Consider the following 72,089-nt stretch of genomic DNA (forward strand, 5'->3'; position numbering starts at 1 on the left):
ACCACTAGGTCTCTGATGCTCGTACTTTACTTGCTGGCAATTTAGACACCGAGCTACATAAGCAACTATGTCTTTCTTCATTCTCCTCCACTAATAATGCTGCTGCAAATCCTGGTACATCTTGGCGGCACCCGGATGAATGGAATACCGGGAACTGTGGGCCTCCTCAAGAATCATCTCACAAAATCCATCCACATTAGGCACACAAACACGACCCTGCATCCTCAAAACTCCATCATCTCCAACCGTAATCTGCTTGGCATCACCGTGCCACATCGTGTCCCTAAGGACAAGCAAATGATGGTCGTCATACTGCCGATCTCTGATGCGCTCGAACAAAGAAGACCGAGCAACTGTACAAGCTAGAACACGGTTGGGATTAGAAACATCCAACCTCACGAACAGATTAGCCAAGGCCTGAACATCCAATGCAAGAGACCTCTCACCAGCTGTAATATATACAAGGCTACCCATACTAGCTAACTTTCTATTCAAAGTGTCGGCCACCACATTGGCCTTCCCGGGATGATACAATATGGTGATATCATAGTCTTTCAATAGCTCCAACCACCTCCTATGCCTCAAATTGAGCTCCTTTTGCATGAACAAATACTATAAGCTCCGATGATCAGTGAATAACTCATATGACATGCCGTAAAGATAGTGCCTCCAAATCTTCAGCGTGTGAATAATGGCTGCCAGCTCTAGATCATGAACACGGTAATTCTTCTCGTGAAATTTCAGCTGTAGTGAAGCATATGCAATAACCTTGCCACCCTGCATCAATACCGCACCCAGACCAATACGAGATGCATCACAATATACGGTATAAGATCCTGAACCTGAGGGTAATACCAATACTGGTGCCTTAGTCAAAGCTGCCTTGAGCTTCTAAAAGCTTGCCTCACACTCGTCTGACCATCTGAATAGGGCACCCTTCTGGGTTAACCTAGTCAATAGGACTGTTATAGATGAAAACCCATCCACAAACCGACGGTAATAACCCGTCAATCCCAAGAAACTACGAATCTCCGTGGTTGAAGTAGGTCTAGGCCAGTTCTAAACTGCCTCAATCGTCTTAGGATCCACCTGAATACCCTCTACTGATACAACGTGACCCAAGAAAGCAACTGAACTCAACCAAAACTCACATTTTGAAAACTTAGCATACAACTGGCTGTCTCTTAGAGTCTGAAGCACAATCCTGAGATGCTGCTCATGTTCCTCTCGACAGCGGGAGTAGATCAAGATATCATCAATAAACACAATCACGAAGGAATCCAAGTAGGGCTTGAACACACAGTTCATCAAATCCATGAATGCTGCTGGGGCATTTGTCAACCCAAATGACATCACTAGAAACTCATAATGCCCATACCGAGTCCAAAAAGTTGTCTTAGGGACATTGGGTGCCCTAATCCTCAACTGATGGTAGCCAGATCTCAAATCAATCTTCGAAAACACCTTGGCACCCTGAAGATGATCAAATAAATCATCAATCCTCGGCAATGGATACTTGTTCTTGATGGTGACTTTGTTCAACTACCGATAATCTATACACATCCTCATCGATACATCTTTCTTCTTCACAAACAACACAGGTGCACCCCAGGGCGAGACACTAGGTCTAATGAAGCCCTTATCAAGCAAATCTTTCAACTGTTCCTTCAATTCTTTCAACTCTAGCGGGGCCATGCGGTATGGAGGAATGGAAATGGGCTGAGTGTCCGGAGCCAAATCAATGCAGAAATCAATATCCCTGTCGGATGGCATCCCCGGTAGATCTGCAGGAAACACCTATGGAAACTCACGAACAACAGGCATTGAATCCATAGAAGAAACCTCCGCACTAGAATCGCGGACATAAGCCAAATAAGCTAGACACCCCTTCTCGACCATATGCCAAGCCTTCACATAAGAAATAACCCTACTGGTAGAATGGCCAGAAGTCCCTCTCCACTCCAATTGAGGCAACTCCATCAAGGCTAAGGTCGTCGTCTTGGCATGACAATCTAATATAGCATGACAAAGTGATAGCCAATCCATACCCAGAATGACATCAAAATCAACAATATCAAGGAGTAGAAGATCTACACGAGTCTCATGGCTCCCAATGGTGACCACACACGAATGGTAAACATGACCTACAATAATAGCATCTCCCACTAGTGTGGACACTTACACAGGAGCACTCAAAGAATCACGAGGCACGATCAAATAGGAAGCAAAATAGGATGATACATAGGAATAAGTAGATCCCGGATCAAATAGAACTGAATCATCCCTACTGCAAACTGAAACAGTACCTATAATAACGGCATCGGATGACTCAGCCTCAAGCCTGGTTGGAAAAGCATAACACCGGGGTTGGGCCCTACCACCCTAAACTATGTTCCTGGGACGGCCTCTAGCTGGCTAGTCTCCACCTCTAACGGCCTGACCTCCACCTCTAACAGTCTGGCCTCTACCTCTAGCTGCCTGACCCCTGCCTCTGGCTGGCTGAGCAGGTGGCACAGCAACTGGTGCCAGAACCATGGCACGAGAACCCTGATGCTATGAGCTGCCCGATGTCTGAGGGCAAAACCTAGCAATGTGCCTCGGATCACCACAAGTATAACAAGACCACTGCTGCTGTGACTGCTAGCCGTGAAACTGACCCTGTCGACCTGAGTAACCACCCTGAAAACTCTGGAGCGGAGGTGCACTAATAGGGGCTGGTGGTGCACTGTAGGCTAGCTGGTCGGAATAATGCATCTGAGGGCCACGACCACCTGAGGCACTATGAGATGCCTGGAGTGCTAAATGAAATGGCCTAGGAGGATGTCTTCTGCCATAAGTACCCCGGCCTCTAGATGAGGCTCCACTAAATCCACCGGAGTGACGAGGCCTCTTGTCAGACCCCTGACCACTCCCCTGAGCTAAAACTATCTCGACTCGCTAGCAACATTGGCAGCCGCTTGAAAAAGAATCTCACTCCCAGCCTCTTAGCTATCTGCAATATGATAGGCTGAGCAAGTCCATCAATAAACCTCCTCACTTTCTCTCTCTCAGTAGGAAGTAGAATAAGAGCATGATGGGCCAAATCCACAAAACGGGTCTCATACTGAGTAACGGTCATACTGCCTTGCTGGAGACGCTCAAACTGACGGCGATGCTCCTCTCTCAATGTGATAGGGAGAAACTTCTCTAGGAAGAGCTGAGAAAACTGGTCCCAAGTAAGAGTAGTCGGCCCAGTTGGTCTGGTCAACAAATAATCTCTCCACCATTTCTTGGCGGAACCATTCATCTGAAATGCAGCAAAATCAACCCCATTGGTTGCCACTATACCCATGTTTTGTAAAACCTCGTGGCAGTTGTCGAGATACACCTGGGATCCTCGAAAGGAGCACCACTGAAGTGAACTGGAAAGAGTTTGGTGAACTTGTCCAATCTCCATAAAGCCTCAGAAGACATAGCTGACCCATCTTCGGCCTGTGCCGCAACAACCGGCTAAACTACTCTGATTGGCTGAGCTGCTGGAGCCTGATACTGGGGAGCTATCTGCTCCGAAGCCGGGGTAGTGGGAGTCTGGGCTCCTCCTCTAGCCTGAGAGATAGCTGATGCCATGGGAAATGTGCCAGTCTGGGCCACACTCTCCATAAGGCCCACCAAACGAACCAAAGCATCCTGAAGTACTAAGGTAGCAATGAATCCCTTCGGAACCTGAGTTGGTCCGGCAGGAACAGTCTGGGCTGGAACTTCCTCGCCCAACTCTACCTGAGGCTCCACTGCTGGTACTGGTGCACGAGCTCTGGGTGAGCCCTGCCCCTGCCTCGGCCTCGACCTCTACCCCTCGTAGGAGCTGCCACTAGGGGCTCTGGCTGCTGCTCAGCTGAGGAAGTGGTACGTGTTATCGCCATCTATGAGAGAATAAGTGTAGAAGAGTTCAATCAGTATTGAGAAAACAAAATCGCGCGACAGAGAAAAATAGAAGTAAAATTTGTTCCTAAACTTCATAGCCTCTGGAAGATAAGCACAAACGTCTCTGTACCGATCCTCCAGACTCTACTAAGCTTGCTCGTGAATCGTGAGACCTAGGCAACCTAGTGATCGGATACCAACTTGTCACGACCCGGATTTCCCACCGTCGGGACCGTGATGGCGCCTAACATTTCACTTGCTAGGCAAGCCAACATTAGAGAATCATTAAACCAATCCTTATTCCATTCAATAAATAACAGCAAATTAGCTAAGATGAATTATAGTGAGTGCGGAATAATATAAAAACTGCATTAATACTACCACCCGGATATGGAGTCACAATTCACTAACTTCTAAGAATTTCACTACAAGTAAATGTCTGAAAGAAATACAACTGTCTTCGATACAAATGAAATAGTAAAGGAAATGCATAGAAGGGGACGCCAGGGCCTGCGGATGCCAACAAGACTACCTTGGGTCTCCAAACGGATCAAGCCAGCAGCTAGACTCAGGGTCAACTCGGTCTGGTACCAAAATCTCCAGAGAAAGTACAGAGTGCAGTATCAGTACAACCGACCCCATGTACTGGTAAGTGTCGAGTCTAACCTCGGCGAAGTAGTGACGAGGCTAGGACAAGACACCTACAAATAAACCTGCACAATATATCAATATATACAACAATAACAACAATTAAAGAAGCAAGACAAGAAATATTGGGAAGGGGACATGCTGAGGGGATTATATGGCAAGGAATCAGAACAGGAATGAGAACATGATCAATCGATATATATTTAACAGAAGAAAATAAGTAAACACAGTAAAGGAAAGTACACGGCATCACCCTTCGTGCTTTTACTCTCAACCTCACCATAAGAAACAATAGGAAAGTGCACGGCATACCCTTCGTGCTTTTACTCTCAACCTCACCATAAGAAACAATAGAAATGGCACGGCATCACCCTTCGTGCATTTTCTCTCTCATAACATGGTACGGCATCACCCTTCGTGCATTATCACTCACTCACAAAATGTTGCACGGCATCACCCTTCGTGCTTTAACACTCTCCCTCACCAAGACAATGAACAATAACAATAGAGAGATAGAAATATCAAGAACAAGTCTTACTTCAACATTCAATTCCACGTTACTAACCTCAACTTTGAGTCAATACTCAATCAATACCAATTTCCGTAAAACATAATAAGAGTTGTTCAACATAACGAATAGCCAGTCTAATAATGAACAATATGATCAAGGAATACCATGATTACAATAATATGACTCACTCGCACGTTATGACTCGACAACAACGCATAGGTACTCGTCACTTCACCTATACGTTGTACTCAACATACAAACACGTAGTAATTAAGCAAATAATACCTAATCCCTCAAGCCAAGGTTAACTACGACACTTACCCCGCTCCGAAGGCCACTCAATACTCAATCACAGCTTTTCCTCTAGAATCCACCTCCAAACCATTCGTATCTATTCAAAAATGACTCAATAATATCAAATATTGCTAAAGGAATCAATTACATTGCATAAATTTAGTTTTCCCAAACTTTCCCCCAAAGAGTCAAAAATTGATCCCGGGCCTGCTTGGTCAAAACCCGAGATTCGGACCAAAATTCATTTACCCAATTACCCCCGGGCCCGGATATATAATTGGTTTTGGAATCCGATCTCAATTTGAGGTCTAAATCCCTAAATTTCGAAATCCCTAGTTTCTACCAAAAATCCCCAATTATACCATGAAAACTCTAGATTTTTAGGTTGAAAATTCATAAAAAGTAATGGGTAATTGAAAGAAGGTAGTTTAGAATCACTTACCAATACTTTGGGGAAGAAAATATCTTTTGAAAATTGCCTCTAGCCCATTTAATTTTTGAAAAGATGAAAGAATGGCTTAAGTTCTGTTTTGGGACTGTTTTATGCACTGGGTAACAGAGTTCATCGCATTCGTGAGGACACTGTCGCGTTCGCGAAGAGCAAAGTTTGCAAAGCTTATGCGTTCGCGAGTCCTCCTTCGCGTTCGCGAAAGCTACTCTCCCTGGCCTTTGCGTTCGCGAGACCTCGCTCACGTTCGCGATGAAGGAAAGACTGACCCCTCCCCCAGGTCCCTAACACTACGCGTTCGCGTTGAGCTGGTCGCGTTCGCGAAGGGTAAAGCCCCCCTCGCTTCGCGTTCGCGAAGAAGAAAATTCAGCCATCCCAGTTTCTACTTCGCGTTCGCAAGAGTGCCTTCGCGAACGCGAAGAAGGAAACCAGAAGGCACCTGGAACTGCAGAAAATTAGATTTTCCTAAGTTCAAACATCCCGTAGCCTATCCGAAACTCACCCAAGCCCTCGGGGCTCCAAACCAAACATGCACACAAGTCTAAAATCATCATACGAACTTACTCGCGTGATCAAATTGCCAAAATAATACCTAAAACTACGAATTTAGTACCAAATCCAATTAAATTCTCAAGAACACTTTAAAATTCATATTTTCACAACCAGACGTCCGAATCACGTCAACCCAACTCCATTTCTTGCCAAATTTCACAGATAAGTCATAAATATTATATTGGACCTATACCGGGCTCCGAAACCAAAATACGGACCCGGTACTAATAATGTCAAACCTCAATCAATTCTTAAAGTCTTTAGATTTTCAGACTTTTAATTTTTCATCAAAAATTCATAACTCGAGTTAGGGACCTCCGAATTCGATTCTGGGCACACGCCTAGGTCCCATATTTCGATACGGACCCACCGGGACTGTCAAAATATGGAACCAGGCCCGTTTACCAAAAGTGTTGACTGAAGTCAACACAACTGAAGTTTTTAGGCAAAAATTCTTATTTTTATCAGTTTTTTAACATATAAGCCTTCCGGACCAATACCCAGACTGCACACGCAAATCAAGAAAGACTAAGATGAAGTTTTTGAGACATCAAAATGCAGAGTTAGATTCTAAAATATAAGATGACCTATCAAGTCATCACACATTTATCCTCTCATCTTTCAAATAAAATGAATCTTAAAATTCTCATCTTTAAACGAGAGAGCCATCTTTAGAATTATTAATATATTTATATGCTTTAAATTTACAGCAAATTACTTGTAATAAATCATGATGGTATTTGACAAATATTATAGAACACATAAAAGAAAAAATTTCACTGAACAAGTCTAAGTGTTTACACAATATATTAGTAGCCAAGTTAGATTTCCATGACAAGTGAGAGACATGCATGTCCAGTACTTATTGAATGAATCAACACACTTGATCAAGTCATTTCAATTACACAGAGATATATCTTTTTTATTAATATTATATCTGAATATAGATCTAAGAGAAATTGGTTAAATAAAATTACTAAGGTCATCTTCAGTTAAGAGAAGATAACAAGTATTTCTACCAATTAAAAAACATAGCAGATATTTACAATATCTCTAACCAAATGCTTTCTGATATACATGTGAATTTATTTTATGACTATTAATTTCTTTTCCGTGACGACATAACAGCTACTATAAGAACTTGAATTAATATAAAATATGTAACATGTATTAAGACATACCTGGAGGATATATGAAAATGAACCTTAAAATGGTAATGGAAAGGATTAGATTCTTGTGCTGATAACGTGTTATGAAATAAAAGTAATATGATAAGAACTATATAATTAACTAAAAGTTAAAATAAGAAAGGAATAATAATATTAGAAGAGATGATTTCTTCTGTTTTCAACTGTAAACCTATTTATAGAAATATTTCGTTGTTACAAAATCAATCCAAAACCTGTTATGAAAAACATTCATCATTGCAAATAAGTCTTAATACAAGATATCTTCAACCCCACACTCAAAACAGGATTTATAACAGTTAAAAGACAAATAAGTCTACTTCAACCCCACACTCAATTTTTCTCCTTTTTTTCTTTCTCTTTTTCTCCCTTTTTTTGGCCAAAGGATATCTTACCAAGTGCAATAATCAGTTTATTCTCGAACACAATGGCAAATATTGATAGCTAAATCAATTTCACCACAACTCTACGACTATATTTTTATTACTAATTATATATACCTATATAGGGGCGAGATCGAGTACGCATACGGGATGAAAGGACAGGTTCGGAACATGACAATGCAAGACTGAAGATCGGCCCCGGGTCACACCGGACTAGAACCCGGAGTCAGGATACCTGCCTTCGATAACATTGAGTCTGAGACCCCAGAGTCGACCCTAGCCCCGAACGAACTCTAAGAAACATTGTTAGCATAACCAACAAAAGACCGAAATATCTGTAACAGGGCAAATATTGCGGCGGGAATCTCGGTGCGTATCAGTAAGAAATCGGCAATCGGCAAATTAAGGGATTTTTACCTTTTATTGAATTGTACCTAAAGTAGAACTCCTCTAATATATAAAGGGGGGTCTGATAATTCATTGAACACATTGTAACACGCAATCCAAAGCAATACATTATTATTCTCTTTAATCTCTTATTGTTTTATGTCTTGATACCGGTCAAAGTACGCCCGACTCAAGGGTGATTAACCTTCTAAGGCTGAGACTGTTTAATTCGTGTGGATTGCATTTACTTTATCATTATTTATTTCAATTGCAATCTAATTTATTATTTTGTGTCAAGCTAATCCACGTATCTTTAAAACCATTTACAAATTCAATTGTTATCCGATTTTGAGGGTAAACAGTTTGGCGCCCACCGTGGAGCTAAGGATAATAGTGGTTATTTGATATAAATCTCCATAACATACACTACTTTACACTTGTTCTTTGAAATGCCTATAATAGCAGGTTAAAACTCAAAATGTCGAACTCTCAATCAGCACCCCTACATGTTGACAATGAGTTCGGTCATCATGGTGAAAATAACAACATAGCCCCAGGTGACGAGGTACCGCCCATTGATCCCGTCAAAATTCCGACTGCGGACCCGATTGACGCTAATTCACATGTGGCTATCAATACAAACTTGCCTACCGACCCCGAGAATAGCGTCCGTGATGGAGCCCGATCGGCAGCTCAAAATACACAAAACATTGGAGGAGACAGGATCAGTTTACGGGTGATCTTCAAAATGTTGCAGGCTCAACATGCGGCGATAGCTCAGTTACAGAACCAAAGCCCTGCACCGAGCAGAGTTGAATCCGATCCGCCCCGGGAAGTCACCCGCAGGGATGAACCGGTCGCAGGAAGGTCAAGCGAAAATGAATCGGGGGCTAACCCCGAGATCATAAAGATGCTCGAAGAACTGATAAAACGGGTAGAATCAGGGGAGAAGAAAATCGAAGCTAATGACAAAAAGGTGAAAACCTACAATTCCAGGTTAGACCAAATCCCAAGAGCACCGCCGATATTAAAAGGCCTGGATTCCAAGAAGTTCGTGCAAAAACCTTTATCTCCGAGCACGGATCCAAAGTTGATCCCTAAGAAATTCTGCATGATTGCTAAGTATAATGCAACGACTAACCCAAATGAGCATGTAGCCTCTTACACATGTGCCATCAAAAGGAACGACTTGGAGGATGATGAGATCGAGTTTGTCCTGTTGAAGAAGTTCGGAGAGACCCTATCAAAAGGAGCTATGATATGGTATCACAACTTACCTCATAATTCTATTGACTCATTTACTATTCTTGCGGATTCTTTCGTGAAATCACACACCGAGGCCATCAAGGTCGAGACCAAGAAATCGGACCTTTTCAAAGTAAAATAGAAGGATAATGAGATGCTCAGAGAGTTCGTGTCCCGGTTTCAAATAGAACAGATAGACCTGCCACAGGTCGCTGATGAATGGGTCGTTCAGGATTTCACCCAAGAGCTCAATGTTTGAAGCTCAGTGGCTTCACAGCAGTTGAAACAAAACCTGATAGAATATTCTATCATTACTTGGGCTAACGTGCATAACCGGTATCAATCGAAAATCAAAGTCGAAGATGATCAACTCGGGGCCCCTTCAGGGTCCGTTTATCCCATCAGAATTATCGACAGAGTCAAGAGAGAGATCGATCGTGAACCGAGATCAAATAGGGATCGGTATCAGCCGTATAATGCAGACCGAAGAAGCAGTGGGTTCGGGCGGTACTCTATGAGAAATGAAAGGAGAAGTGATCGAGGTCAGAACAACCGGGGATTCATGAGCAAAAATAGCTTCGACAGGCCCATCGGGCCTAAAGAAGCACCGAGGTTGTCGGAATACAACTTTAACATCGATGCTGCCGCCATTATATCAGATATCGGACACATCAAAGATACCAAATGGCCTCGACTTGTACAATTGGAGGATTGCCGAAAATTGAGAGAGGAAGTAGCTTGACTATTCAACAACAGGCATCTTCGAGAATTCCTGAGCGACCGAGCCAAGAATCATTTTAGGAATATGGATTATAACAAATAGACCGAACAAGAAGAACCTCAACACATCATTAACATGATCATCAATGGGGTTGATGTCCCTCAGGGGCCGATGTTGAAGTGCACCAATGTGTCCATCATGAAGGAAAAATAGACTCGAGATTACATACCGGAGGGAACCTTGTTTTTCAATAATGAAGATCGTGCAACCCCACAATGATGCACTGGTATTGAAGTGCACCAAAGTATCCATCATGAGGGAAAAACAGACACGAGATTACATACCGGAGGGAACCTTGTCTTTCAACAATGAGGATCGTGCGACCCCACAATGATGCACTAGTAATGTATGTACTCGTAAATAAATTTTGAGTTAGGCATGTGTTAATTAATCCAGGTAGCTCGGCCAAAATCATCCGATCGAGGGTCGTGGAGCAGCTCGGTCTACAAGATCAAATCGTGCCTGCAGTCTGAGTACTAAACGGATTCAACATGGCATGTGAAACTACTAAGGGGGAGATAACATTACTGGTGAACACCGCCGGGGACCATCTAGGAAGCTACGTTTTATGTGATCGAAGGAGACATGAGGTACAACGCTTTGTTCGGGAGGCTATGGATCTACAACATGAGGGCAGTGCCCTCGACTCTGCACCAAGTGTTAAAAATCCCAACACCAAGTGGGATTAAAATGATCTATGGAGAACAGCCAGCTACAAAGGAGATATTTGCGGTCAAAGAGGCAATTCCGATATCCGTACTTACAATAACAAAGGGGCCGGGTTCACTCGCAAAGCAAGAAGCTAAATAGCAATTACCGACACCAGCCCAGACTCAGCCAGAAAAACACGGGACTGATGAAGACGATGATTACGAGATCCCCAGATCTTTCATAGCCCCTGATGACTCGGACGCTAAAAAATCAACGGTCGAGGAACTGGAACAAGTCGCATTGAGTGAACATTTTCCCGATCAAAAGGTATACCTAGGCACGGGGTTCAGCTCCAAGCTCAGGAAAAAACTCATTCAATTTCTTATAGCTAATGAAGATTGTTTCGCTTGGTCCCACCTTGATATGACATGGATCCTGCCGGAGATAACCACTCACAAACTGAGCCTGGACCCGAAGCTCCATCCGGTCAAGTAGAAGAGGAGACCGCAGTTCGAGGTCAAACATGCTTTCATCAAGGACGAGGTATCTAAACTTCTTAAAATAGGATCTATTCGGGAAGTCAAATATCAGGATTGGTTAGCAAATGTAGTAATAGTCCCTAAAAAAGGGAATAAATTAAGAATGTGTGTAGACTATAAGTATTTGAATAAGGTATGTCCCAAGGACTCTTTCCCTTTGCCCAACATCGATCGCATGATCGATGCCATGGCTGGCCATGAGATCCTCAGTTTTCTCGATGCCTAATCCAGGTACAACCAAATATGGATGAACCTGGATGATCAGGAAAAAACCTCCTTCATCACTAAGTACGGTACATACTACTATAATATGATGCCATTCGGATTAAAAAATGCCGGTGCCAATTACCAACGCCTAGTAAACTAGATGTTCGAGGAACAAATAGAAAAATCAATAGAGGTTTACATTGAAGATATATTGGTTAAGTCCCTACGAGCAGAAGACCATTTAAAACATTTGCAGGAAACCTTCGGCATATTGAAGAAATACCATATGAAGCTGAACCCGAAGAAATGTGCGTTTGTAGTTAGATCGGTTTAATTCCTCGGGTTCATGGTATCTAACCGAGGAATCGAGACCAATCCCGACAAGATCAAATCCATCGAAGATATCACAGTTATGGACAACATGAAGGCCATGGAAAGATTAACCGAGCACATAGCCACCCTGGGGCAATTCATTTTGAGGTCCTCCGACAAGAGCCACCGGTTCTTCACACTATTGAAGAAAAATAATGGCTTCTCATGGACCCCGGAGTGCCAACGGGCCTTGGACGAGCTCAAGTGGTATCTATCGAGCCCACCGCTGCTTCACACGCCTAAGACAGATGAACAATTATACTTGTACTTGGCAGCATCGGAGATAGCGGTAAGTGGAGTCTTGGTCTGGGAAGAGCAAGGTACGCAATTTCTAATTTACTATGTTAGCAGGACCTAGGTAAGGCCGAAACTAGGTACCCTCACCTAGAAAAGCTGGCGCTCGCTTTGATAAGTGCCTCTAGAAAGCTAAAACCATACTTCCAGTGTCACCTCATATATGTCGTGACTACTTACCCATTAAGGAATGTTATGCATAAGCCTGAGATCTCGGGCCGGCTGGCTAAATGGGCCGTGAAAATCAGTAGGTACGATATTGAATGTCAACCCTGGACCGCCATTAAATCTCAAACTTTTCGCAGACTTTGTGGCCGAATTTACGCTGGCCCTTATACTCGAGATCGAAAGAGAGTTATTAATCAACTCAGGGACCTCCTCGGGGATTTGGACCCTCTTTACGGACGACGCCTCGAACGCAAAAGGGTCCAGACTTGGCATCGTATTGAATCCACCAATAGGCAATGTAGTTAGACAATCTATTAGGACTGTGAAATTGACTAACAACGAGGCCGAATATGAGGCCATGACTGCAGGTCTTGAACTAGCCAAAAGCTTGGAGGCAGAGGTGATCAAAGCCAAGTGCGACTCCCTCATCGTGGCAAACCAAGTTAATGGGAGGTTCGAGGTTAGAAAAGAACGAATGCAAAGGTACCTGGATAAGTTGCAGGTTACATTATATCGGTTCAAAGAATGGACTTTGCAACATGTACCTCGGGATCAAAACAGTGAGGCCGATGCACTTGCTAACTTAGGATCATAGGTCGAGGATGACGAGCTTATCTCGGGGGCAGTCATACAACTTATGAGATCGGTAGTGGAAGAGAGCCATGCCAAGATTAACTCAACGAGCCTAACTTGGGACTAGAGAAATAAATAGATAGAATATCTGAAGACCGAAAAACTGCCCTCGGACACAAAAGAATCGAGGGCCCTGCGTACAACGGCAGCCTGGTTTAGCCTATCCGAAGACGGAACCCTTTTCAAAAGAACATTCGATGGCCCACTCGCGATATGTCTAGGACCAAGGGATACCGAGTACGTTTTGAGGAAAATCCATGAAGGCACCTGTGGAAATCATTCAGGCGTAGAATCATTAGTTCAAAAAATATTCAAAGCCGGTTACTACTGGACCGATATGGAAAAGGATGCGAAGGAGTTCGTACGAAAATATGATGAATGTCAAAGACACTCTCCGATGATTCATCAGCCCGGGGAGCTGCTGCATTCAGTTTTGTCACCATGGCCGTTCATGAAGTGGGGAATGGATATCATTTGCCCCCTTCTGTGGGCACCCGGTAAGACTCAATTTATATTATTTATGACCGACTATTTTTCTAAGTGGATGGAAGCCTAGGCATACGAAAAGGTCAGTGAGAAATAAGTCATCGATTTCATTTGGGACCACATCATATGTCGGTTCGGGATGCCGGCCGAGATTGTATACGACAACAGGAAATAATTCATCAGCATCAAAGTAAGCAAGTTTCTCGAAGATCATAAGATCAAAAGGATCCTATCGACACCCTACCACCCTAGTGGGAACAGACAAGTAGAATCGACCAACAAAACTATGCTCCAAAACCTCAAAAAGAGGTTGACCGACGCCAAAGGATAATGGAAGGAAATCCTGCCCGAAGCCTTATGGGCATACCGTACGACATCGAAGTCCAGTACCGGGGCCACCCCATTCTCACTGGTTTACGGCGATGAAGCTCTGATACCGGTAGAAGTCGGAGAGCCAAGTCTCAGGTTCCGATACAAAACCAACGAATCAAACGACGAGGCTATGAATATGAGCCTAGATCTATTAGACCAAAGACGCGAAGCAACCCTTATCCGATTGGCCGCCCAAAAATAGCGGATCGAGAGATATTACAATCTAAGGGACAACCTTCGACATTTCAATATCGGAGACTTAGTGTTAAGGAAGGTTATGCGAAATACCCGGAACCAGAATGAAGGGAAGTTGGAACCAAATTGGGAAGGCCCTTATCAAACTATCGAGATCACCGGTAAAGGATCGTATAAACTCGGAACATTGAACGGTGAGAAACTACCGAATAACTGGAACATAGCTCATTTGAAGCGACACTATTGTTAAGGTACGACCTCATTCATTTCCTTTTATTTATTTGCATTCTGAACTAACACTTGCAGCCAATCATCAAAGTACGATACAATCTTTGGTCCTAAAAGCACGCGTTGCACTCTTTTTCCCTTGAACCGGTTTTGTCCCAAATGGGTATTCCGGTAAGGTTTTTAACGAGGTAACAATAAATCGTGCTAACTTAGAATTGAAGGCCGGTTACAAACCGGTATCGAAGATCACAACAATAGTATTCGAGGCCTATCTACGATCGCCCTGAACACTGGAGGGCATTACCCTCAGATAACGATTTTAGCAAGGAAAGAAACTTTATGATTGAATGGTCTTGGCTCGATCGATAGGATTTACTGTAAGGGTCAAACAGTCAAATGAACCGTGCCCGCATAGACTGCTCGAGCCCTGGCACAAAGCTTGTACACATGTGTAACTATTACGCACAAGAATAAAAAGAAGTCTCTACCTTGCGGTTAAATATCTTATCCCTTAAAATTTCTCTTCTTTCTTAAAGAATTTCCTACATACGATCCCCTAAAGGTATCGAGCCCAAGGGATGCCTTATCCGGGTTCAAACGATCACTCCCAATCGGGGACTGCCGTCCAAAATCAAACTCGGACGGCTCAGGCTATCGGAGCCAGGGGGCACAAGACCTATTAGGCAGCGCCCAAACCTTAAAGGCTACGACCATCCCCATTCGGGGACTGTTATCTTAGGCAAGCCCGGATAACTCGATATGACAAGCCCACTGGGCAACACCCGAACTAAGAAAGCTACAGCCATATTAAAATGGTTCAAAGACGTCCGTGACCCATAATAAAAAAACAATGCCTTGAAAAATTTTAAAACCGGTTATAAAAGCTATCCTCGACAAACTATAATCGAAAAATTATAAGTACTTTGGGGAAATGTTTCCGGTCATACCAAACCCCCACGATGCCTTAAACAAAATAATGTCAACGGCAAGGTCTGTTCGAATCTTCGAAGATGACCTAACTATCTCATGCTAAGGCATGTCGATTTTTGCAAATATAAATAATAAAGCAAAGTACACAACAAAACTCAGAGATTGCCGAAGGGAAAACAAGCTTTATATTATATATACGTAAAGTCTTTACAAAGGCCAAACGACCTTGACAAAAGTACAAAAAATGTGCAAGACACTTAAATGACCTGGTCTTCACCGGAGCCCGCCTCGTTGCCAGGGTCTTCAGAGTCTCCTCCATCCTCGAATCCGCTCGAACCCTCGGAGTCTTCTCGGGATAAGCCAACCTCTTGGCCTCGGCTTCGAGCCCCTTATCACTTCGATTTCGACCGACAAGTCGAAACCCCCGAGCATGAATCTCTTCGAGGGCCTCCCTTCGGGATTGCCGCTTCACATGCTCGACGATATATTTCATACGGACTTGGGCCGCCTCGGCATAGGCCTTATATTAGGCCACCATTTCATCGGCATCGGCTTTACCAACAACAACCACTAACTTGTCCGTTTCCAGCTCCTTGGCATGATTTTCTCGATGGAGACGACTATACTTAGCCAAGATTGGAGCTCCCCAACCCTTTTGACCTGAACCTCGGCCTTTTATTTTGCCGCTCGAAGCTGGGCCTCAGTCGAAGCCAGCTGCGCCTGAGCAGTCTCCTTTTTCGAGGCCAAGCGGTCCATCCTGCCCCTCCATTCGTCGGTCTCGATCTTGACATCGTCCATCTCAGCTCGCAGTTGATCGATCCAATCGATTTTTATTGGACCTGCGAATTCTGGCTGTTAGTCACCAAGCCTAGCTCATCGTCACTAACCTCAAATAGTTTTACCTGCTCGACCAAATCAGCATGCTCCTTCCGAGCCACCTCCAGATCAGATCGGAGGCTCTTAGCCTCCCCCTCACGCTGCTCGCTGAGAAGTTTGTAAGAATCTCTTTTCTTAGTGAACCCTTTGACCTCGACCTCAAGCTGGTTTAGCTTGTCTCGATATCGGAGAAAGGTCTCATGAGGAAGCACCGAGGCCTGCAGACACAAAGAAAAATGTTAAGATTATCCACAAATTAGTCTAAGTATGAAATGAAATCATTAAGAGATATTTGAAGTTACCCGGTTTAATGCCTATTGTGCTTCATTGAACAGGCAGGGCGCGACTACCTCATTCATCTTATCTTGCCCTCCTCGGTCATCAAGCGTCGAAGATAGCTGGCCACCCGTACGGGGGCAGAAAGTATCCCGTCATCCTCCGGAACGGAGATGACGATCGACCACTTCCGGGCGGGATCCACACTCGGAGTTGGAAACTGGTTGACCAGATTCGTCCTTGAAAAAGGCCCGCTTGTTCTCGAAGACGGAAGGACCCCCTCGTTGGGACGTTCCTTCACCGTCTGAGCCTCGTTGTACATGGACTCAGTGAACGAAGGCGACTAGGTGATGTCGATCATATTGTGTGCTACTTTTAGGGCGTCGTCGACATCCTGAGAAGCTTCAGCCACGGCTTCCTCGTCGGCCTCCCTAACTTGAGGTAGATTGACCTCATCTCTCTCCGGTTCGGATGCCCCTTGCCCTTCGAGTCGTGACGACACTCAGGCCACCAGATTAAAGGCTTCTTCTTCTTGTTCTTCTTCAGATTCATCCCTCAGCCGATTGAGAGAATCTAAAGATGGTGCTCGAGCGCTGGTGCTTTCTTTGGATTTACGCACCAGCCTTCTCCTTGGCTTCTTCTTCTCCGAGCTCGGAGAACTCGGAGCCCTTTTTCTTTTCTTCTCTTCACCCTGTCTCGGAGCAGGGGACTCGGTGGGTAAATCATCGCTACTGGATGGGGGCCTCATTTTGACATCCTTGGATAAACTTGCAAAAGGAAATAAAATAAGTGAGGACTTAATGATGCATAAGGGAAACCAAATATTACTCATGAAAGAAATCTTATCGTGCGAACGGGCCTCCCATCGACCCTTTGAAAGCTCGCGCCACGAACGCACGGAATAAGGCCTTTGTAATACGATGCCTCGACCTACTCCATGAGTCGAGAAACTGCATTCAGGACCCGAGCAACAACTACACCACCATAGAACACCGATAAGAAAGAAGGAAAAAATGATAAATTAAATTTTGGAAGCAAAATCATACTTACGTGACATGTTCCACTTCTCAGGGAACGATATGTGCTCGGCTGGGATCAAGTTCGAGGTCCTCACTCGGACGAAATGGCCTAGCCAACCTCGATCCTTATCTTCATCGATACTCAAGAACGAGGCTTTACTGGCCCGACGGGCGAGTTTGATCAGTCCCCCTGGTAGAGTCGGGGACTGTATAAATGCATAAGGTGGTCGATAGTGAAAAGGCACCCTTCGATCTTGCTTACAAAGAAACGGAGGCGGATTATGATCCTCCGGAAAGAAGGGTGAATTTGACCGAGTGTTACCTCGTATCTTTTGCAAAAGTCGATGATAACCAAGTCCAATGGGCCCAGCGTGAAGGGATAAGTGTAAACACTTAAAAATCCCTCGACGTGGGTGGTGATGGCTTCGTCAGGTTCGGGAACCACCACATGTTTGTCAACCCAGTTACAATCCTTTTGACTTCAGAGAGAATATCCTCGGTGATCGGGCAGATGTACCTCGAGACCTCCTCGCACCGGCCTGGGACGGAGGAGGGCTTTTCGGCCTTAAAATCAGCATTGACCGGGCATCCTCCCGGGATGAACATTTTCAGAGGAGGTTCTGGTATTGGTTCCTCGACAGCAGTACACAAAATGGTCTCTTCCGTAGCCGGCCGCAAGGTAGAAGGAGTTTCATTTTGGGGAACGGTTTTTGAAGCATTCACCATTTCTTTGAAAATGAAGGAAAAGGAGGAAAAATGGGAAGTTAAAAAGAGTACACTTGATGGATTAGGATGAAGACGGAACATAAGTTCTTATAAAAAGATCTCAAATAACCGAAACATAAGTGCCTAAAAATATTAAGATTGCTAAGGTATGAGGGCAAAAGGTTTGAATGTAAAGTTTGAATGAGCAAATGAGGGGGGTATTTATAGTTTTTCAACGATGGTTTGCATCCAGGAGTGGCCGACCAGGAATTGACAAACATGTAATGCCATTAAGACTTGACTGACGAGACATTTTGACTGTTTTGTCGTTTCTATCGTGTGTTGTCGAAGAAAGAATCGGAAGCTCATGTCGTTTCTCGTCGTCTACTCTCCGAAAAATGAGGGGACTATCTGTATACGGTTGAGATCGAGTTCGCCTACGACATAAAAGGACAGGCTCGGAACATGACAATGCAAGACTGAAGATCGGTCCTGAGTCACACCGGGCTAGAACGTGGGGTCAGGACACCTGCCTTCGAGAACATTGAGTCCGAGACCCCGAAGTCGATCCTAGCCCCGAACGAGCTCTAAGAAACATTGTTAGTATAACCAACCGAAATATTCGTAACCGGGCAGATGTTGCGGCGGGAATCTCGACGCGAATCAGTAAAGAACCGGCAATCAGCAAATCAAGAGATTTTTACCTTTTATAGAATTGTACCTACAGTATGACTCCTCTACTATATAAAGGGGAGTCTGATAATTCATTGAACACATTGTAACATGCATTCCAAAGCAATACATTATTATTCTCTTTAATTTCTTATTCCTCTGTGTCTTGATATCGATCGAAGTACGCCCGACTCAAGGGTGATTAACCTTCCAAGGCTGAGACTGTTCAATTCGTGTGGTTTGCATTTACTTTATCATTATTTATTTCAATTGCAATCTAATTTATCGTTTTGTATAAAGTTAATCCATGTATCCTTAAAACCACTTACAAATTCAATTGTTATCCGATTTTGAAGGTAAATAATACCGTATTTTATATATGTGTATGTGTGTGTGTGTGTATATATATATATATATATATATATATATATATATATATATATATATATATAAGTACTATCTTGTTAGCTAGTGTTCCGTGGTTTATGATTTTTTAATATTAAACTAGCACAAGAAAAATATGTGATTTTTAGGAAAGAAAAAAAATAGTGACTCCAAGTGCTAAATGGAGGCATTTTGTCTAAAAGATAATTAATTATGGATGCAAGCATAGTGTCGGTACCTTTTCCGTATATGAATATCTTTTATTAATGTTCTACGGTATAATATTTTACAAATGCACAATAATTTAAGATATCTGGAACTAATAAATCGTGCCTTGTTAATGCTTTGCACTATATTATTGTATATCGTAATACGACAAGCTAATTTGCACATCATCTACGACGTCAAAAAACTAATCTCGCACACAACTCTCTTAATGCTTTGTTTTAATAAAAGTAAATGTTTCGGAACTCAAGTTTTGTTTGTTTATCCGATTAATTCAGATTATCAGTGCGTGAACTTAGTGGCGTAGCCATATATATAATTAAGGGTGGTCAGCTAAATATTTTTAGTAAAAAAATAATATTATATATAAAAAAATTATACTTACACAAATTAAAAATTATTTTTTATTTATGAATATTAAATCTTGAACATCTTTAGTGAAGTTTTTGATTTCGCCATTGCGTGAGTCCTCTAAAAAGTGAAGAGTTCTCTAATTTCAAAAACTCGAACTTAAAATTTTTAATTAAGAGTAAAAATATCTTATCCATCCGATCATTTGATAGCATTTAAGTATTTCTTCTTCTTTTTACTGCTTTCTTGTGATTTTTGATAGCCAGATTTAATGCGTGGAGAACGTGTTAATTTGGGTATGAAATTATAAGTATCATTAATTGGTAACCTACTTATAGCACGATACTGACAAACAGAAAGCTGTTGTTCTCCATATCTAATTTATTGACTTTACTACAAAAATTTAGAAATTCAGATATAATTAATCCCTTAATTAATTATTATGCGTATCCTTAAGAGGACAGGTTAGTTGGCAAGAACTCATAGTTCCATTTCGTTCCCAAATTTGAATTTCGCCTTACGGTAACCTTCATTACTTTTTTAAATTAACTAAATGAAAAAAACAAATATGTGCCAAATCTTTTTCTAATATTTTTAAAGGCTTATTTTCTAAAATAATCTTTTAAGATGCCACTCTTTCTATTTTATCCTTGTTTTAAAATGCTTTTAGATACAGCTTAAGCATTTTACAATTGGGAGAACGAACAAATTAAGAGCTGGCGTGTAAAAAGAAAACCGATAAATCATACCAACCCGATAATTCGAGTCAAACCGAGAAAAAAAATCTGATTGTGATTTGGTTTGATTTGGTTTGGTATTGGAAAAAAATCCGACCATAATTGGTTTGGTTTGGTTTTAACTAAAAAAAGTCAAATCAATACCAAACCAACCCGTCATTATATTTATACAATTCTAAAAAATATTTTATGCATATAAATATTTATTGTAATATAATTTATAATTATTTCTTAAATTTGTTCACAGTTTTATCTTTAAAAGATTATTTAAATTTGGACATAACATTCTCGAATGATTCAATAAATTTTATAGCTCATAAAGGTAGTAAGTCAAATAAAGTTCAAATCAATACTAATGCTAATAAAGGAAATTCAATTCAACACTATGAATAACAATAGTGTTGGATATCTATTTTTTTTGTTTTGCATTGATTTATAATAAAAATGGATAACCTAATTTATCTTCTTTTTTTTATGCTTAGTTGTGTAATTAATAGCACTTATTAATTATACTTATTTTAGCACGACCTATATAGTATTTTTAGGTTATGTTAATTTTTATTATGGTGTATTAATTAATAATACTTTCTTTGTGCGATTTTATTATCTATGTTATTGAATATTTTAGTACAATATTATGACTCATCTCATATTATTATTATTATTATTATTATTATTATTATTATTATTATTATTATTATTATTATTATTATTATTATTATTATTATTATTATTATTATTATTATTATTTTATTTTCTTGGAAAATACATTATATAGTTGTATCCTATTAGGACTAAAATAAATATTTGGAGCACAAGTTACATATTTTGTGCTATTAAGACTTTACCGGAAAAAAATCTGAAAACCCGAAAAAAATCAAAATACCCGAGAAAATCTGAGATTAAAAAATCCGACTTTATTGTTTTGGTTCGGCTTATAAATTTAAAAATCCGACACCATTGGTTTGGTTTGGTAATTAAAAAATTCGAACCAATCCGGCCTATGTACACCCCTAGTTCCTGACATTAGAACCTAGTGGTCTTAATTTTGGTCATAATTTTTTTTATAGGTAGTTCAATTTTAGAATGAAAATTTTACGGCTACCGGTTCCTAACAACTTGAACCCACTGGTCTAAAAATTTGTGAAAATAGCACGTGATAGTCAGTTTTCGAATTGATAATTAGAATATCGTCGGCGTTTGCAAAATCATTAAAAATAGTCATTATTTTGTTGAAACAAGGAAAGTTGAAGCTCCTGCGTTCCAGCATATTATGTTGGAACCCCAGTACATGGAAAGTTCCAGCATAATACAATGAATTATGGAGCTCATGCGTATAAACTTTCAACATATTAGGTTGGAACTCGAGCACATTATGAAATTCCACCACATTATGCAAGAATCTCATATGTAAAAAATTCGTATTCCAGCATATTATGTTGACATTTTTCCGGATTTTAAGGGTGTTTTTGTTCAGATTTTATCTTTACATGAAAAAGTGACTAAATTTTGATTACTTTGAAATTATTGATATTTTTCAATCACCACTTGTAAATCTAGTTATTTCTTATTCTCCCCCCCTCCCCTAAATTTTGGTCATAAAGTTTTTTCCGGCAATTCAATTTCTTTTACAAGTTTAGCCCATTTATTTAAAAACTTGGGCTAATGTTTCATTAGAAAGGAGCTTGTGGTATTTAGACATTTATATGATAAAGTCGTATAAGATTTACACTATGCTTTATCATAGAGAATTTATGGATTTATACGATACAGTTGTTAATTGAGCCTTGGAATGTTGCTCAAAGGCGGTAATCTTCCTTCAACCATGAAAGCTTAAATGTGTCTTGTCCCAATTGGGCTTCAGAATTGGACGAACCATCAGCCATGGACTGGTTTTGGGCTTTTTGCTTTCAGCAATCTAAATCTGGACTGCTTCAATTATAATGTGGGAAAACGATATTGTTAAGTCGCTCTCAAAATAATTGACGAATATATATATATATATATATATATATATATATTATTTTTCCGGCTACCGAAGGTAAACAGTTTCTGCCGCGGGTTAAAAGTGAATAAAAGTCCAAATCAGCAATTCTAAATCTGGATTGGAGTATCCAAGTTCAAGATTAGTTTGCTTTCAGCAATCTAAATCTGGATTTCATTGTTATACTGATTCTTATTAATTTATGTTAATCAACTTAATCAATTAACTACTGCTTTCATTTGCAGCATTTTGGCTATCTAAATAATGAAATCACATTGGATACCCAGCTTGAGATAATTGTCATTAGCCGCTGATATATTTATGCATGTTTGCAGATGAAAATCATTGATGGTAATAATTAATAAATGAAGTGCATAATTTACCTTCTCTTGATATGCTAAAAATGACAAGTAGAAGTAAAAATCTATTTTTAAAATACTGGCCAAGTAAAAGTGAACGGCTCCTTTCAAGATAGAACAATGAGGCTAAGCGTGCATCTGGGGCGGATGTGCCGATGGGTGGAGTATGTTTTTGTATAAATAATGAGATCACATTGGATACCTTTCCTACTTTTTTTTCTTAAATAAACAACATGCATAAATTGTCACTTTCATTTCTAGCTCCTCTTCGTCGAATTGGTTGATCAAGAAATATAAAAAATTAGGAATGAAATAATTAAATCATATGATTATCTCCTTTTGTCGCCTATGGATGGAATCTATTGTTTCCTTGTGGTATCTTTTTTTTTTTTTTTTTTTTTTGCATTTTATTCCTCTCACCCTTCTTGATTACAAAGTCGTTCCAATTTTCCAAAATACTTTAGGCCTTGCGTCTATAAAATTAACACAGAAGTTAAAAGTGTAAATCATCTCATAATTAGCAGCCATGGCAATGAATACTTTGCTTTTGTTAATCATCTGCTTAGTATCTGCTCTAATAATAGTTCAATCATTTATCAAGAATCTCAAACAATCAAACAAGAAAATCCAACATCAACCTCCTAGCCCGTTAGCATTACCAATCATCGGTCATATGTATCTTCTTGGTTCAGTGTTACACCAATCCTTTCAGAAATTAGCATTGCGCTATGGGCCATTCATGTTGATCCGTGCTGGTGCATCATCGTCATATATAGTGTCAAATGGCGCCATAGCAAAAGAAATTTTTAAGACTAATGATGTCAATTTTGCTGCTAGGCCAGAATTTGGCTCATCAGAGTACCAAATTTACAAAGACACCTTGTTTTCCACTTTGGATTATACCAAGTATTGGATTTTTATGAAGAAAATTTGTATGACAGAGATTCTCTCCCCTCAGCAGATAACTAAATTTGCTGATGTTAGGAAGGAGGAAATGATGAAATTGTTGGAATTTTTCGCGGAGTGTTCAGAACAAGGGGAGGCTTGTGATGTTGGAAATCAACTTATGGCTATGACAAATAATCTTATTTGTAGGCTGACTATGAGCACCAGAACCTCAACTAATGTCAATGAGAGCGCGGAGATAAGAGAAATCGCTAAGGGAATAACATTACTTTCAGGGCAATTGAGCTTAGGTGAAGTGTTTGGTCCTTTGAAGAAATATGATCTTCTTGGAGCTGGAAGAAAGGTCAAAGCTTTGTTGCTTACGTTTGATAAGTTTATGGATGGGATCATCGAGAAACACGAAGAGGAAAGGCGCGCTGGAAGTAAAGACAGGAAAGATATGATGGATATTCTTCTGGAAATTGCAGATGATAAAAGCACTGAGATGAAGCTCACTAGAAATGGCATCAAGGGTCTTTTCTTGGTAAGAATCATCTCTTCATAAAGATGGATCCACGACTTAAACTTGATGTGTTCAACCTTTATGGTTGAAATTTTAATAATAGTTGAAAATTTAGTGACTTTTCACGCATATATATACCTATGCTCTATCTAAAAAAATGCTAGGTTCAGTTGATGGTTCTTTTATTTATTTATAGAAATTAACTTAAATAGTCGTCCGCCCGAAGCCTCATGACAACATAAAGTTAGCCTTATGAATTGAATCTTAAGTAAGGGGCCCCCATTTTCATCAGACTTTCAGTGAAGTAGTAACTTCCCCTTCTTTTTGGCCTTATTTAACAGGATCTGTTCTTGGGAGGAACTGATACAACAAGTGTGGCTTTGCAATGGGCACTCGCGGAGCTGCTGAACCATCCAAAGGCAATAAAGAAGCTGCAGCAAGAGATTGACAGAATTGTTGGGGTGAAAAACAGACTGGTTGAGGATTCAGATATACAAAATCTTCCTTATCTGCAAGCTGTTGTCAAGGAAACTCTAAGATTACATCCTTCATTGCCCTTAGTATTTCGAAAATGCAGGGAAGATTGTGTGATCAATGGTTACAAAATACTTAAAGATTCTAGGCTTGTGGTCAACCTTTACGCGGTTAATAGGGACTCAAATGCATGGGCTGATGCAGATGAGTTTGTGCCAGAGAGATATCTTAACTTGAACGAGAACCTCGCGATCGAGCCTGATGAATTGGAGGCCATTAAAGATGGCCAGAACTTCTGTTATGTGCCATTTGGTGGAGGAAGGAGAGGATGCCCTGGTGCTGGACTTGCAGCAGCAGTGTTGCATAGGACACTTGGTGCAATGATCCAATGTTTTGATTGGAAAATTAAAGATGCAGAAACACTTAATATGGAACAAGGAGCTGGATTTTCTGCTGCCATGGTTTATCCTTTGGTTTGTTATCCTGTTATGCGTGTAAAAAAGGACAGTCTGGCAGCCTATAGGCAGTCTAACTACCCTGATACAAACATCAGTGGCTGATTCCAAGACTTGAGCCCGTGACCTATAAGTTACATTGAGACAACTTTACCGTTGCTCCAACTTTATTGTTACGCGTGTTAATCCAATAGAATTTGCCACTATTTCCAACTGATTGGACTACATAGGAAGGAGCCAAAGGTCTTAATTTCAGTTCAGACTGTTAAACTTATCTGTTGTTGTTACCGTCTGATTATGTCAATGTCATGTTTATTTTCATATTATATATCATTGGAAACTAGTGAGTGAAGAATCTGGATTTAAAGTATGAATCTTTTATTATTAGACAAAAGGTAAATAACAAAACACTAGAGTACGGGTTTTGGATCTAACCTCTCACTCAAGAAATTGGTGAAAGTCTTTCACCTTTGCTGCATTTTTCACGGTCCCAATCCTCGTCAGACCAGACTAGGCTGCATTGCAGTACCTTCATACCTTTGCCCCAATATCTTGTCCCTAGCCACTTTATTAAAGCAAACTCGTCGTCTGTGTCTTTAGTCAATGCTATTTCTTTTATACACACCATTTAGAGCATTCTAAAGAGAGATTATAACATATGTCACAACCACCAATCTGTTTTTTTTTTTTTTTGTTAGTCAACGCAAATTGACATAAATATATAAACAACCATCCTTATACCTCCTTTTACAGATCGAGAGTAACATTTTCCTCAAAAGAACAAACATAGCTAACAAGCATAAATAGACATATATTGTCATTTTGTTTTTGCTTATTTATTCCAAGGATAATAGGGAGGGCAAAGGGAGAAGTAGTTTAAGGAGTTACTTGAAGAATTACTTTTCCGACATTAGAGCTAGAAAATAGAGATGCTAAACTCTCCAAAAAACTCTCAATACCATTGTAGATTTTGTGTTTGGATTTTATTTTGCCCTCTTTCAAGTAAACTTCCATCTCTTTTATGAATTCCTCAAAGTGGTTATAATATGAACCTACCATAAACCCTTTCATCATAACTTCTTTACCCACCATGTTCAATAGGTTCCGAACCCCTTCTCTTTCTGTCCAAACCTGCAAAATCCAATAAATAAAAATAAAAATTTGGTGATTAGAGTTTTTTTTTTCAATAGCTTGAAAGGAAGAAGGGGAACCTTGGAGCAACGGTAGAGTTGTCTCCGTGTGACCTATAGGTTACGGGTTCGAGCTGTGAAAATAACCACTAATGCTTGCATTATGGTAGGCTATCTACATCACAACCCTTGGAGCCCTTGCTCGGATGCTGCATGAATGCAGAATATTTGTGCACCGGGCTGTCCTTATTTAATAGCGGAAGGAAGAAAAAGACCAAGTTTGTACAAAAGTTAGGAATCTTTACACAATTAGCCGGTGAGATTTACCATTTACTTTGTTTGATCGGTATACATAAATTATATATAGTTATAAACATATTATACTTGTATTAAAACAGTAAAGGGTACCTTGTTGTACTCGGATATCATCCCACAAAGTGCAATACGAGCTCCGTGGTTGACATGATTAAGAACAGCCTCAAGCATTTTACCACCAACATTATCAAAATAAACGTCAATCCCATTTGGGAAATATCTGTAAGAGGTAATACAAAAATTTTGAGCATGTCAATCGCTAGAAAAGTAGTCCAAGGAAAATAAAAAGATTTACTAGCTAGTAATTAGTACTACCAAAAACCTAAATATTTTGAAGAAGCAAAGAAATTTACTTGGTTAATGCAGCATCATAATCTGTCTCTACACGGTAATTAAAAGCATCGTCGTAGCCACATTCTTCTTTCAATAGCTTCACCTACCAAGAGAAAAAAAGAGGAAGCATATATCCAGATTACAAGCATAATTTAATTTATCTCCGGTTGAAAAGACTTACTCTTATTAAAAATATATTTTCACTTTCACTTAATCTATTTTTGCAAATCAAGAGAAGGACAATCTTTTTTTTCTTCTTGTTTTACTCTTATAATTAACTACTTACTCTCCATATCATTTCCTAAATTTTTTTGAAATGTTATCATTATTATGGGATTATAAAATACATATTTCAATTATTTTTTCTCAAAGTTAAAAGTAGAAAACTAAAAGTGAACAGAGAGAATATATATTTAACCGAGTTACCAAACAGCTTCTAAAATCGTTGTTGTGAGCTGTAAAATTGTAACCTAGATTTTTCGTAAGAGAAAAGGTCTGATACTACTAAGTTTTGAGGCAAAAATGTATTAATTCCAATTCTCTAGTTAGACAACAGAAGTCCCTCTGTTATTGAATATACATAAATAAAAAAAGGGCACCTTTCATTTATTACACACTCTTTGCTTTAGAATATAAGGCACCTTTTAATATTTCAAAAATAATTACTTTAAAATTTTTATTTTACTCTTATAATTGACATATTTAATTAGGCCACAAATTTTGTTATTTCTTATATTACTTCATGTCTAATTAAATATCGCCATATAAAATGAAACGCATGGAACATTAGGTAATATCAAACAATCATATAGTAAATAATTTAGGATTTAACACAAATAATACCTTATCATCTGAACCAACACTTCCAACAACTCGACACCCTTTTACTTTGGCTAGTTGTCCAGCTATAATTCCAACTCCTCCCGCTGCAGCCGATATGTACACATTCGATCCCGCTTTAGCATTTCCTATCTTTTCTATGCCCACCCACGCAGTTATACCAGGCATTCCTATTACACATAAATAAAAGAAATTACTTGATTTTTGCTTTAAGTTCATGACTGTAAAAACGATAATTAAAATTGGTGAAGGAGAGGTATTAGGTATATACCTAAGCAACTAAGATAATCGGGCAACGCAATCCCAATTGCAGGAGTAATCTTCTGAAGCAAATTTGAGGGCATAACACCAAATTCTGAAACAGGGCAAATACGGCTAAGTACTATATCTCCCTCTGAAAACTTGGTGTCCTTAGATTGAATTACCTTCCCCATTCCTAATGCTCTTATCACCTGCAATGTTTCATTTTATTAATTAATATCAGCATACTAGAGCTATGCATTTATATTAGAACTTTAACAGATATTAAAGTCCGTCGACCGTAAACACAAACAACAACAACAACAACAATCTAATAAACTCCAACAAGTGGGGTCTAGGGAGGGTAGAGTGTACACAGCCTTACCCCTATCGGGAAGGTAAAGAGGATGTTTACTATAGAACCTAAAAATAAAAGAAAAGAAGTAGTGGCAACAAATACTAACAAAGAACAACAAGATATTAAAGTGAAGCAAAGATAGCAATCAAACAATAGTACTAGCAATCTAAGGATGGATGGATACCTCAACGGTAAACACACAGAATACTTATATTTCTTTTTCGCTATTTTTGAAGTCCTTTGAAGCGTGTATATGGCACTCTTTTATTTTCTGTTTATTCAAAAATTTATGCAATTATTAACTTTAAATTTATTGTTTTACCTTTATTTACGTGCATATATAGTCACCGAAATATCATGACATATTTATGATTATAAGTTTTGAAGGTATTTTTGATACTCCCTTTATATCTCTTCAAATTACCATTTATCTTTCCGCAAAATTTATAAATCATTTACTGAAGCAAGGATTAGATTAGGAAAAGATAGATACTGCTTTTTTATTTTATTTAGTGGAGCGTTATTTTTTTGAACAAATTTTCTTTGGTTAAAACCACACTTACCTTCGATCCAGGGGCGGATCTACTAAAGCCCGCGGGGTGGTACGCCACCCGCAAGCTTTGTTCGAAATCTTAACTATATATGTATGCATATCTGCGAAATCTTATAAATATTCCGAGTGCAACCTGGAGTAACAAAAGATTTTAAGATGCCTGTGGTAAATGGCTGATAAATCCTCCTTGGCAGTGACGGATCGAACTAGTGAGACAAAACTTTTTAAAACCTTTTTAGCTTGCTGCATCATCACGTATTCTCGGTAAATTTTGATGTTATTGTTCACATATTTTTCTTTCTTCAATTATATTCAGTTCTCCTTATTTTCTTTCTTTAATTATTATTGACTATATCTTTCTTTGTTAGTAAATCTTGACTTTTTTTTGGTCTCTTAGTTAGTACTATTTTTTTTTTCACCCACACTTAAAATAACATTTCCTTTTCAAAATCCTCGCTCCCATTAGAATCCCAAAAGACAAATAGTTAGTACTATTTGTTTTTTCAAAGTTGATCAAATCGATTAGCTTGGCAACCGGAGCCTCCAAATTATGGATCTGCCTCTGCTTCGATCGGACTAATTGCAGTATATAACAATTTTTATTTTTTTTAGTTTGCGATCAGTCTAACAACATCACATAAAATCAGACCGAGAGAAGTGAAGATAGTAAACCTGGCCAAGTGGAATCTGAGGAAGAGAGAGGCCATCATCTAGACCACTCAATTGAGTGCGTACATATGGATCAATGGAGACATAGAGGACTTGGAATGCCACATGTCCATCTGGAATGGAATCCTCTCTCAACGATAAACTCACAGTACGTTGCTTAAGATGCTCAGAATTGGGAATACCCGTTGGTGCATAACTAGCAACATACCACTCTCTATTCTCCACCTCCACCGGCGCAACACCACCTGTAGCCATTCTCCGCGTTATAGCTAGTGTGTGTGTGCGGGCGCTAATTGTGATTTGTGTGAAGAAGAGATTTTAAGATGATACAGGCACTGAGGAAAAGGCGTAATACATTGAATTTTGGTGGATTTTTAAGCGTCCCCAGACGTATAGTGGTAGGTCCTTCACACCTTGTACTGTAGTTTTCCTAGTCTAAATTAGAGATGTGATATTATGCGGTGGAGAAAAAAATGAATAGTTTGCTTTTGTTCGGTGCACGTTTTTTTTACATGTTCTTCTTTCCTTATAAATAGCGAATGACACTTTCAAATACTCAAGTATTTGAATAAAGTTATAAGGCGTAGTTTTTGGTTTGAATACAAGTTATACGCGATAGATTACGCAAGAATTAGTAGTGTAGGAATTAGTAATGCAAAGAATGTAATGTAGTGATTAATAATGTGATTTTTTTATTTATTTATTTTCTTCTTGAATATTTTTAAGGAAAAAAGAATAAATAAATCTAAAGAATGTGAGGGCAATTTTATCAATTTTTATTTTAATTCATATATTGCTAATATTCGTTTTTTATTCCATATTTTATGCTGTATAAATATTATATAAATACCTATAGGGGTGTACATAGGTCGGGTTAGTTCGGATTTTCTAATTACCAAACCAAACTAATTATATCGGGTTATTAAATCTAAAGAACAAACCAAACCAATAAAAGTCAGATTTTTAAATCTCGGATTTTTCGGGTTTTCAGGTTGTTTCGGGTTTTTTTTTTTATCAAAAGCCTTCATAACACAAAACATAGAATTTGTGCTCCAAATATTTCTGTAATCCTAGTAAGACAGATCTATAAAAAGTATTTTTTAATAAAATAAGATAAATATGAGATGATTCATGGCATTGTACTAAAATATTCAACAATAAAGATGAGAAAATAGCAAAAAATAAATATTATTAATTAGCCATAATAAAAAAATATAATTTAAAATTACTAATAAGTTGCTAAAATAAGTACGACTAATAAGTACTATTATTTACATGACTAAACACTAAAAGAAAAATAAGTTATGCATTTTATCTCAACCACGGAAAAACTAAAAAATAGATACCCAACACTATTTTCATTCATAGTACAAATGAATTGAATGACTTTTATTATTATTAATATTGATTTGATTTTGGTTTAGGATTTATTTGAGTTACTAACATTTATGGACTATAAAACTTATTGGAGCATCCAAAAATTATAAATCCAAACTTGAAATAATACGTTTAAAGATAAAATTATGAAAAAAGCTTAAGAAATATTTATAAACTACACTATAATAAATATTTTCATGTATTAAATATATTTAAAACTTCTATACATATAATATCGGGTTGGTTTGGTTTCGGTTAAAGCCAAACCAAACCAAATATCGTCGGATTTTTTTTCCAACACCAAACCAATAAAACCAAACCATAGTCGGGTTTGTTTTTCTCGATTTGACTCGTATTATCGGGTTGGTACGGTTTGTCGGTTTCATTTGTACACCCCTAAATACCTACATAAATTATACCGGTGGAAAAGAAAACAAATAACAAAATAATGTAGTATTAGTTAGTACCAAATTGTATGTGGTGATTAAATGCTTATTTCACCGACCAAACGGCCTCTAATTGATATCTCTATATGCATCGATATAATTCAATAAGAAAAGTTACAGTTTCGAGTTGCCCATTCGATTTCAAATTTTAATTTGTTGGACTTAAACATCAAACATTCAAATATCATAACATTAAGTCCAAACAATTTTGTCATGGCCCGAAATTTCCCACCTTCTAGATTGTGATGGCGCCTAACATTTCACTTGCTAGGCATGCCAACGTTAGAATAATTTAAACCATTTTAACAATTTATTTTAATTAAATAGTAAAGAAACCGAACAACTGGAATAGTGTCTGAATTAAAGTGAACAAACCAAAATAATAACGATGTTTAAATACCATTCCAGAACTGGAGTCACAAGTGCACGAACTTATAGAATAATACAAATAAGGGTCTGAAGCTGTCTTAAAGAAAGCACACAGCTAAAATAAAGTAGAAGGAGACTTCAAAACTGCGAACGCCGTGCAGCTATACCCCAAGTCTCATCTGATAGCTGAATCAGAGCAAAATCTACAGTATGCCGCTGGGACTAGTTCCAGTATCTGCACAAGAAGTGCAGAGTGTAGTATGAGTACAACCGACCCCATGTACTCTGTAAGTGCCGAGCCTAACCTCGACGAAGTAGTGACGAGGCTAAGACAGGTCACTTACATTAACTTGTACACAATAATAATAATAATAATAACAGGAATAGAGGTAAGACAAGTAAATCATATCAATAATTGAAGTCAATCCAGCAGTATAACCAATTATTTCTTTTATCATTCTGTTGCGGTGTGCAACCCGTTCCCCCAATAGAATCCTTCAATTAAATTTCGTTGCGGCGTCCAACTCGCTCCAACAATATAAACTTAAAATATAATCCGTTACGGCGTGCAACCCGATCCCCCAATATATTCATTTCCATTGCGGTGTGCAACCCGCTCCAACAATATAATTTAACAACTCTTAAATGTAATAAAAGTATTCCAATAAATACTACATTCAATAAGAAATTATCAGGCAACAAAGCATACAATAATTATAATTTATTTAGGAAACAAGTAATGACAAGTAACAGTTAATTGTGAAAATCAGGGAGAACATAGGCAATTTAATATTTAATATGCTAAATGTCAAGTAGCAATTAAGACACATATGTCAAATAAGCATATAGCAATTATAGCATGAATTCAAAACTTAATATTTGGCAAGGAATATGAGAGAAACAATTACTCCCTCCGTTCCAGTTTATGTGAACATATTTTCTTTTTGGTCTGTTCCAAAAATTATACATATTTTATGTACTTTTTCGGTTAACGAATGTAAATAGTTTATGCCGCGGGCTAAAAATGAATAAAAGCCCAAAAGCAATTCTAAATCTGGATTGGAGTATCCAAGTTCAAGATTAGTTTGCTTTCAGCAATCTAAATCTGGATTTCATTGTTATACTGGTTCTTATTAATTTATGTTAATCAACTTAATCAATTAACTACTGCTCATTTGCAGGACTTTGGCTATCTAATAAATAATGAGATCACATTGGATACCCAGCATGAGATAATTGTCATTAGCCGCTATGCATGTTTGCATATGAAAATCATTGGAGGTAATAATTAATAAATAAATTACATAATTTACTATGATACCCATATTAATTGATGCATATTTTTAATGGATTTGAGACAATGATTTGAAATGAGTAATCGATACTGCGAGTATAACAGGAAAAAAGAAATTGTCTTCTCTTGATATGCTAAAAGTGACAAATAAAAGTGAAAATCTATTTTTAGAATAATGTACAAGTAAAAGTGAGAGTTATGTTTTTTTTATAAATAACGAGATCACATTGGATACCTTTCCTACCCCTTTTTTTACTTAAATAAACAACATGCATAAATTGTAACTTTCATTTCTAGCTCCTCTTCATCGAATTTGTTGATCAAGAAATATAGAAAATTACGAATGAAATAATTAAATCATATGATTATCTCTTTTTGTCGCCTATGGGTGGAATCTATTGTTTCTTTGTGGTATCTTCTTCTTCTTCCTACATTTTTTTTTTTTTTTTTTTTTTGCATTTTATTCCTCTCACCCTACTTGATTACAAAGTCGTTCCAATTTTCCAAAATACTTTAGGCCTTGTGTCTATTAAAAAAACACAGAAATTAAAAGTGTAAATCATCTCATAATTAACAGCCATGGCAATGAATATTTCCATAGAAGATCAACCTCATATCTTGCTTTTCTTAATCATCTGCTTAGTATCTGCTCTTATAATAGTTCAATCATTTATCAAGAATCTCAAACAATCAAACAAGAAAATCCAACATCAACCTCCTAGCCCGTTAGCATTACCAATCATCGGACATATGTATCTTCTTGGTTCAGTGTTACACCAATCCTTTCAGAAATTAGCATTGCGCTATGGGCCATTCATGTTGATCCGTGTTGGTGATCATCGTCATATATAGTGTCGAATGGCGCCATAGCAAAAGAAATTTTTAAGACTAATGATGTCAATTTTGCTGCTAGGCCAGAATTTGGCTCTTCAGAGTACCAAATTTTCAAAGACACCTTGTTTTCCACTTTGGATTATACCAAGTATTGGATTTTTATGAAGAAAATTTGTATGACAGAGATTCTCTCCCCTCAGCAGATAATTAAATTTGCTGATGTTAGGAAGGAGGAAATGATGAAATTGTTGGAATTTTTCACGGAGTGTTCAGAACAAGGGGAGGCTTGTGATGTTGGAAATCAACTTATGGCTATGACAAATAATCTTATTTGTAGGCTGACTATGAGCACCAGAACCTCAACTAATGTCAATGAGAGCGCGGAGATAAGAGAAATCGCTAAGGGAATAACATTACTTTCAGGGCAATTGAGCTTAGGTGAAGTGTTTGGTCCTTTGAAGAAATATGATCTTCTTGGAGCTGGAAGAAAGGTCAAAGCTTTGTTGCTTACGTTTGATAAGTTTATGGATGGGATCATCGAGAAACACGAAGAGGAAAGGCGTGCTGGAAGTAAAGACAGGAAATATATGATGGATATTCTTCTGAAAATTGCAGATGATAAAAGCACTGAGATGAAGCTCACTAGAAATGGCATCAAGGGTCTTTTCTTGGTAAGAATCATCTCTTCATAAAGACGGATCCACGACTTAAACTTTGTGTTCAACCTTTATGGTTGAAATTTTAATAATAGTTGAAAATTTAGTGACTTTTCACACATATATATACCTATGCTCTATCTAAAAAAATGCTAGGTTCAGTTGATGGTTCTTTTATTTATTTATAGAAATTAACTTAAATAGTCGTCCGCCCGAAGCCTCACGACAACATAAAGTTAGCCTTATGAATTGAATCTTAAGGGGCCCCCATTTTCATCAGACTTTCAGTGAAGTAGGAGCTCCCTCCCTACCTAGCAGTACTTCCATGGGTTGCCTCTCGAGGCCCTGTTTGAAAGAAGTTTCCAAAATAATAGTCGAAAAATGTTTATATTGTGTATGTTTAGTGCATAACAAACGCCATATGTGTAACTTCCCCTTCTTTTTGGCCTTATTTAACAGGATCTGTTCTTGGGAGGAACTGATACAACAAGTGTGGCTTTGCAATGGGCGCTCGCGGAGCTGCTGAACCATCCAAAGGCAATAAAGAAGCTGCAACAAGAGATTGACAGAATTGTTGGGGTGCAAAACAGACTGGTTGAGGATTCAGATATACAAAATCTTCCTTATCTGCAAGCTGTTGTCAAGGAAACTCTAAGATTGCATCCTTCATTGCCCTTAGTATTTCGAAAATGCAGGGAAGATTGTGTGATCAATGGTTACAAAATACTTAAAGATTCTAGGCTTGTAGTCAACCTTTACGCGGTTAATAGGGACTCAAATGCATGGGCTGATGCAGATGAGTTTGTACCGGAGAGATATCTTAACTTGAACGAGAACCTCGCGATCGAGCCTGATGAATTGGAGGCCATTAAAGATGGCCAGAACTTCTGTTATGTGCCATTTGGTAGAGGAAGGAGAGGATGCCCTGGTGCTGGACTTGCAGCAGCAGTGTTGCATAGGACACTTGGTGCAATGATCCAATGTTTTGATTGGAAAATTAAAGATGCAGAAACACTTAATATGGAACAAGGAGCTGGATTTTCTGCTGCCATGGTTTATCCTTTGGTTTGTTATCCTGTTATGCGTGTAAAAAAGGACAGTCTGGTGCATAAAGCATTTTGTGTTCGCATGGGGTCCGAGGAAGGGCTACACTCCGAGGAGTGTGATGTAGGCAGCCTAACTACCCTGATACAAACATCAGTGGCTGATTCCAAGACTTGAGCCCGTGGCCTATAAGTTACATTGAGACAACTTTACCGTTGCTCCAACTTTATTGTTACGCGTGTTAATCCAATAGAATTTACCACTATTTCCAACTGATTGGACTACATAGGAAGGAGCCAAAGGTCTTAATTTCAGTTCGGACTGTTAAACTTATCTGTTGTTGTTACCGTCTGATTATGTCAATGTCATGTTTATTTTCATATTATATATAATTGGAAACTAGTGAGTGAAGAATCTGGATTTAAAGTATGAATCTTTTATTATTAGACAAAAGGTAAATAACAAAAAACTAGAGTACGGGTTTTGGATCTAACCACTCACTCAAGAAATTGGTGAAAGTCTTTCACCTTTGCTGCATTTTTCAGTCCCCATCCTCGTCAGACCAGACTAGGCTGCATTGCAGTACCTTCATCCTTGTCCCTAGCCACTTTATTAAAGCAAATTCGTCGTCTGTGTCTTTAGTCAATGCTATTTCTTTTATACACACCATTTAGAGCATTCTAAAGAGAGATTATAACATATGTCACAACCACAGATCTTTTTTTTTTTTTTTTTGGTTAGTCAACGCAAATTGACATAAATATATAAACAACCATCCTTATACCTCCTTTTACAGATCGAGTGTAACATTTTCCTCAAAAGAACAAACATAGCTAACAAGCATAAATAGACATATATTGTCATTTTGTTTTTGCTTATTTATTCCAAGGATAATAGGGAGGGCAAAGGGAGAGGTAGTTTAAGGAGTTACTTGAAGAATTACTTTTCCGACATTAGAGCTAGAAAATAGAGATGCTAAACTCTCCAAAAAACTCTCAATACCATTGTAGATTTTGTGTTTGGATTTTATTTTGCCCACTTTCAAGTAAACTTCCATCTCTTTTATGAATTCCTCAAAGTGGTTATAATATGAACCTACCATAAACCCTTTCATCATAACTTCTTTACCCACCATGTTCAATAGGTTCCGAACCCCTTCTCTTTCTGTCCAAACCTGCAAAATCCAAAAAATAAAAATAAAAAATTGGTGATTTGAGTTTTTTTTTTTCAATAGCTTGAAAGGAAGAAGGGGGACCTTGGAGAAACGGTAGAGTTGTCTCCGTATGAGCTATAGGTCACGGGTTCGAGCTGTGGAAACAACCGTTAATGCTTGCATTATGGTAGGCTGTCCAGATCACAACCCTTAGGGTGCAGCCCTTGCTCGGATGCTGCATGAATGCAGAATATTTGTGCACCGGGCTATCCTTTTTTAATAGTGGAAGGAAGAAAAAGCCCAAGTTTGTACAAAAGTTAGGAATCTTTACACAATTAGCCGGTCAGATTTACCATTTACTTTGTTTGATCGGTATACATAAATTATATATAATTATACACATATTAAAACAGTAAAGGGTACCTTGTTGTACTCGGATATCATCCCACAAAGTGCAATACGAGCTCCGTGGTTGACATGATTCAGAACAGCCTCAAGCATTTTACCACCAACATTGTCAAAATAAACATCAATCCCATTTGGGAAATATCTGTAAGAGGTAATACAAAAATTATGAGCATGTCAATCGCTAGAAAAGTAGTCCAAGGAAAATAAAAAGATTTACTAGCTAGTAATTAGTACTACCAAAAACCTAAATATTTTGAAGAAGCAAAGAAATTTACTTGGTTAATGCAGCATCATAATCTGTCTCTACACGTAATTAAAAGCATCGTCGTAGCCACATTCTTCTTTCAACAGCTTCACCTACCAAGAGAAAAGAAGAGGAAGCATATATCCAGATTACAAGCATAATTTAATTTATCTCCAGTTGAAAAGACTTACTCTTATGAAAAATATATTTTCACCTTCACTTAATCTATTTTTGCAAATCAAGAGAAGGACAATCTTTTTTTTTCCTCTTGTTTTACTCTTATAATTAACTACTTACTCTCCATATCATTTCCTAATTTTTTTTTGAAATGTTATCATTATTATGGGATTATAAAATACATATTTCAATTATTTTTTCTTAAAGGGAATGTTATCATTTCCAATCTTTTCTATGCCCACCCACGCAGTTATACCAGGCATTCCTATTACACAGAAATAAAAGAAATTACTTGATTTTTGCTTTAAGTTCATGACTGTAAAAACAATAATTAAAATTGGTGAAGGAGAGGTATTAGGTATATACCTAAGCAACTAAGATAATCAGGCAACGCAATCCCAATTGCAGCAGTAATCTTCTGAATCAAATTTGAGGGCATAACACCAAATTCTGAAACAGGGCAAATACGGCTAAGTACTATATCTCCCTCTGAAAACTTGATGTCCTTAGATTGAATTACCTTCCCCATTCCTAATGCTCTTATCACCTGCAATGTTTCATTTTATTAATTAATATCAGCATACTAGAGCTATGCATTTATATTAGAACTTTAACAGATATTAAAGTCCGTCGATTGTAAATACAAACAACAACAACAATCTAATAAACTCCAACAAGTGGGGTCTAGGGAGGGTAGAGTGGAAGGTAAAGAGGATATTTACGATAGAATCTAAAAATAGAAGAAAAGAAGTTGTGGCAACAAATACTTGGCAACAAATACTAACAACGACAATAAGATATTAAAGTGAAGCAAAGATAGCAATCAAACAATAGTACTAGCAATCTAAGGATGGAAGGATACCTCAACGGTAAACACACAGAATACTTATATTTCTTTTTCGCTATTTTTGAAGTCCTTTGAAGCATGTATATGGCACTCTTTGATGGTAAGAGGTTGTGAGTTCGAGTCACCCCAAGAGCAAGGTGGAGAGTTCTTGGAGGGAAGGATGCCGAGGGTCATTTGGAAACAGTCTTTCTACCCCAGGGTAGGGGTAAGGTCTGCGTATACACTAACCTCCCCAGACCCCACTAGTGGGATTATGCTGGGTTGTTGTTGTTGTTTATTCAAAAATTTATGCAATTATTAACTTTAAATTTATTGTTTTACCTTTATTTACATGCATATATAGTCACCGAATTGTCATGACATATTTATGATTATAAGTTTTGAAGGTATTTTTGATACTCCCTTTATATCTCTTCAAATTACCATTTATCTCTCCGCAAAATTTATAAATCATTTACTGAAGCAAGGATTAGATTAGGAAAAGATAGCTACTGCTTTTTTATTTTATTTAGTGGAGCGTAATTTTTTTTGAACAAATTTTCTTTGGTTAAAACCACACTTACCTTCGATCCAGGGGCGGATCTACTAAGGCCCGCGGGGTGGTACGCCACCCGCAAGCTTTGTTCGAAATCTTAACTATATATGTATGCATATTTGCGAAATCTTATAAATATTCCGAGTGCAACCTGGAGTAACAAAAGATTTTAAGATGCTTGTGGTAAATGGCTGATAAATCCTCCTTTGCAGTAAGGGATCGAACCACTGAGACAAAACTTTTTAAAACCTTTTTAGCTTGCTGCATCATCACGTATTCTCGGTAAATTTTGATGTTATTGTTCACTTATTTTTCTTTCTTCAATTATATTCGGTTCTCCTTATTTTCTTTCTTTAATTATTGTTGACTATATATTTCTTTGTTAGTAAATCTTGACTTTTTTTTGGTCTCTTAGTTAGTACTATTTGTTTTTTTCACCCACACTTAAAACAACATTTCCTTTTCAAAATCCTCGCTCCCATTAGAATCCCAAAAGACAAATAGTTAGTACTATTTGTTTTTTTCAAAGTTGATCAAATCGATTAGCTTGGCAACCGGAGCCTTCAAATTCTGGATCTGCCTCTGCTTCGATCGGACTAATTGCAGTATATAACAATTTTTTTTTTTTAGTTTGCGATCAGTCTAACAACATTACATAAAATCAGACTGAGAGAAGTGAAGATAGTAAACCTAGCCAAGTGGGCTCTGAAAGTGTGAACAAATTGAAAATGTCCAACTAGGTTCATAGCTTGAATCTCTGATATTTCATCCTTGATATGCCAAGAAGTGGTGATATTTCCTTTAATTATCTGAATCATAAGGAAAGAGTCTGACTCTATTGTTACCATGTTGAAACCATGATCTAAACACCATCTCAAACCAGTTTTGATTGCTTGAGCTTGAGCAGAGTTGTTCGAACAACAACCAAGATACACAGTGAATGCCATAATCATATGACCAAGATGATCCCTCAGGATCCCTCCACCTCGTGCGTTACCAGGGTTCCCTTTGCTACACCCATTGACATTTAATTTGAGATCCCCTATTGCAGGTTTTTTTCAGCTCACAGGTATAATATTTAATTGGGGCTTGATTCTATCTACCATATGCGATATCTTTGGGAATAGAGATACAAAGATAGAGAGGGAAATTGAGTAGAAAGCAACAACTGCATCATGGTGGTAATCTTATGAATGACTCGGGCAATAGAGCCTCTAATACCTTCATATTTATAAGTACATCTATATTTTCAGATTTCCTAACAGATAACAGAAGGGAGGTATTGCAATATCATTTCATGTACTTTTTTCTGTTTGATGAGCCACCATTTGAAGAATTTATCCCTGATGCCTCGAGTAGAACAAGTAGACAAACCACACGCATCTTCGAAGTATTTCCAAACTTTGATAGCAACATTCCCCTCATAGAATAAATGATTAGTAGTTTCAATGTTGCAAATGGCGCAACATTAACATCTTGATGGCCCATGTACATTAAATCTGGTAAGAGAATCATCAGTAGCAAGTTTACCATTAAGTAATCTTAGTACATGGAAGGAGACTTTGAATGGTAGTTTACAGTGCCATATCTTAGAAAGAGTAAGGGAAGTACCTCTTGATTTTCTAAATGTTTCCCAAGCTGATTTACTAGTGAAAGATCCAGAAGGATTAGCAAGCCAGATAGGCCGATCATTCTCTTCTGGTGAAATCTTAATGGACTGAATATGAGATACCAGATGAGAGGGGAGGGTATCATGAAGTTTATCCAGCATCCATTGGTAGTGAGAGATAAAATCAGCCATTTTTGTCTTTTTGGACTTGTTTTCATGTTGGATTAGCTTAGCAAGAGCACCTTTGTTAGTCCAGTTATCCCACCAAAATGAGAGGTTACCTTTCTCTACTTTTCACAAAATATGATCTTCACAATCCTCCTTGATGTCCATTAGCCGTCTCCAAATGTGTGACTGAGAATAGCTTTTTTTCCTAGCAACCGGATGATATCTTTTGCAATATTTAGCTTCCAAGAAGAGGGTGAGAAGAGATTTTTGAGTCCTGAAGTTCCACCATGATTTAGTAGCAAACGAAATGTAGATTTCATGCGATGACCTAAAACCTACCCCTCCCTCCACCTTAGGATAACATAAATTTTTCCAGAAAACCAATGATAGATCCTCTTGCACTCTGATGTTCCCCAAAAAAAAACTAGCAAGAGATTTTTCAATATAATCAAGGGTACTTTTTGGTGGATACACAACATATATGATATGTAAAGAGAGAGAATGCAATAGAGACCTAATAAGGACTGCTCTAACCCCAATGGAAAGAATCTTCCCTTTCCATCCCTGAGTTCTGTTTGTTATTTTAGCCACCATATTTTCAAAATAGCATTTTTTGTTTGGACACCCCAAATAAGTAAAAGGGAAGTGGGAATGGGAAAAACTAGTGATAGCTTTGATGTCCTCAATTACAATGAGTGGGGTATTAGAAGATACCATGAAAGCAGATTTCCTTTTATTCACCATTTGGCCTGAGATTTGTTCATATTTCTCCAACTTGTTTATCATCATGGCAATGGAAAGCAAGTCATCAGAGGAGAAGAGGATGGTGTCGTCAGCATATGTGAGATGAGTGATTAAGGGGCTTTCATTATCCATAGAGAAAGGGATGAAGTTATCATGTATCAATTGATCCATCATGTAGGATAGTAATTCAGCACCAATGACAAAAAGAGAGGGAGATAGTGGACCCCCTGCTTCAAACCTCTGGATGATTTAAAAAACCCATGTCTCAAATCAGTGAATTGCTGAGGACTATCAATTTTAGGAATAAGGACAAGGCATGTATGAGTGAAGGACCTAGGAAGTTCAGTTCCAGAGAAGAAGTCAAAAATCACATCATAGAGATCATTAGTAATTATATCCCAACAGTGTTGAAAGAATTTCCCAGAAATACCATCAGGACTAGGTGAGCTACTACCGCTGATAGAGAATACCACTTGTTTCAGCTCTTCTATGGAGGGGGGGGGAGGGAGGATTCTAACAACAAGTTATCTTCTTTGTTGACCAATGTTGGAAGCCCCCTTAGGATTGAAAAATCTCTGCAAGTAATTTCTTGTGTGAATTGTCTCTCAAAAAGGTGACAGCTTCAGCAGTAGTATCATCACTGTTCTCAAGCCATGTGCCATCCTACTTCTTAACTCTTGTCAGTTGCAATTTTTTCCTCTTAGAAATAATTACAGAGTGAAAGAACCTTGTGTTATTATCTCCATCAGTAAACCACTTCAAGCCAACTTTTTGTCTCTAGAAAGATTCTTCATTTTTAATATGCCTAATCAATTGAGCATTCACATTGTTGTACTCCATTCTATTGCTTTCTGAGTTGTCATTCAAGCATCTCCCCTCTAGAGTCTCAAGCATGTTATGCAATTCTTTGGTCTTATCAAATATATTGCCAATAGAGTTTTTAGACCAGAAGGAAAGACACTTACAAATATTTTTAAGTTTTAGGTGAAATCTCCACATATGACCACCTTGTACCTGTAATTGCCATGCTTGTTCCACGACTTGCATGAAGCCCTCTTATTCAGTCCTGAAGTCTAGAAATTTAAAGTACTTCTTAGGTTCCCATCGAGGATTATATGTGAAGATCAGTAGGGAATCATGGTCAGAACCAATTCTAACCAAATGAGTGACAGAAGTGTCTGCAAATCTCTGCAACCATTCAAAATTAACAAGTACCCTATCTAATCTTGCCCATATCCTCCTACCAGGAGCCCATCCATTACACCAAGTAAAGGGATTGCCAGAGTAGCCGATATCCATTAACTCACTGCCAACAATACAATTGATGAAGGGTAAGCTTTTGGACATGTTGTGATCATTCCCTCCTTTTTTTTCCTGGGGATCAGTGATAGAGTTAAAATCCCCAGCCACCATCCATGGAGAGCTAATTCCCTCAAAAACTATTTTGATACTATCCCACAATGTCTCACTGAGATGAGCTTTGCAGTTAGCATACACCAAAGTCATAAATAGAGTCTCCCCATTGTTATCAATTGAACAATTGATAAGTTGAGGGAAATCTTCAATCACAGTACAATTAATAGAATTATTGCCAAAAAAACAGATCTTGTTGCTACAATTTGCATATGCAAAAGCAAACCCAAGTTTTCTCTTGAACTTCTCCAATTTAGTTCTACCACTGAAAGGTTCCATAATAGTTATGAATACGAGGTTGTGAGTTCTTTTAAGTTGCTTAAGTCTGTCAAAGGTACCTTAAGAAGTGATGCCTCTAATATTCCAAATAAGAGACTTAATCATTAAAAGGATGTGGATTGATCATCTTTGTCCTATGAAAATTTCACAGCAGGAATACCTTTACCTCTTTTGTTTGCTCTGCCACCTCTGCTTGAGAGTCCACATCTTGTTGATGAGAACCTACCTTTGATTATTTCATGTCCCCGGGGTGAAAGGTGATGTTGGCCAATCACTTCCTCAAAGGCTTGATCAACTTCTTGTGGTGGTGGTGAATGATGTGAGAAAATTTCTAACAATTTGTTAGCATGATCATCAATGGTAACTGATTGAGCATCATCACTATCAGACTGGTGTTCATTTCAAAGTCATCTTCAGAGTCATTAAAAACCTGACTATATTCTGTAGTTTCTAGTTCTTCCCCTAAAGCTTCAAATTCAGAGTCAACATCATTTAGCATACCCTAGTCTGATTCATCACTGCTATATGAAAGAGCATTCCTAGATGGCTTATGATTATTTAAGTTGTGTTCAGGTGGGGGGTTTTCAAGAGGGGGAGGGTCTGGTGGCTCTTGAGGGGTGGTGTTTGCATAATCCTTAGCTGACTGAATTACTTGAGAGCTTATTTGCTGGGAAGGGATAATTTGTGCCGGTTTTGGCACTTTAGGTTCTGTAGCTGATAAATATTGTTGTTTTGGGACTATTGAGATAGAAGGGATGTCAGTGATAATTTGGGGGTTTTGGCTTGGATATGTTATAGGGAACAATCTGAGAGGTTTTACTAGTGGAACGTTGATAAGTAGCTTGAGGATGGGGATTTATTCTTTGATGTGTGTTTGGTTTTGATTTGGTTCTAACTTGGTTGAAATCTGTTGTTTGAGTAGTTGGTTATTTTGAGTTATTGTGGTGTATGGTATTGGTGATTTGCTTGCTCCGGTTAACTTACCATTGCACTTTTTTCTTAGCTCCAATCTTTTGCTTTGGTACCTGTTGAGGTTGTGCTGCCTGCTCAATTGATTTGTTCTCGTTCAGAACCTATTGCTGATTGTTTTGTGTACCATGATCTCTCGGTTGTTGAGCTGGTTGGTCATCCTTTTGTGATTGGGTGTTGTTTCGTGTATCTATGACTTCCTGGTGAGATTGTTGTGGTAACACATTCAGGTTATTACTCCCATTTGTGTGTTGGTTACCTTTCTTGTTTCCTTTTTGAATTTTCCATTGATCAGTATTCTCCTCATTATTGGCTGTGACTTGGGCTTGTATTTCTTCATCTCTTTTCTTATTTCTACAGGAGAGTATATCACGTCCTTGCATACAACAATATTGACAGTATGAGGGAGCACCTTCATATTCAATATCAAGCCAATAACCATCCTCCTCATTACTATCTAACCTCTTAAATCCCAGCCGGATTTGATCCTTACTAGGTTTTAAGAGATCAATTTCAACTTTAATCTTGGCCACATTACCTCTAGATTTAGAGTAGGTGGCCATGTTAGGAGCCATAGGAGTACCAACTGAACTAACCATTCTTGATAAAATGTCCCACCTAAAAAAATGTCAGGGGAGTTGATGAATGAGAATCCATACTGGAGCAATTGTAGTCTCACATTCGGGGGCAAAGTCGGGGGTCCGTATAATAATCTTCATTATGTATGGACCAAGAGTGATGAACGATTTAAAGTAGATATGATAAAAATTTGTTTCATTAGACAAGTCAATATAAACATGATTTGTATCATAAAAGGCTATTTTGACAGTACCTTTAAGCGGAATATGACTGATGAATAACCTCCTTACTTCCTCCATGTTAGGTTTGCCTCTAGTAAACTTCCCAACAATTGTGAACCTGCAATCTTCAGCCAGAGTAACAAAAAAGTCTTATGCAGAGAATTAGACCGCGGGTTTGCCTATATGAGTACCATGAGTAATTTCAACATGCTGCTTAGCACTTGATCTATTTGCGAGAGAAGTGGAGACAGTAGCTGCAAAGGACGCCTTGGACACTGGAATGGGTGGTCGAGGTTGATTTTTGGAATTATTATTCGAGTTAGAGGAAGGACTGTTATTTTCCGTGTTCCGATTTGCATTCTGTTGAATATTGGATTGGGGATTTTGGATACTATTATTGGTTCGGTTGTGACGAGGTGAGGGTCAAAATTAGAAGAAACCTTCAGTGGTGGTGGGAGAAAATTACTCTTCTGGGTATTGGGTATTACTTGTTTGTGTTGGATAATAGGGTTTTCATATCGGGGGTTTGATAGTGTTTGAGTGCTTGTGCCATCCAAATGAATCACATCTTCAAGGGATGGATGTGAAGTATGTGTTTTTTGTTGGGAAGATGTTGATTGCAAAGTGGGTTTAGTTTGGACGGTGGTCTTTGGGGGTAGTAATTTGGGTATTGTTAGTCATCGAGTGGGTGGCAGTTGATGTTGGTAAATTCTGATTGTGAGGTGTCGATTGGTGATTGCTATTTTGGGTTGGTGGATCGGGTGGGGCTGGTGGAGGTAGTTGTGGGACCTCTAGTGGTCCAGGTGGATTGGTTGAAATTATAGAGAGAAGGCAGAGAGAGTTTGGTTCGAGAGAGAAAGATTGCTTCGACGTTGATTAATGCAATTTGTTAACTGCTAAGAAGCCGTGCGGAGCAAGGATTTTGCACAACCGGTCGTTTAGTTTTGGCTGTGTGCTCGATTTCCAAGGATAAAGGACTCTTTATGTCCAATGTCATATACTCCATAAAGTTCCAAAAGACGCATACAAGACGTAAGTATATATACGTATTATATATTTATGTTTTTTTAGTAAATAAACCATCATAATCATGTTAAAGACTACTAGTATTATTTTCATACTCACGCTTTAAGGACTAGAGCCCATTTGGATTGGTTTAAAAGAAGTGGCTTTTCAGGAGAAATAGCTTTTAAGCAAAAAAACAATAAGTTAGGGTTGCCCAGCTTATTGCAACCCCAACTTATGATTTTTGGCTTGTTTTAAGCAGTTTTTAACTTATTTTAAGCACTTTTAACTTTGTCAAATAGTAAAAAAAAATTAAAAAGAGCCTAAAACATGATTTGACCAATTTAAAAGTCAATCCAAACACCCTCTATTTATGGTTTTATTAGTTGGAATCCATATATTTACTATATCATTATATAGTATGTAATTTATATTTATACAATTATTGATAAAATATTTTAAATTTTAATATTTTTTTTAAAAATTTGGTAGAGATAAGATTGAATGAGTTAATAGGATAAAACTATTCTATCACTAAATTAAATAATATATTTATTTTTTCATCAGTTCTATTTTTCTTTCTTTCCCTTTTCACATTTTTTACTATTTTACTTTCTAATTTCAACTCAGATTCTCTAAATTAGCTATTCTTTTTATCACATTTGATTGATCCACACATCAAAAAGTAATTTTGTTTGTGTCTTATTTTTTTAAACTAAGAAATTCCCGAGACAAGTGTTGTAAGGTTCAAAACACAATGGATAATAGGCTCAATCATTTTACCATTTTCACTTAATGCTATATTTTTATATAGGGTAGAGTTTAATACCATATGACGTGCGCCTAACCCACACATTATATGTTAATCAGTCACCACTAGATCAAAACCATGTAGATTATTTTGTCTCAATATTATATGAATTTTATGAAAGAAATTTTAGGGTCTTTTAATATACTTTAGTTTTAAGCCACCAGTTCCGTTGAGCCGCCCTGATTAATGGTCAACAATTATTATAGATCACTGCCTCATGAATGTGTTGTTCAACCAGCTTATTTCACATTTGAAAACTAAATAACACATTCACTAATTATTGTCTTATCTTAATTGAGACCCTATAAAATTTGATTGAGAATGTCCGGGGTAGACAAGTGCACTACTAAAAAATCAGGTTTTAGCAACGGACAAATTCTATAGCTAAACAGAAAAATCCATCGCTAATCTCATTTAGCGACGGATTATCAAGAAATTTTGCTAGCTACGAGCATTTTAGCGACAGATTAGTGACGACGTTCATAGCTAATTCCAGTATTATTTTTGTAGTGGTGGTTCAAGTAGGAGACTAGTAAAGCTTTGATTTAGTGTAACGATCCGACCGGTTATTTCGAGAGTTATAGCCCCGTTTTTCATATTTTTTTGCTTCCTTTTGTGCTTTTCAGCTATATTATGATATATCGGGTTAGTTGGTTCGGGTCCGGAGTGGTTTCGAAGTAGATTGAGACACTTAGTCTCTAAAGTAGAAGCTTAAGTGGGAAAAGTCAACCGAATATTGACTTATATGTAAACGACCTCGAATTTGAATTTTGACGGTTCCGTTAGCTCCGTTAGGTAATTTTGGACTTAAGAGCGCATCCGCAATGTGATTTGGAGGTCCGTAGTAGAAGTAGGCTTCAATTGGCGAAAGTTAAAAAATTTAGCGATTTCGGTCGGCAGTGGAAAATTTGATATTGGGGTCGAGATGGATTTCCGAAAGTTGGAGTAGGTTATTAGTGTCATTTGTGACGTGTGTGTAAAATTTGAGGTCATTCGGACGTGGTTTGGTTGGTTTCAGCATCAGTTGTCAAATTTAGAAGTTTAGAAGTTCTTAGGCTTGAATCTGAGGGTAATTTGATGTTTTGATATTATTTTGAGTGATTCGAAGGCTCGACTAAGTTTGTATGTTATTATATGACTTGTTGGTACAGTTGGTTGAGGTCCCGAAGGGCTTGGGATGATTCCGGGTGATTAACGAATTGTTTGAAGTTGGAAAAATACAGCTGAAGCTGCTGCTGGTATTTTTGCACCTGCGGATGGGGAGCCGCATGTGCGAGGTTGTAGGCGCGCACGGGAGTTTGCAGGTGCGGACGGAGTTGAAGTAGGCTGGGTCCGCAGGTGCGTAGGGGAGGTCGCATCTGCGGGTCCGCAGATGTGGATAGCTACCCGCAGAAGCGGAAGTGAGGAGGTCAGGCAGCGTCCGCATGTGCGAGGTCTTTTCCACACCTGCGTGGTCACATATGCGGATATGGAGCGCATGTGCGAAATTGGGGGAATTAATGATTTTCCGCAGGTACGGAGTTTCTTGCGCAGATGCGGCACCGCAGGTGCGCATATTTGACCGCAGGTGCGGAAGCCCTGGGCAGAAAGTATAAAAAGAACACTTCGCGAATTTTGGTTCATTTCCACCATTTTCAAGTCTGTTTTTGGAGCTTTTGGAGTGATTTTGAAGAGAGATTCAGGTGATTTTCATTGAGGTAATTTTTTTGAGCTCCAATACTCCTATCTATGGTCATTTCCCGTTGTTTTATCATCTAATTAGTGGAATGTAGGGGTGAAAATAGGGGGGTTAGGGCTTGGGATTTTAGAAAGTTTAATCTAAGGATTTAAGGGATCAAACAGTGTCGGATTTTGATATATTTCGTATGTATGGACTCGTATGTGAATGGGCTTTCAAATTTTGTAACTTTTATCGAATTTCGAGGCGTGGGCCCGGGGGCCTGGTTTGAGCCGATTTTGGCTATAATTTGGTATTTTTCTTGTGGAATTGATTCTTTTAGCCTATATTGATCGTATTGTATTTCTTGTGGCTAGATTCGGGACGTTTGGAGGCCGATTTGAGAGGCAAAGGCATTGTGGAGTAGGATTTTGCTCGGATTAAGGTAAGTAACAGTCTTAAATCTGGTTTTGAGTGTATGAAACTCGAGAATTTTGTATAACGTGATATTTGGAGGTGACGCACATGCTAAGTGACAGGCGTGCGAGCGTACACCGTGAGGGATTGTGACTCGGTCCGTCTCGTGATACTGTAAAGACGAATAGCCATTGTTATTACTTGTTTTTCCTTGTCTTTGAGCAATCGACTGCCTTTCATGTTAGAAACAACGCATAGGCCATATGATATCACTATTGGGACCCGCAACAGTCGTATACTTGTTGAATTGACTGCTAATTGTTGTCTTATACTTAGTTACAGTCTTATTGTATGCTATATCTCTATTTTCTCTCATTTTTTGGTGATACTTGTTGTATTCCCTGTTTGGGTTGGTTATTATAATATTCTGTGAGCCCGACAGGCTGGAGAGATTAGTGACTGAGATAGGGCCTGAGTGCCGGGTTGAGAGCTATGTGAGATACATTGGATCGGGTTGCACGCTGCAATAATATTCGATCGGGTTGCACGCCGCAACAAGCCTTCGGGCCATATATCGGATCGGGCTGCACGCCACAGCAGTACTTGGATCGGGCTGTACGCCACACCAGTATTTGGATCGGGCTGCACGCCGTAGCAATATATGGATCGGGCGGCATGCCGCAACAGTATTGGGTCAGGCTGCACGCTGCAGCAATATATAGTGCTTGGGCTGTAGGAGCCCCTCCGAAGTCTGTACACCCCCAATGAGCGTATGTACCTTGATTGTGAGTATTGAGGCTGAGAGCCGAGCGATTGAGCTGTCAAGATAGATGAGTGACAGTAGCCCCTGTGAGGTTGTGTATTGCTTTTATTTATTGATACACATTGTTTCTAGTCATTGTTGTTGTAATGTTTTGAAGGACTTATACTGTTTCGCATGAGCTTGAAATGTTTTGATTTTAAAACACAGGTTTGAAGGCATGTCTAAATTCCTTTACTGAAATTTCTGAAAAGAACTGTATTATGTGTAGCTCGGCTTTGTTTTCTCAGTTCCTTATTTAATTCTGTTATTTACTGAGTTGGAAGTACTCATGTTACTCCCTGCACCTTGTATGCAGATTCAGGTGAGCCCATTCGCAGAGATCATTGAGTCTGTGCGCTTTGGGTTGTCGGAGACTTACGAGGTAGCTGTCGGCGTCCGCAGCCCTTGATTTCTCCTCTATTATTATTATCTTTTCTTTCTGTTTGGGTATTATTGAAACATTGTAAACTTCGACTCTAGTCTGGTTTAGATGCTCGTGACTTAGTGACACCCCAATGTCGGGCTTCCTTTTCTACATTTTTTTTTCGAGTTGAACTCCTTTGTGAAGGTTTTATAATGAATAACTTTGAAATTATCTTTTAAAAGGAAATATCGAATTGTTTTGGTAATGTGTTGGCTTGCCTAGTACCACGATAGGCGCCATCACAACAGAGTTAGTTTTGGGTCGTGACAAGTTGGTATTAGAGCCTAGGTTACATAGGTCTCACGAGTCATGAGCGGATTTAGTAGAGTGTTGCGGTTCGGTACGGAGACGTCTGTACTTATCTTCGAGAGGCTGCAGAACCTTTAGGAAATCTCACATTCTTAAATTCTTATCATGCGAATCTGTTGATTCTAGTAACTAAACTTCTGTTGTTTCATTCTCTCACAGATTGTGAGGACTCGTACTACCGGTCAGGATGGACATCCACCAGTACCACCAGCCAGGGCCGCGGGAGGTCGAGGTCACGGTAGAGGCCGTGGTAGGGGCAGAGGTGCAACCCGTACAACAGCTGGGGCAGTACCTGCAGACCCACCAGTTGCCCCAGATCAGGATCAGATTCCAGTTATTGATGCACTAGCTCAGGCACCACCTGTGCCTATTGTGATTCTAGGCCTTCAGGAGGCCTTAGCTCAGATTCTGGCAGCGTGTACCGGCCTTGCTCAGGTGGTCTCTATCTCAATGGCCGCAACCACTTCTCATGTCGGGGGAGGCACTCTGACTCCCGCCGCTCGCATACCGGAGTAGGTTGTTCAGGGGCTTCAGACACCGGGGGCACCACTAGCCCAACCGGTTGCAACTGCTCAGGACTATGTAGTTCCTGCTATGCCTAAGGATGAGCAGCGTAGATTGTAGAGGTTTGGGAGACTCCAGCCTCCATCTTTCAGTGGTGTAGAGGGTGAGGATGCACAGGGTTTCTTAGATAAGTGTTAGAGGATGCTCAGGATAGCAGGTATTCTGGAGACCAGTGGGGTCTCATTCACTAATTTCCAATTCTCTAGGGCTGCATTCAGTTGGTGGGAGGCTTACGAGAGGTGTAGGCCGGTTGGCACAACACCCCTTACTTGGCAGCAGTTCTCCATTCTCTTTCTGGAGAAGTTTGTACCTCAGTCCCGCGAAGAGGAGCTACGTAGACAGTTTGAGTAGCTTCATCAAGGTGATATGTTTGTGACACAATATGAGATGCGGTTCTCCGAGTTGGCCCGTCATGCGATCTGGTGTGTTCCCACAGACCGAGAGAGGATCAGGAGGTTTATAGGTGGCCTCGGTTTTCAGCTTCGGTTGCTTATGACCAGAGAGAGTGTCTGGTGCTACTTTTGATGAGGTTGTCGACATTGCTCGACAGATTAAGATGGTTCACGGTCAGGAGAGGGTTGAGAGGGAGGCCAAGAGGCCTCATGGTCAGGGTGGATTCAGTGGTGCTCCTCATGGGGGTCAGTTCCAGCACGGCAGAGGCAGTCCATTCAGGCATGCTCAGTCAGCTCGCCCAGTTCACCGTGGTGCATCATCGGGCCATGGTTCTCACAGTTCTCATCAGGGCCACTCATCACTTGGTGCCCTTCCAGCCCAGAGTTCGTCCTGTGCTCCATCAGTTCAGGGCTCCTCTATGCCAAGTTCTTCTACCAGTTATCCCGGTGCTAGGGGTTCCCTTCAGTCCCCGTCTCCAGTACCAGGGGGTTGTTTTGAGTGTGGGGAGTTTGGGCAAATGTGGAGGCAGTGTCCTCGTCATCATGGGGGTCTGCCTCAGCAGAGCAGTCAGCCATCGACTTCAGCACCAGTTACTTCACCACCCGCCTAGACAGCTAGGGGTGGAGGTCAGTCAGCTAGGGGTCGCCCTAGAGGTGGAGGTCGATCAGATGGTGGTCAGGCCCGTTTCTATGCCCTCCCTGCCAGACCAGATGCCATTGCTTCAGATGCTGTGATTACAGGTATTGTTTCAGTTTGCCACCGAGATGCCTCGGTATTATTTGACCCTAGTTCCACATATTCATATGTTTTCTCATATTTTGCTTATTTTTTGGATATGCCTCGTGAGTCTTTAGTTTCATCTATTCATGTATCTATTCCTGTGGCGATACTATTGTTGTGGACCGCATATATCGGTCATGTGTGGTGACTATTGGGGGTCTGGAGACCCGAGTGGACATTTTGCTGCTCAGTATGGTTGACTTTGATGTGATATTGGGTATGGATTGGTTATCTCCATGTCATGCTGTTCTAGATTGTCACGCTAAGACCGTGACGTTGGCAATGCCGGGATTTTCGAGGGTTGAGTGGAGCGGTTCTATAGATTATGTACCTAGTAGGGTAATTTCATATTTGAAGGCTCGGCATATGGTTGAGAAGGGTTACCTATCTTATTTGGTGTTTGTGAGGGATGTTAGTGCAAAGACTCCTGCCATTGATTATGTTCCGGTGGTACGTGATTTCCGGATGTGTTTCCTGCAGACCTGCCGGGCATGCCGCCTGACAGGGATATTAACTTTGGTATTGATTTGGTGCCGGGCACTCAGCCCATTTCTATTCCACCATATCGTACGGCACCGGCGGACTTGAAGGAATTGAAAGAACAGCTTCAGGAACTCCTTAATAAGGGGTTTATTCGGCCTAGTGTGTCACCTTGGGGTTCACCGGTTCTATTTGTGAAGAAGAAGGATGGTTCCATGAGAATATGCATTGATTATAGACAGTTGAACAAGGTCACAGTCAAGAACAAGTATCATTTGCCTCGTATTGATGATTTGTTTGACCAGCTTCAGGGAGCGAGGGTATTCTCCAAGATTGATTTGAGGTCAGGGTATCACCAACTGGAGATTCAGATATTCTTAAGACAACTTTCAGGACCCGATATGGCCATTATGAATTCTTAGTGATGTCTTTTGGGCTGACCAATGCCCCAGCATCGTTCATGCATTTGATGAACAGTGTATTCCAGCCCTATTTGGACTCATTCGTTATTGTATTCATTGATGACATCCTGGTGTACTCTCGTAGGCGGGAGGAGCATGCTCAACATCTGAGGATTGTATTACAGAGATTGAGGGAGGAGAAGATTTAAGCAAAGTTCTCCAAGTGTGAGTTTTGTCTCGATTCAGTAGCATTCTTGGGGCACGTGGTGTCGAGTGAGGGTATTCAGGTGGATCCGAAGAAGATAGAGGCAGTGCAGAGTTGGCCTAGACCATCCTCAGCCACGGAGATTAGGAGCTTCCTTGGTTTGGCAGGCTATTACCGTCTCTTTGTGGAGGGATTTTCATCTATTGCATCGCCCTGGACCAAATTGACCCAAAAGGGTGCTCCATTCAGGTGGTCGGATGAGTGTGAGGAGAGCTTTCAGAAGCTCAAGACTACCTTGACCACAACTCTAGTGTTAGTTCTTCCATCAGCTTCAGGTTCTTACACCGTGTATTGTGATGCCTCGAGGGTAGGTATTGGATGTGTTCTGATGCAGGAGGGTAGGGTGATTGCCTATGCCTCGCGCTAGTTGAAGAACCATGAGAAGAACTATCCTGTCCACGATCTTGAGTTAGCAGCCATTGTTCACGCCTTGAAGATTTTGCGTTATTATTTGTATGGGGTTCATTGTGAGATCTATACTGATCACCAGATTTGCAGCATGTGTTTAAGCAGAAGGATCTTAATTTGCGTCAGCGGAGATGGTTAGAGCTTCTCAAGGACTATGATATCACTATTTTATACCATCCGGGGAAGGCCAATGTGGTAGCCGATGCCTTGAGTCACCGGGCGGAGAGTTTGGGGAGTTTAGCATATATCCCAGCAGCAGAGAGACCCTTGGCATTGGATGTTCAGGCCCTAGCGAACCAGCTTGTCAGATTGGATATTTTAGAGCCGAGTCGGGTATTGGCTTGTGTGGTCTCCAGGTCTTGGCTTTATGACCGTGTCAGGGAGCGTCAGTATGATGACCCCCACCTGCCCGTTCTTCAGGACAGGGTTCAGCGAGGTTATGCCAATGATGTGACCATTGGTGATGATAGTGTATTGAGGATGCAGGTCCGGATATGTGTGCCTAATGTAGATGGGCTCAGAGAGTTGATTCTTGAGGAGGCCCACAGCTCGCGGTATTCCATCCATCCGGGTGCCGTGAAGATGTACCAGGATTTGAGGCAGCACTATTGGTGGAGGCAGATGAAGAAGGATATAGTTGGGTTTATGGCTCGGTGTCTCAACTGTCATCAGGTTAAGTATGAACATCAGAGACCGGGTGTCTTGCTTCAGAGGTTAGAGATCCCAGAGTGGAAGTGGGAGTGAATCACTATAGACTTCGTAGTTGGGCTCCCACGGACTTCGAGGAAGTTCGATGCTATTTGGGTGATTGTGGATCAACTGATCAAGTCCGCGCACTTCATTCCAGTTGGTACTACTAACTCTTCAGAGCGGTTGGCGGAGTTTTACATCCGAGAGATTGTTCGCCTGCATGGTGTCCCCGTTTCCATCATTTCAAATAGGAGCACTCAGTTTACATCACAGTTTTGGAGGGCCGTGCAGCGAGAGTTGGGTACTCAGGTTGAGTTGAGCACAACTTTTCACCCTCAGATGGATGGAAAGTCCGAGCGCACTATTCAGATATTGGAGGACATGTTGCGCGCTTGTGTCATTGACTTTGGGGGTTCATGGGACCAGTTTTTGCTGCTCGCGGAGTTTGCATATAATAACAATTATCAGTCGAGTATTCAGATGGCTCCGTACGAAGCTTTATATGGGAGGAGGTGTAGATCTCCAGTAGGATGGTTTGAGCCAGGTGAGGCTAGGCTCTTAGGTACAGACTTGGTCCAGGATGCATAGATAAGGTGAAATTGATTTAGGAGCGGCATCGCACGACGCAGTCTAGATAGAAGATCTATGCGGACAGGAAGGTCCGTGATGTGTCTTTTATGATTGGGGAGAAGGTTTTGTTGAAGGTATCACCCATGAATGGCGTTATGAGGTTTGGGAAGAGGGTAAAGTTGAGCCCCCGGTTCATTGGGCCTTTTGAGGTGCTTCAGAGGATAGGGGAGGTGGCTTATAAGCTTGCCATGCCACCCAACTTGTCAAGTGTGCACCCAGTGTTTCATGTTTTCATGCTCCGGAAGTATATTGGAGATCCGTCCCATGTTTTGGACTTCAGCACGGTTCGGTTGGAGGGTGATATGACTTATGATGTGGAGACGGTGGCCATTTTGGATCGGCAGGTTTGAAAGTTGAGGTCAAAGGATATAGTTTCAGTGAAGGTGCAGTGGAGAGGTCGGCCTGTGGAGGAGACCACCTGGGAGACCGAGCGGGAGATGCGGAGCAGATATCCACACCTATTTGACACTCCAGGTATGTTTCTAGACCCGTTCGAGGACGAACAGTTATTTAAGAGGGAGGGGGGATGTAACGACCCGGTCGGTCATTTCGAGAGTTATAGCCCTGTTTTCCCCATTTGTTTGCTTCCTTCTATGCCTTTCAGCTATATTATGATATATCGGGTTAGTTGGTTCGGGTCTGGAGTGGTTTCGGAGTGGATTGAGACACTTAGTCTCTAAAGTAGAAGCTTAAGTGGAAAAAGTTTACCGGACATTGACTTATGTGTAAATGACCTCAAATTTGAATTTTGACGGTTCCGTTAGCTCTGTTAGGTGATTTTGGACTTAGGAGCGCGTCCGGAATGTGATTTGGAGGTCCGTAGTGGAAGTAGGCTTGAATTGGCAAAAAGTTGAAAACTTTGGCGATTTCGGTCGGCAGTGGAAAATTTGATATCGGGATCGGGATGGATTTCCGGAAGTTGGAGTAGGTTCATGGTGTCATTTGTGACGTGTGTGTAAGATTTTAGGTCATTCGGACATGGTTTGGTTGGTTTGAGCATCGGTTGTCGAATTTGGAAGTTTAGAAGTTCTTAGGCTTGAATCTGAGGGTAATTTGGTGTTTTGATGTTGTTTTGAGTGATTCGAAGGCTCGACTAAGTTTGTATATTGTTATATGACTTGTTGGTATGATTGGTTGAGGTCCCGAGGGGCTCAGGGTGATTCCGGGTGGTTAACGGATTGTTTGAAGTTGGAAAAATGCAGCTGATGCTGCTGCTACTGGTATTTTCGCACCTACGGATGAGGAGCCGCAGGTGCGAGGTCGCAGGCATGCGCGGTAGTTCGTAGGAGCGGACGGAGTTAAAGTAGGCTAGGTCCGCAGGTGCATAGGGGAGGTCGCATCTTCGGGTTCGCAGATGCGGATAGGAAGCAAAAGTGAGGAGGTCAGGCAGCGTCCGCAGATGCGAGGTCTTTTTCGCACCTGCATGGTCGCAGATGCAGATATGGAGCGCAGGTGTGAAATTGGAGGAATTAATAATTTTTCGCTGGTGCGGAGTTTGTTGCCCAGATGCGGCACCGCAGGTGTGCATATTTGGCCCAGGTGCGGAAGCCCTGGGCAGAAAGTATAAAAAGAACACTTCGCTAATTTTGGTTCATTTCCACCATTTTCATGTCGGATTTTGGAGCTTTTGGAGTGATTTTGAAGAGAGATTCAAGGGGCTTTCATTGAGGTAAGTTGCTCGAGCTCCAATACTCCTATCTATGGTGATTTCCCATTATTTTATCAACTAATTAGTGGAATTTTGGGGTGAAAATAAGGGGTTAGGGCTTGGGATTTTGGAGAGTTTAATTTAAGGATTTGAGGTATCAATCGGTGTCGTATTTTGATAAATTTCGTATGTATGGACTTGTGAGTGAATGTGCTTTCAAGTTTTGTAACTTTTGTCGGATTTCGAGGCGTGGGCTCGGGGGCCCGGTTTGAGCCGATTTCGGATTTTGGCTATAATTTGATATTTTTCTTGTGGAATTGATTCCTTTAGCCTATATTGATCGTATTGTATTGCTTGTGGCTAGATTCGAGATGTTTGGAGGCCGATTTGAGAGGTAAAGGCATTGCGGAGCAGGATTTTGCTCGGATTAAGGTAAGTAATAGTCTTAAATCTAGTTTTGAGGGTATGAAATCCCGAGAATTTTGTATAATGTGATATTTGGAGGTGACGCACATGCTAGGTGACAGGCGTGCAAGCGTGCACCATGAGGGATTGTGACTTGGTCTGTCCCGTGATACTGTAAAGTCGAATAGCCATTGTTATTACTTATTTTTCCTTGTCTTTGAGCAATTGACTGCCTTTCATGTTTGAAACCATGCTTAGGCCATATGATATCACTATTGGGACCCGCAACGATCGTATACTTGTTGAATTGACTGCTAATTGCTGTTTTGTACTCAGTCACAGTCTTATTGTGTGTTATATCTCTGTTTCCTCTCATTTCTTGTTGATACTTGTTATATTCCCTGTTTGGGCTAGTTATTATAATATTCTGTGAGCCTGAGGGGCTGAAGAGGTTAGTGACTGAGATAGGGCCTGAGTACTGGGTTGAGAGATATGTGAGATACATTGGATCGGGCTGCACGCCGCAACAGTACTTGGATCAGGCTGCACGCCGCAACAGTACTTGGATCGGACTGCATGCCGCATCAATTTATAGCTCTTGGGCTATAGGAGCCCCTCCGGAGTCTGTACACCCCCAGTGAGCGCAGGTACCTTAATTGTGAGTATTGAGGCTGAGAGCCGAGCGATTGAGCTGTCGAGATAGATGAGTGACAGTAGCCCCTGTGAGGCTGTGTATTGCTTTTATTTATTGATGCACATTGTTGCTAGTCATTGCTGTTGTAATGTCTTGAAGGACTCCTTTGTGAAGGTTTTATAATGAATAACTTTGAAATTATCTCTTTAAAAGATATATCGAATTGTTTTGGTAATGTGTCGTCTTGCCTAGTACCACGATAGACGCCATCATGACAGAGTTAGTTTTGGGTCGTGACATTTAGGTCCCCAAAATTTTTCAATAATGGATCTTATGATTTTATTTCAAGTTAGACAATATTAAAATTTACAAAAAAATAAATACAAAAAACCTCGGACGAAAGAAAGAAAGAAAGAAAGAAAAAAAGAAAGAAAGAGAGAGAGATTGTCAACTCTTTAACACTAAAATATTTTAGAACTTTGAATTAAATTACTTAAATCTTCATATTAGTAAATATATTTTTTTATAACAATATCAAAGGTAACATATTGAAAATACATGTCTAACATCTTATTTATTTAAGTTAGCACTTACTAATATAAACAATAATAATAATACTACTATATGAAGTTAAAGGCTTTATCATTTAAAAATGTAATACTATAAATATAAAGTATGAAAAAAATGGCAACACTAACTTTTTTCTTCATATGTGTGTGTATATGTACTAATAAAAAAAGTATAAGATCTCTTATTAAAATTTGGCTTTAGGCCACTAGTTCTATGGAGCCGCCCTTGTGTCCATCCAAGCCATCCAATGTAGAATTTTTCCCTTACGGACGTTACCATTGTCTCTTTACTATTGGTTCCTACTTGGATTCCTTGCCATTCACCTGTACGACTAAGGAGATTGTTGCAACAATTGCTTCTTATATCCCGAAGTGACCCGCCCAGTATCTAGTTTGTAATCCAACTGCGAGGCAAAATGCATCCAAAGCATCAAAATTCCAACTTGGTGGACTCTTCATTGTTTTTTGATCCAGATGAGTCGTTAGAATACAAGATTATTCGATTCGTTAACTCTGCTGAAAAAATCCACTATAAGGCTTCTGGACGTTTTTCCTTTTGAGACAGGAGAATGGATTGAGTACAAACTTCCTCAATCTTGAGCCTAAGGTTTCTGGAATTGGATGGCTTAAGAGCTCAGTGTATCTGGATGAAGTTTTGTACAGGATGGTTTCCTCATTCGTATTGGCATAAAATCTAACCCTAATTTTGCTAATTTAAATGCTTGGGCTACCATTGAGTTCCCAGATCAGTAGGAGTATGTAGGATCTATTGGAGCATCACGAGGCCATCTTTATTATTTCAATCGGAATGCATCTGACTTTCTTCTTTGGATCCTGGAGAATAAGAATGGTATTCAATGGGTTTTGAAGCATAGTATAAGCATATATAGTTTGCTTCACACTTCTTCGAGCGAATATTACTACATGTTGGGAGATAAGGTTTGGTCAACCATTCACCCTTGTGTCCTTCTTCCCGATTCGGAGAAAATTCTTCTTCTGGAAATTCCTTAATTTTGGGTAACTTATAAGTTTAAAAACAAGTCCTTTAATTGATATGATACAAGAATGAGGGGTTGTGAAACAAGAAGATTAGGACAATCTTTTTCTTACTTGCGAAGTCTTGTTGTACTCAATAGTATCATCAATAAGCATCCACGATCATCTTCTCAATCAGTAAGTTTTAACTTATTTATCAACTTACATATGTAGTAACTATGTTTACCAGCTATTATTAGGTTCAGTCTTCAAACACCCTCATCCTTATCTCATTTGTTTTCTTTTCTTTTTGTTGCAAAGACTTCGATTAAAAGACTGACATTTTTATCGTTGACACATTTGTTCAAGTAGAATTAAGTTCGACATTTTTATCGTCGACATATTTGTAAATTTTTGTCATTGTGCATGGGTATGCCGCATGCATTCATGCTGCCAAATTGACCAAATTTCTGATCTGGCCTTTAGTTCACCTGTTCAAAGTGTAAGATTGATAATAGCTAGCCCCCCAAAACTTTGGTTTAACAGTAAGAGCTTATCGAGTGATGTGTGGGTTAGGTGCACGTAGGGGTAGGAAACGAACGGGTCGGATTGGATTTGAGCGGGTTGAAATTGATAATTCAAAAACGGATAGAATATTTTTTTCGGACCTATATTTAATATGAATAAAAAGTAGATTTTTAATTTGGGAGACTTCTTAGTCTCCCAAACTTAAGAAACCCCAAATTTGAGTCCTTGCAAAGGTAAAAATTAAACTCATTGGTTATTCATATTTTAAGTGGATAATATGAATCATTATCTATATTCGATCCATTTTTAAAAAAAGTTCATTATTCAATCCATTTTTTAGTGGATAATATGAATGGATAACTATATTTTATTATGAGATCGAATACATGGACAAAAGTATGGTATTTAAGTGAATAAGTAGAGGAGTATTGAAGCATTATTCATTGAGTTTCGAACCATATGCCTCCTCCGGAATTTCTCGATCATAGAAAAGTGCAAGATTGATAATACCAAAACCACTAAGAAAGAGCAAAATCTATGACACTTTAAGCAATCTTATTCTGATCGATCGGATTTCGAAAATTATTCACTTAGTGTCTCCTAGAATTGATGATAGAAATTGGTGCTCGAAGTGTCTGCTAATGTTGCGAAGGACGTCTGTTTAGGGGAACCATGTTTTCATTTATTTCTATAATATAACTTATCTGTGCATTGAAATTAATATTAATTTATTACTTCCTTAGCAAAATTAACATGAATTCACTTATGCGTACAATGTGCCACTGTGGGTTATCCACATTAAGCATTGTCTCTTGGACATCTGTGGGAAACTGTTTTTTTTTTTTAGCTCCGATTTGCATAAGATCTTTGTTCAGTTTAAGTTACAAGGTTTCTTATATTAAATCTCTAAATACTTTTTCCTAATTAAGTAATAAACTCATTCACGGACATTTTTTTAAAATTAATATATCTCTTCTGCGATAATCTTTACATTGTTTATTGCCACCCTCTTCAGGATATAGAGCCTATATGTGCAACGAGGAGCATGCCTTAACGATACTAGTATTGAAGCGCCAGTTAAGCGAGGCAAAGCGCATAGTATGAGCTTCACCTAGCTTTAACGTTTAAATATGCCTGAGATGAGCCTTTAACAATACTTGTTTATTATGTAACTTTGTTATTCTGTACTTTCATACCACTCATGTCTGATGAATGAGTTGAAAGTTGTCACAACCCCACATTCCCTCCGCAAGATGTAGTGATGGCACCTAGTCTCTAAGACTAGGTAAGCCGATTACTATAACAATTAAAACAGATTTTAACAATGATAATTTGAGACAGAGTTTAATATGAATACCGAAACAAAGCATAATAAGCCTACGCGACAATAATCATAACAACCTCCTAAGACTGGTAATAAAGAGTCACGAACTCAAGCTAAATACATGAAATGATCTCAAAGATCGAAATACAATATTGTTCAATGACAAGCTGACAGTAAGAAAAGATTCCAAGGGACTGCGACGACCAAGCAGCTCTACCTTGAATTCTCGCGATGAACAAGCTAACTATACCCGAGTTCGATATATCCAATATCTGACTCTGCACAAAAATATGCAGAAGTGTAGTATGAGCACACCACGGTCGGTACCCAGTAAGTATCAAGACTAACCTCGGTGGAGTAGTGACGAGGTACGCGTCAAGACACTCACTAGACAAAATAACCGGTGCAGTAAAGAAGTAGAAAGCTAATAATAGAAAGCAGAAATCAGTAAATAGCAACAAGAATCAACAAGTGATATAAACAGTAAAGCAATAAGAACATCGTTAAGTATCATTGAAACCAAATAAGGAACACCAAGGACAACCAATTAATCAAGCCGTTCTAATATAAGTTTCACAATGAAATCACTCTGTGATACCCCATCTCATAATTAAAAGTCACGGGTCTCAACCCATCATCCTATGCTCACGACACTTTGTGCCCACATTTCAAATCATAACCGCACAGACAACTCACGTGCCAATATTTCAATCTCCCCGGCATGATCACAAGCTCACATTCACAATCTGTCCGGCGTGGTCACAGGCTCACAATCATAATCCGCCAGATGTGATCACATGCTCAATATCACAATCTGCCCAGCGTAGTCACTTGCTTAATATCAACATGAAAACAGATAATACAAGAACGCATGGGCATGATCAATAAATGTCAAGTTCCATACTCCTTAGCTAGTATAGGTGACATGCTACGGTGTGTGCTTGTACGAGTGTACTATTGTAGCCCACGTCAACAAGTAATGTCAAAGACATTGAGTAGCTCATCGAAGCAACAAAACAAGTCACGCAAGGTGTATGACATGCAAATGGAAAAACACATAATCACACGAAAATCACCAACACAATGTCCCCAAGCCATCACACATCATCCCTGACATCGCCACCCTTATCTCTCTGATAGCCACCCGTATCACTCTGCCCTAACAATATTACTAGTCACCCTTATCACTCACTATAATATCTACCCTTATCGCTCCGTCCGGACAACAACACAAGAGCTACCCGTATCACTCCGTACATTCAACAACATTGTGATGCCACCTTTATGCCCCGCGTAACAACAATGGTGAAATGTCATCCTTATACTACGCATAACAACAACCAAACCATACAACCATGCACATGTGCTAACATCACAACAACACGACATATCAACTCGTATCACAAGTGTCCATAGGCCACAACCTTTCCAAATATCCAACAATAATAATATTTCAACAACAAATAGCCCACGGCTCAACACAATATGCATAGAATCTCGATAATAATAAAATGAACGGGAAAGTAACTAAATAAGAAACAACACCCCCTTTAAATACAACTTCAATTAAAATAGATTAATGGCTTTCGATAACCTCAATTCTAGTTAATTGTAAGGATAAACTCAATAGTGAAAGTATCTCCATGAAATGGCACACTTCGGATTCTAGTGTATGAATTAGGCTAACAATGAAGGAGATGGCACGAACTAATACTGCGTATAAATGCATTTGAATAACCCGGCAACAAAAGGATATCATATATAACAATTTCAACTAAGAGTAACTCAACAATAAAAGAAATCACATAATAATAAAAACGATATCAATTTCAAATAAAGCATATAAGAGCAAACTCGAGAAGTAAAGAATGTGACATGCAACGACAACTTCAAATAAAGCATGTGATAGTAGATATGACGAATAAAAGATACAACATGTGATAACAATTCCAAATAAATACATGAAAGATCATTTTCTCCCATTCAAATCACTAATTTAATGTTAAAAACAAAAATGTAATCATGAAATATAACCAATTCCGGATAAAGAACACTTACCCCAATTCAAACAGTAAAGAACCCCTCCAAAATCGCCCAAAATCGAGGTCTACAACACAAGATATATGATAAAAATGGCCAAACCCTCGAGCTATAATGATGTTGCCTAGGGATTCTGCATTTACAGACCAAAAATGCACAGATGCGCACTCGCTTTTGCGAGCCAATACACTTACTAAGTCCAGAACGCGCACCTATGAAAAAGGGACACCGCAGAAGCGCCAAAAACTCCGTAGAAGTGGACGACCATCTGAAGCCTCTATTTCGCATCTGCTATCATTATTCCGCAAATGTGATATCGCACTTGCGGTTCCTTACCCGTAGAAGCAGAAGACCTGAACAACCCCAACGTCGCAAAAGCGAGCCAAATTCTGTAGAAGCGGCCCCGCACCTGCACTCCAAAATGCGCAGATGCGACGCACCAAAACCAGACTTTCCAAAAACACGAAAATAATCTGAAACTCATCCAAAACAAACTCGGGGCCTCCGGGACCTCGTCCGAACATAAAAACAAGTTCCATAACATAATGCGGACCTGCCCGAGGCCTCAAATCATATCAAACAACATCAAAACTACGAATCGCACCTCAAATCAAACTTAATGAATTTATGAACTTTTAACTTCTACAACTCGCGCCAAATCATATCAAATCAATCCGGAATAACCTCAAATTTGGCATGCAAGTCCAAAATGACATAACAGAGCTATTCCAACTCTCGAAATCGCAATCCGAGCCTGATATCCACAAAGTCAACTCCCGGTCAAACCTCTCAACCTTCCAAACCTTCAACTTTCCAATTTTTGCCAAAATGCATCAAATCAACCTACGGACCTCCAAATCTAAATCCGGGCATATGCCTAAGTCCAAAATCACCACATGCAACTATTGGAATCATCAAAACACCGTTCTAGAGTCGTCTACACAAAAGTCAAACTCCGGTCAACTCTTTTACTTAAGCTTCTAAAACAAGAATCATCCTTCCAAATCAATCCTGAATCAACCAAAAATCGGACTCGACCATACACGCAAGTCATAATACATGATACGAAGCTGCTCGAGACCTTAAGCTACCGAACGTGATGCTAATTCTCAAAACTACCGGTCGGGTCGTTACATTATTCCCCTCTTAAACAAATGTCCGTCCTCGAACGTGCCAAGAACCATTCCGAAGTCATCAAGTCACTAAATAAACTCACCATACATATACTCGCGGGTGATCCCACGTCACCCCAATCCACATAGGCCCGACAACACCATCTCAACTAAAACTTATTCCTCCCACCCATACTAATAAGCCTTAGAACCAAAATTTTCACCATGCGATCATTTCCCAACGACCCGATTCCCACATCAACACACGGTATCAGCCTCAACCAGCTGCAACAACTCATGCCTACACCCACGAGGTACAACCATATGACGTAACACATCATACATATTCCCATAACAATATCTCTGACCAGCATAGCTGCCATAATCACATCCAGCACCAGCAATTAACCTCATATCAACTAGAACCTTGTTCCAAACCTTCACAACACTGACAATGATGCAAGGAACATGAAGATCCCATAACCATTCATTCAAATCAACAAGTCATATCTAACACCACCTGGGCACACACCCCGCAAGCTAAAACCCAATAAGCACAACGTGAATATGACTGAATATTGAAAGAGAATCACATGAGAGAATCATCAAGCAAGCCCGACATGCACAACTACTTATTATTATCATACTACGAATCAATTCAACAAGGAAGAATCAAAACATATAAACTAATCACGAGGATCTTATCATAATATAACTTCACCGCAACATGCAGCCTGTTTCAAACATATCGCATGAAAATGTGAGGATCCCATCCTCAGCTCTGAATCACAAGTAGAACACACATTATACCAACCAAAACCTTCCACTAATTCAATTCTGCGAGACAAAATTGCAACACGTAACGAACTCCCCATACTGGTAGAGCATCTAAATCATAAATTATAACCAAACCATCTAGAAATCATATCAAAACCTACTGTAGTGAGTAACAAAAAGTCACTTCTAGTCTCATAGCTCTCAATAGTGAACAAAACAAAATGATAGACATGGGCTACCACTATAGAATCTCCAACAGGGGTAAACACATAAATAGAGTACAAAATCAAGAAACTCACCCATATGTAAAGCAAGATATGATGACTCACCTCAATAAGCAGAACCGAATCAAAATAAGGATGATGATCCTCTATAACAAATCGAAACCATACCTGTAATGACACCATCTGGTGCAGCGGTCTCAACCCTACTATAGAAAACATATCAACGGGCCGGGCCTCCCCCTCTAGGGAGACGTCAACCCGCCTGTCCTCCACCCCTAACTAATTGTGCATATGGAGTAGTAACTGGAATGAGGATCGTAGCCTGAGTGCTCTGATGAAATCCGCCCTTACTGAGTCTGGGACAATCTCTCATGATGTGCCTAGTATCACCACACTCATAACAACCCTTCTGCAAGTATGACTGCTCGTATTGAATCTGTGCCGGATATTTGGAATAACTATTGTAGGAACCCCGTGCCGGTGGTGCACTTAAGTACCCTAACTAACTGGAGCACCACGAGTAGTCTAAAGTGCGGACTGGACCGGCCGAATGCTCGAGCCTCTGCCTTGATGGGTCATAGCTGAAGAGTAGAATCCACTTAACCCTCCAGAACCTCGAAACCTCTTGGTCTCCTTATCCTCCCTCTCCTCACCCCGAATATGCTCTAACATCCTCACAATCTCCACCACCTTCTGAAATGGAGTATCAATCTGCAGCTCTCGAGCCATGCTAAATATAAGATCATAACCGAGCCCCTCAATAAATCTGCAGACTCACTCTCTAACTGTAGGAATCAAAGTAGGTGCATGACGGGATAACTCACTGAACATGATGGCATACTCTGACATCGTCATGGTGCCTTGATACAGTTGCTCAAACTCTGCACGCCACGCATCTCGGAGGGTCTAGGGAACAAACTCCCTCAAAGACATCTCTGAAAATTGAGCCCAAATGGGTGGTGCTGCATCGACTGGTCTACCCTCCTCATAAACTTGTCACCACTAATACGGTGCCTCCGATAGCTGAAATGTAGTAAAAGCAACTCCGCTCACCTTCACAATCCCCATGGTGCGGAGAATACGATGACACTTCTCTAGAAAGACCTATGTATCCTCGATATTTATGCCACTGAAAGTAGGTAGACTATACCCTTTGAACCTCTCAAGCCTCTTCTGCTCCTCCTCTGATGCCCCTAGCCTAACCTCAGACTGAACCGGAATAACAAGCTGTACCAGCACCATACCCGAAACATGACCAATGTAAGATCGCTGCTCTAGAGTACGGGTGGTGAGCGTCTGAGCTCCTCTCCTAATCTGCGAAGTAATTGGTGCAACAGAGATCAATCCCGCCTGAGCCAAAATAACAAATATGCTCACGAACTATGCTAAAGTTTCCTGAAGTACGGGGGATAACAGGCGCCTTCGGTGCCTATCCCCCAACCAGAGCTACTAGCAGCTCCTAACTACTGCTCTGGTAGGTGCTCTAGCTGTGGCACATGCCCTTCATCGGCCTTTACCTTGGCCCCGGACTCTCGCGGCTCTAGCAGGGTGCGCGGGTGTTTGCTCAGCTGATCCGGTAGCGCGTGTCCTCACCACCTGTGAGAGAATAGAGATATAAAGGCTCAAACTTCAAAATCAACATATCCGCATGACATGAATAAAAGAAGTGGAAATTTTACTAATAGTTATGTATCCTCTCGAAGATAAGTACAAACATCTCCGTACTAATCCACAAGATTCTACTAAACTTGTTTGTGACACGTAGAACCTATGAACCCAGAGCTATGATACCAACTTGTCATGACCCCAAACTCCCTTCATAGGATGTCGTGATGTTGCCCAAATTCATACCACTGAATGGGTTAGTGCAGCGGTCGATGCAATTATAATTACCCACGTGAGTCGGGGTCGATTCCACAGAGAGCTTATATTGGAGTAGATATATATCTAGACTAGGTGTATGACGTGTCCAAATTGAACTTCCTCATAATTGGTTGTTTCTTCCTACTTATAAAACGTATACTATTGTTTGTAAATGAAAAGCTAAGGAACGATATTTTTGGTATTGTTATTTTTCAAGTTGATAAAAGATCTAGGGTCATGACTTCTACCTAGGTGGTTACCTAACGGATTGAGGGCTTTAGGGCAGGTTTGATTGATCGGGGTATAATATAGCCATCACACATAATTACCCACTTTATACCTCTCGGTAGTTTGAGTGGTTTTGCCCAATTTGGCTTTCTCAAGTACAAATGGGTAATTCACAAAACTAATGATGGATGCTCAAGTCGGGTCTTACTATCTCTAGATTTGACCCTTTAATTAGGGCTATCAATTTTTTGAGTTTACCCCAATTCCTTGTTAGCCAAGTTTTCCTAGACTTAGTCTCTCTTTATCAAGTAGAGACTAGGTCAATTAGGCCTGAATCAATGTTTGCAACCATTAATTCTTAAATTCAACCAGGAACTAGGCTAAATATCATACACCCAATCACAAACAAACCCCAAATTAAACACCCATTAGGCACCCACACTAAGGTTGAGTCACAACCCTAGCTAAGAATTTAGCTACTCATAGGCAAAATTGAAGAAACTAAAGAAGAAACTAAGATTAAACTCATAATAGATGATTAAGGGAAGAAAATCTAATGTAAAAATGATAAACTATTGCAAAGTTACCCAAAATAGTAGGGAAAAAACGGCTATCTACTTTCTGGTGTTCAAAAATTTTCCTAAATTTGACAAAAAGATCTATTTATACACAGCAAATATTATCAGACAAAATTGCCCCTGCGTAGGTTGTACGGCCGCACAATTCTGTGTGCGGTCCGCACTTTGAAGCTAGCTTGACAGGATGGACTTCTGCGGCCGCACTTCTTCAGATTTTGCAGACCGCACATTTCTAAGTGCGGCCGCACTCTTGCGCACCGCACATTTCTGAGTGCGGCCGCACTCTTGGACTTGAGCTGGACATGGGAGATTTCTGCGGACCGCACATTTATAAGTTCAGCCACACTTTTGCATTATGCGGCCAGACAACAATAGTGCGGTCCGCACTTCTCCAGGGACCCAAAACACCATCTTTGTGAACCTCGTCTTCTGCGGCAGCACAATAATTGTGCGGTCCGTACTTTGCAAAGGGAATTTGTCAGTGGTTCTTCATAGTCTGCGACCGCACACATTATTGTGTGGTCCGCACTTTGGTCTTTTCTGCTTTGTTTTGGTCCTTGTCCAATTTTACTCCTTCTTGAGTTGATTTTCATCTCTTTGGCTCATTTCCCAATATTCTTGCAAGAAAGCACATTTCATTAGTTCTCGGGAATACCTTTAAGCATTTTTGAGCTAAAACGAAAGTAAAAGAGTGCAAATAAGTGGTCAAAAGACCTACTTATCAACTCCCCAAAACTTAAGCTTTTTCTTGTCCTCAAGCAATTAAGGTAATTCCCACCTCCACAAGGAAAGAGCTAATTTAGCTGGCCTAAGTTGAATCAAACACAGATCAATTGGGACCAACGATTACCCACACACTCATGAATCATCCACAAGCCTATGTTTTGAATATTAAAGCACAAATAGCTCTAATGTGACATTTGAGCATCAAGAGTTGACTTTATTCATCAAGGAAGTTCGCACTTTCATGTAGGTCACTGTGGATCCCAAACTCCTCCTCCTATACTCTCCATAAGCTCATCTCACTCAATACAATGATTCGAGAAAGGTTCGCTCATCACTCTCAAAAGAATGTCACAAGCCCGGCTCTAAGTACCATATGCTAGCCCCTCATGTAGATCACCACTAATGTAAGCTTACTCGGCCTGAAATCACGTAGGGCTTTTTCGGCATGTAATGAAGGATTTTGGACTAAGGAAGAAATATTAGAATGGAACTGGTTCATCTTTCCTTTAGCACTCCATTTTCTCTTTTTTGTCTCATATTTTGCCGACTCTTTGAGTCATTTTCTTTTTCCTTAGGGGAATTAGAGAGACTTGCTATCACTCTTTCTTGGTCATGCTATTCATATTCTCCTTCTTTGTTTTCTACATACTTTGCACATTTGCTTTCTTTTGAATCTTTTCAACCCTTTCAGATTATTCACTTTCTTTTTGTGTTTTTCTTTTGTTCTTACTTTCTTTTTCTTTGCCTTTCATCTTCTTCATTTATTTTCTCTTTTTTTTCCTTGATACCATCTTCAAACTCCTTGTATCTCCCCCAAACTTATGTTTTCGCCATTTTTTTCTCATGAGTGCTAATAAAGCTCGGGTGCCAAGAGAGGGTCACTATAAAACGGGTAAAGGCTTGTAACATGGTTATCGAATGAAAAAAGCTTTAGGCTCAAAAGGGTTGACTAGGAATAATATCATTGGTGGGCCATGGAAGGTTTCCACACGGGTCAAGGAGAGCTTACAATCACTTCTCAAGCCAAGCTAACTTAGAATTTCGCTTAGAAACATATTCGGGGCAAGTTCTAGACCATTCGCACGGGTACTTGGACTTGTAACAAAATACCTCACCTCTCACACAACTGGTTTGTTAAAGAGAATAGAGTCTAGGGCCCATAACAACCGCATTCAAGATTGAAAATTGCTAATGGTTCAACTAAACAACACAAGAGTCAGAAGGTCACTAACTAGAGCCATTTCTTTCCAAAAACTTGTTTTTAACCATAAGCATGTAGTTAAGTGTGTTGGTACCAAGTGAAGCATGCTTGAATCTTATTTATTCATTAATACTATTGTTTCTATCTAAACATCAAAAACGGACTCGATCCCTTAAGAAGGTTGTCACTCCATCCATCGTTGGGAAGAGCCACCCGGTTCACACAAAACTTACCTTTGGAAAGAACCGTGGCATTAAGAAAACCAAAGACTAATTGTTCACTTAAACATAAAAAGAAGCTAACAAATCAAAAAGAAGCTATTAAAGTAAATAAGAAGCTATACTATTAAGAAAACAAAATGAAGAAGCTATGAAATAAACTACTGAAAGTAAGGAAAATGAATATACAAACTCAGGGGAATAGAATATATACATCAAAAGAGAGGGAGGAATATATACATAATTAAAGAGAAGATAAAGATAAAAGAAAAAGAGTATTAAAGTTAATACATGCCAATGTCATCAAATATCATCAAATCAAACCAAAATAGACCACCCCCTAATAAAAATAAGCGTTGTCCTCAATGCTTAGCAAAATCAGAATAAAGGAGGGTAGAGAGTAAAGAAAACTCCCTATGTGGTCTAAGGGTGACTGGCAACATCACCACCCTCGGGCTCCTCCAACTGGATCTCATCCTCATCTAGCTAGGGAACAACGAGGTTGGAAAGCATCTGAAGCATCTCCTCGGCAGTGTGGGCAGCAAGGTCTGGCTCGCTGGTACCTCTGCTGATGGTGCTGCTATGTCTACTGGTACTGATGGATCTGTCTCCATCAGTACCCGCTGCTGCAATCTTTGTCACCTCCTTTCTCAATCTCTCCACTGATTTATTTGAAGCTTGGGATTTCGTCATCTTCTTTACCTACTTGCCCAACTCCTCAATAGCTCCCCCATGAGCCACCAGTGTATCCATAATGGTCTTCTGGTTCTCAAGAATCTTCTTTAATGTTTTCTCCACTGACGGAGGGACCTGTGGTACTGCTAGGGTAGAAGACTATGCTGCAACAACACTGGATATATCAAACAACTTAGAAGTGGCTGCCTGCATCCAATTGTTGAGACTCGCCAATGTTTGGGAGACTCGCAGCGCAGTAAGTGGATAAGTGAATGAGGCCGTCACTGGTACAGATACTAATGGTCTAGAAGATGAAGGTGGTGGCATGTCAGCTATCCCGGTGGAAAGACAGGCTGCTGTGGAAGGCATGGGAGCTATAGATGGCTCAGCAACAAACTCTGGAACAACCACCGATGGCTCATCAAACTGACCAACAGTGGTAGTGGCCTTACCCTTGAACTTTGGGTTGTCCGCACCTTGCAAGGAGTACCATGAGAAGGGCTTTTTGGCCCTCACTTTTGTATCAAAATTCCTTGGCTCCACCTTTGTATCGTTGAAATATTCTGCGAGGGTGTTGGGATATGGGTAGGAGCTTTTACCTTTTCGGATAGCCACTGTCATGTTGGCCGACATGATGGCACCCACATTGATTGGGTACCCAGCCATAATAGATGCCACCAGAACTGCTCGGGGAATTGGAAGATTGTTCTCATTCAATCTTGGATCAATACGGCTGCATACAAAGGTTTGCCACCCTTTTGCTTCAAAATTTAGGGTGGCCCGTGTGATAGGAATCCCTGCTGTGATCCACGGTGGTGGTGGTCCTGGAGTAGCCAAAATCTCTGCTAACCAGGGGCGAGCTGCATCACCCATAGCAAGCATCTCCAGGTATTGGATTGCCTCTACCTCCTCAAAGCCCAGGTAAGTGTTCAAAGTGCTGGGGTCAAATCTAACTTTCAAATTTCTCACTCTGGTTATTTTGGTACTCTTCTAGATGTGAGCCACATTGGCATAGAACTCCCGTACCAAGTGCTCATTTGCATCTATGACACTTTTGGTGAACCACTTCCACCCCTTTCGCTCCCGGAATTGTCTAAGGATATTTGGATTGTATTTATCCAAATCCTTCATTAAGAATTGTCGCTCAAGTGTGAGCGATCTCTGGGGCCACCACTCTCTGAGCCTTGT

At 39.7% G+C, this 72,089-nt stretch overlaps 2 protein-coding genes and 1 pseudogene across 3 annotated transcripts; 2 read left to right on the top strand and 1 right to left on the bottom strand.

Annotated features, from left to right (window-relative positions):
* Positions 1 to 23,444: 23,444 nt before the first annotated feature.
* On the top strand, positions 23,445 to 25,691 carry LOC104097413 (3,9-dihydroxypterocarpan 6A-monooxygenase-like). Its single transcript, XM_009603965.4, has 2 exons — positions 23,445 to 24,428; positions 24,749 to 25,691. Exons 1-2 carry the CDS (start codon positions 23,526 to 23,528, stop codon positions 25,439 to 25,441), a joined length of 1,596 nt encoding a protein of 531 aa, XP_009602260.4. The 5' UTR covers positions 23,445 to 23,525; the 3' UTR covers positions 25,442 to 25,691.
* A 411-nt stretch (positions 25,692 to 26,102) lies between these two features.
* Positions 26,103 to 30,252, bottom strand: LOC104096166 (2-alkenal reductase (NADP(+)-dependent)-like). Of its 2 annotated transcripts, XR_011409493.1 has the most exons (7): positions 29,778 to 30,252; positions 28,226 to 28,406; positions 27,958 to 28,124; positions 27,135 to 27,217; positions 26,875 to 27,001; positions 26,548 to 26,706; positions 26,103 to 26,467 (listed from the first exon to the last, which is right to left on the bottom strand). XR_011409493.1 is itself a non-coding variant. In XM_070181284.1 (6 exons), the coding sequence occupies exons 1-6, from the start codon at positions 30,027 to 30,029 to the stop codon at positions 26,213 to 26,215; spliced, it is 1,065 nt and encodes a 354-aa protein (XP_070037385.1). In that variant the 5' UTR covers positions 30,030 to 30,252; the 3' UTR covers positions 26,103 to 26,212. The 2 variants fall into 2 exon arrangements, 1 of the variants encoding a protein (XP_070037385.1); XM_070181284.1 differs by lacking the exon at positions 26,548 to 26,706.
* Positions 30,253 to 33,798: 3,546 nt separating this feature from the next.
* Positions 33,799 to 36,017, top strand: LOC104096160 (3,9-dihydroxypterocarpan 6A-monooxygenase-like; annotated as a pseudogene).
* The last annotated feature ends 36,072 nt before the right edge of the window (positions 36,018 to 72,089 follow it).

The sequence above is a fragment of the Nicotiana tomentosiformis genome, chromosome 7 (assembly GCF_000390325.3).
Source record: "Nicotiana tomentosiformis chromosome 7, ASM39032v3, whole genome shotgun sequence".
Taxonomy (NCBI): Eukaryota; Viridiplantae; Streptophyta; class Magnoliopsida; order Solanales; family Solanaceae; genus Nicotiana; species Nicotiana tomentosiformis.

Bases quoted from the DNA above. Each gene is read 5' to 3' on its own strand.
- LOC104096166 (XM_070181284.1), bottom strand. From the start codon at position 30,029: ATGGCTACAGGTGGTGTTGCGCCGGTGGAGGTGGAGAATAGAGAGTGG. The intron at 28,407-29,777 runs GTTTACTATCTT...GAAACATTGCAG, and splicing joins CTCAGATTCCACTTGGCCAG to GTGATAAGAGCATTAGGAAT. The intron at 27,002-27,134 runs GTAAATTTCTTT...TACCTCTTACAG, and splicing joins TATGATGCTGCATTAACCAA to ATATTTCCCAAATGGGATTG.
- LOC104097413 (XM_009603965.4), top strand. From the start codon at position 23,526: ATGGCAATGAATACTTTGCTTTTGTTAATCATCTGCTTAGTATCTGCT. The intron at 24,429-24,748 runs GTAAGAATCATC...CTTATTTAACAG, and splicing joins GCATCAAGGGTCTTTTCTTG to GATCTGTTCTTGGGAGGAAC.